Source organism: Lactuca sativa, chromosome 8, assembly GCF_002870075.4.
Source record: "Lactuca sativa cultivar Salinas chromosome 8, Lsat_Salinas_v11, whole genome shotgun sequence".
Taxonomy (NCBI): Eukaryota; Viridiplantae; Streptophyta; class Magnoliopsida; order Asterales; family Asteraceae; genus Lactuca; species Lactuca sativa.
Genome location: NC_056630.2, coordinates 32,777,399 through 32,849,487, shown reverse-complemented (window position 1 = coordinate 32,849,487; position 72,089 = coordinate 32,777,399). Strand labels below are relative to the sequence as shown.

The 72,089-nt window shown below is 34.4% G+C and overlaps 2 protein-coding genes and 1 long non-coding RNA gene across 3 annotated transcripts; 2 read left to right on the top strand and 1 right to left on the bottom strand.

Annotated features, from left to right (window-relative positions):
* Positions 1–39,021: 39,021 nt before the first annotated feature.
* LOC122195499 (uncharacterized) lies at positions 39,022–39,662 on the top strand. Its single transcript, XR_006185738.1, has 2 exons — positions 39,022–39,253; positions 39,415–39,662. It is a non-coding gene; the product is annotated as an uncharacterized LOC122195499 (long non-coding RNA).
* Positions 39,663–57,935: 18,273 nt separating this feature from the next.
* LOC128127682 (uncharacterized) lies at positions 57,936–60,029 on the bottom strand. The gene has a single exon (XM_052766348.1). The coding sequence runs from the start codon at positions 60,027–60,029 to the stop codon at positions 57,936–57,938; it is 2,094 nt and encodes a 697-aa protein (XP_052622308.1).
* A 6,873-nt stretch (positions 60,030–66,902) lies between these two features.
* Positions 66,903–69,334, top strand: LOC111906967 (putative pentatricopeptide repeat-containing protein At1g12700, mitochondrial). Its single transcript, XM_023902754.3, has one exon. The coding sequence runs from the start codon at positions 67,312–67,314 to the stop codon at positions 69,103–69,105; it is 1,794 nt and encodes a 597-aa protein (XP_023758522.1). The 5' UTR covers positions 66,903–67,311; the 3' UTR covers positions 69,106–69,334.
* Positions 69,335–72,089: the final 2,755 nt, after the last annotated feature.

The window sequence follows — 72,089 nt, the reverse complement described above, 5'->3', positions numbered from 1 at the left end:
AGGTTATTCTATTCTAACTAATTATTGTGCGGATATCGTATGCTATGATAATTATTAAGAGAATAAGTTGTTTAGCAATGCGAATATGTTCAATCTTACATAACTATTGTCATTAACACACATTCTCACTAATTAAATCGCCTATAAGGTTATTATACACTTATTATTATTATTTTCATTTCTGTCAAAACGTTTGTCAGAATGTTTATTGGGTCATATTATGTTAGAATGAAAATGAGTGAAAAACAATGTGCGAGAACAAAAATAAATAATAATGAGCGAGAATGCATGAAAATGACGATATTTTTTGTAAGGTTGAATGTATTCACAGTGCTAAACAACTTATTCTCTTAGTAATTCTCATATCATACGATATTCGCACAATAATTAGTTAGAATACTTTAACCTAGTTATATATATATATATATATATATATATATATATATATATATATATATATATATATATATATATATATATAGAGAGAGAGAGAGAGAGAGAGAGAGGGCGAGAGAGAGAGTTAGATTCATATATAACATCTAAGTATTGTGTGAGTATGTGACTAATTTTGAACCAATCATTTGAAATTGATGAATTAATTAAATTGAATAATATAATTATAATTTTTATTAATCAATTAATTAAATAACCCTAATTAAAAGCCTATAATTATGAAAAGTTATCTCATATATTGTTCATTCACTTTTTATGGAAAATTACATCGACTTTTTCAATGGTTTTTTTTTCTTTAATCCAGAATCAACAAAGTCATAGGAAGAATAAAAACAATAGTATAGTGTAAATCAAGAATCAACCAAGTCACAGGAAGAATAAAAACAATAGTATAGTGTAAATCGAAAAATCCATCATCGAGCAAGTAAGAGTAATAAGAGTAAGATTTTGATACGTTGTTATTGCATTTAAAAAATTTTAACGATTAAAATAACATTTTCAATTTATGGTGGATCAAATTTGATCACTATATGGATTTAAACATTTTCTTAACGTTGCATACAAAAATTATTGTTCAATTATTTATTTTATTTTGCATATGGATGGGGTTGCCTTTTCTCTCTTTTTTAATAACAATAATCTAGAAGCACAAATGTTTCTGCTCTAATAACTAAAATCTCTTCAAAGATGAAACCCTATTTTATACGATTACATAATCACTTTATTATAATTGAATTAACCAATTAGGGGTAATTGGCAAAAGTTGTAAATGATGAATTAAATAATTTTTTATTAATCCTCTTTTCAAAAAAGAAACTTGAATGAATCCATACACAGTGCACTTTCTTTTAACATTAACACAATTTAAAGCTCCATTCTTGTTGTATGTAATATGGTGGTGAGGAAAATACAACAAATTCTAAGCTTTTGTCATCGGTATCCAACATTCATGCTTATTTTATTAATCTTACAGTGAATACCCTTAAAATGTATGAAGTGACTATTTTTAATGTGTATCACGTCAAATTCCTTTATTCTTGAAATTTCAATTTTTTATGGAATTTGTTTATTCATTCCTTTTATGGAACACATAAGAATGTAACGTGGAATGGAAATTGATTCTTGAATGTAATATGAAATAATTGAATGCAGAAATGAAATAAATTTTTAAAGAATAAAAGGCAGAACAATTACTTATTCTTAAAGAATTGAAGAAACAAATGAAACTGATTTTTGAAGAATAGAACATAGAATTGAAATTGATTCTTAAAAAACATAATACAAAAGAATGGAACATAGAAGATCGAGAATGACTATGGCAAGAATGTTATTTTTACAACAATATATACATTCATTGTATTCTAATTTTTTATATAAATACGTCAATCATTGTGTCAAAAATGGATAAATTTAAAAAAAATAAAATTTGATTCTTTCAATAATTTCGTTCTCATTTAAACAAGTACCAAATATTCTTTAAGAATGCTTATAATAATTGGTACTTTCAATTTATGATTAACTGATTATCGATTCTTAAAATAATACTACAAACAATCTTAATATGATTAACTTATATGACTTCGTATTCTTTAAGAATGTTAACTATAAAAAGATCTCTTAAATGAAGTCATGTTCTTTAAGAATGAAAACAAAATATATGAAAACGAATTGGATGATTAACTTATATGAATTCGTATTCTTTAAGAATGTTAATATAAAAGATCTCTTAAATGAAGTCGTATTCTTTAAGAATTAAGAATGCAAACAAAATATATGAGAATGAACAGAACGTGTTGCATGAATTCGTATTCTCAAAAAATCAAATTTAGTTTGAAAGTATTTTATAAAATCCGAAATTTAAATTGATTTTTATTAATTAAATTGATTAGTTGCCTAAAATGTAGGTCATTAAAATGTTAATTATTTAGTACATGCTATCACATGTTAGCAACATGTACCTTAAGATCACAATGGTTAATTCTTTTAATCTGATGGCCAGAATATGGTCACACATTCATATAATATTTGTGATTCATATTTGATCCTAACCCTATATATACATATATATATATATATATATATATATATATATATATATATATATATATATATATATATATATATATAACTGTTCCAAGTTATTTCTACCAGGCATAATCAAATCACATTTTCCACCGTACGGTTTAAGTTTAGGTATTACTATAGGCACCTAATTAATTAACTTAAACCACAACTCTGATACCAACTTGTAACGCCCAAATTTTTTCACACAAGGTATACCCTAAAATTCATTCCATAATTATAAAAATGTTTACAAAAACATTTTGGTATACACTGGAGCACAAGAAGATATCATAAGGATCGTGCTCGCAGCAAGCACAGGATCGAGTCGAGCACTAAAATCTTTAACCTGCAAAACATTTTACAAACAAACAACGTAAGCCTCACAGCTTAGTGAATAACAACTACAATAACATAAACACATAATCCAAATAAAAAATAATCTATCGGGCATATATATTCACAATATCACCTAAGAGATCTAACAAAACCTTTGTGCATAATAATCCCATGCTTAGTAAAGCACTAAGCCCAAACCTATCAAATGATACTATCTCCAATCCGAGATAAACATAACCCAATATATAAATATTCCATTATAACCAATTTAACTAATCAAGTACCATATCTCCAATATGAGATACCATGTTCAAATAATTATACCATCTTGAGGTACCATATAATGCCATAATAATCACTAATACACATATATCAACATGTGCATGTACCAACAACGGATGTTAGAGTAGTGTTACTCACCTGATCACTTGGTTGACACACTACTTCGGTCCTTGACCTATACAGTTTTCCTGTTTGTCACAAACCGGTACCTAACCAACAATTTCCAAGCTCCTTAGAACCTGTTATAATTTACCGTTAACTACACCCTGTGACTATTTGTCACCAAGCTCATTAAATATAATAATATATCAATACTAGGCTTAAACCCATAAGCCAATAACCGATTCTACCATATCGGGACATTTCAGTAGATTAGGTTTTATAACCTTGATAGTCCTAACCAGCTATCTTACTGTGATATTTACTTACAAATCTCACCAACAGGTTCATAACAGCACCATATCACAGATATGAGTATATATATATACATAACATATACTCAAATCAAGGCCTGTCGAAAAAACCCGAAACCCGTTCTACCCACCCGACCCGTTCCGAATTCGGGTAGAATGGGTCGGGTAGAACGGGTAACGGGTATGAACATTTGGGTAATAGGTTAACCCGATAATAATATAGGTCGGGTTTTAGGTATGAATATATATTTTCGGGTATACCCGAATACCCGAATTCGTTTTTTAAATAATACTAAATATACAATGCAGTCACGTACGCACACTTCAAATAAAAAAAACATTTGTTTCCTTCTTATGAACGACGGCTCAACAGTCGACGCAAACTTGCAAAGGGAATACGACGCTGAAACTGAAGTCCTGAACCGTCATCACAATTCTCAGTTTCTCACTATCGCATGGAATGGAATTAAAAAAGTACATAACATATTATAATGATTTGTATTGTTAATTGTATGAAGTATTTTCCTACCAAATTCTTTATTAAACCAACCAACATGTAAAAATAAAAAAATAAAAAAATAAAAATTATCAATAAGTGTCATTTAAGAAATTTTCGGGTATACCCGATAATTACCCGACCCGACCTGAAACTCGAATACCCGAAACCCGAAAACCCGAATTACAATATAGGTTGGGTATCGGGTATTATTTTCTTAAGGAAATACCCGTTCTACCCGAAACCCGAAAATTTTACCCGTTCGACACCCCTACTCAAATCTATCAAATCCTAACAATAATGTTGTATAATACAATTACATAATAAAGGGGTAAATTATATTTTCACTGTCTCATAACTCGGCCCGTATCACACATATATTGGTATAACTCCACCGGTATAATATCACCTAAACGACTCCCGAGCAACATCTCCGCTCAAATACGTCAAAATCCTCCAAATGACATTAAAACACTCGTTTTTAAACTTTGAAAGCTCTCACGTCATGAGCACTATAAGCCCACTTCGTGAGTTGTGTCCAGACATGGTCCTGCCACGCGTCGCACTCTCTCGCCACGTGTCTCGTCGATTCATCGCGTCTCACGTCGTGAGAATCACTTGCTCACATCGTGATAGTCAAATGTTACCTCGTGACAATCATGATTCACGTCGTGGTGGTAAAAGTTTGACCTTTGACTTGACTTCCATTGACTTTCTCATAATAGCATCCTACTTTCATCTCAACTTCAAATATCCATAACTTTCTCATATGAACTCCGTTTTCAGCAAACTTTACATCCACAGAATCGTCATCACACGAACTACAATATTCTTCAATAATATTTTAATAATTAACATTTCTATAAGTTAACCCTTTCTAGGATTTATCTCACCTACTCCTTTCATAATATCTATATTTCATAAAACAACACCTATTATGACAAAAGGCACAATCCACCTTGATCTTAACTTTGGATTTCTACTGCTCTTCACTTTGGATTTCTACCACTCTATGTTTGTCCCGTCTCTTCACTTTGGATTTCTACTGCTCCATGGTCAAAAGTTTTTATTACAACAAAAGGCCCAATCCACCTTGATCTTAACTTGCCCGTAAACAACTCTAATTGTGAATGGTAAAGCAAGTCCCTATGTCTCGGTTCAAAATGCTTCCGAGTGATGGACTTGTCATGGAAAAGTTTTGTTTCCTCCTTATAAATTCTCGAGTTTTCATAAGAGTCATTTCTCAATTCTTCTAACTCTCACTACTAGAAAAAAGGCCTTTTACGACGCTCATTGCGCGTCGTAAAACGCTCAGACGACGCGCAAATGTGCGTCAAGGAAGGCCCTGTCATAAAGAGAGACGACGCGCATTTACGACGCGCATTTACGACGCGCGGTTATGACACGCATTGCGTATCAAGGAAGGCCCTGTCATAAAGGAAGACGACACGCATTTGCGTGTCGTAACCTTACGACGCGCGTGTTTATGACACGCAATGCGTATCAAGGAAGCACCAGTCAAGAAAGGCCATGTCATAAATGAAGACGACACACATTTTTGCGTATCGTAATTTTAATTTTTTTTTTTTTAAATATATTTTTATATTTATTAATTTATAAATTAAATTTGCATTTAATCTCTCATAATATAAATAAAATATCATATACAAAAAATACAATCCATTGCATAATATAAAATAAAATACCATATACAAAAAATACAATCCATTGCATTTAATTTGTATGTATAACAAAGACACATGTGTTAAACTTGTTAGCATTAACATCTAATCGTATGGACTCGAGTGTTAAACTTGTTACCATTAATATCTGATTCATAAGTCCTTTCAACAAGATTGTTACCTGCATAAATGAAAACAAAGAGGAACATTAACAGCCCAGCTATGAACAATATTATTACCTGCATAAGTTTGTAAGAGGATAGCTTTCATTAACAATGGAACCACCTGTAATTTATTGAAAAAAACAAGGTCAAAACTAAAAACTAAGTATGCCCTTGCTCCTTTTTTCCCCTTAACATACGTAAATGATGATGTCTATCTTGATAAAGCTTGTTCCTTTTCTAGATTGTAAGAGGATTTTGATTGAGTCATTAAGTCCATTAAGTCAAAATGAAACAGATACTAAGTATGCCCTTGAATATGAGCCATCCTTTCATATAATATTTTTATAACAAATCAATAGAAGCTTTTTTATAACAAATCAACCAACCACATCAGTCATATATAGATTATTATAATAAAAACAAACAAACAAATTTACACGATACAATGAGTTAAGAATATCAAATCTGCTTACCAGATGTTCTAGAATCCCACATTGAACTGCAAGTCATTGGTGATCAAGAATATACAAAATGTCCAGCAAGTATGATCGCTTACGAAGAATACCAAAGATGCATTGCCAAAGCAAGAAGACGGTAAACTTTTCTCAACAATTGGGCTGGCATTTACCTTCAATCCCCTCAGTAACCTTGTAACAAGTGGGTTTTTGAATCCAAAAAGCTGCATTGTTAGAAGAAAGGAATTGCATATAGCACAATATAATTAATCACTTATGAAGAATACTGAAGTCAGAACTATGATATACATTACACTAGAAGAAACAAGAATAGTTAAAATACCTCTACACCATCTATCTTGCATGAAAAACCTGCATACAGGTCCAAGCATTTGATCACTAACAGCAGCAGCTGCAACAGCTCCAGTACTAGCCGACATTGACTTCTAATAGTTTCATACTCCACAAAGTCAAATGACAAAAAACACCCTAAAACAATTTCTTTTTTGTATAAACTAGAAACCTTGGCTACTAAATTTATCTGGCAATGGTGTTGTTCAACCAACCCAAATGAACAAATTGGTGCCACAGAATAAAAGATAACATTTACAATTATGTAATGATAATTTTGAAAGTTCGCCTTCTATTTCCTGAAATTGACCTCTAAAAATGTTGCATTCAAAATAGTTGGAACAGTTTCAAGATTCATAGATTAATTGACCAAAAGAGTAACTAGTACGTGTCACATGTTAGGATTAAACATTACAACTGAAAGAGTGGAATTATACCAGTAAAGTTTGGGGGAGTTTTTTCAAGAATTATATCATCATCACTTGCTACTTTCTTGTTGCCTATAGGAGCAAATCCACCAAAGAAGGCCCAAAATTCATCTGATCACATGCACTCCTGTACAGCTTGTTCAGACATGTCATGTCATAGCTGGCAAAGAAATACCTCCAGCATGGCCCATGCGACGCCCAGGTGGAGCATTAAGTCCAGAAATAAACCCAATGATAAATTAAATTGTCAGTCCCACTATCCTGTTTCCAAATTCAAAATAATTGGAATTATGAGAAACTTATATTATTTTCGTAGAAATAAGGAGATATATATTATTCGTATGATATTAGATGTCTTCTAACCTTTATGAGGGCAGCAACATCTTCTTCTGCAGTACCTCCTATATCACCAATCAAAATGATACCTAAAATGAAAACGGAATTAAGTTTTAGAATGTTGTAACCAAATAAATTTGAAATTGTAAGACCAAATAAATTAAATTATTATACAATTTACTTAAAATGTAGAACGCTTAATGTAAATTCTGTTTTCCATAAATATAACTAAATGAGACATCAAAATATATGTTTATTACCCATGCTACATAATCATACCTCTCCTGGGATTTCTATAGACAACAATATTCTTGTCAACTGCAACCCTATAGATCTCAGCAAAAAAACCTTTTAGTAAAGTTAGGTGAGAAATACCCTACTACCAACTGTATTAGATGTATCCCGAATGCTATTGCTTGTGGATGGTCCTATAGGTTTGGTTTGGTGCATCAGATAAGGAGCACCATTTCCATTTCCATCTCTGATTCCAATGACTTCTTCTAGTGTATCATAAGGAGCACCAGCAACTGCCAAAAGCTAATAAAAGTTAATTAATAAATTTTTTGCTTTCTAAATGAGTAGATTAAGTACCTCATCACCAGGCCTCAAGAAAGAAAACAGGGCACATGTAATGGCATGAGTGCCTGAGAAGAACTGAACTAAAGTGTGTTAACTAAACTGAAAAGTATATGATATATCACCCTCTTATTAAAATACCTACTTGTGACATTCCATCATGCCCTGAGCTAGGCGTAGCTGTACTTATCTTGTCCTCACTGCCACCACCCAATTCACTAGTAATTGTTAAAAGTCATGGAGGTTGGTGATCAGGCCTAGAGGATCTAAAGAACTTTGCCCTTCCACACTCACACTGTACATGGAGAAAAAATATTCTATCACTTTCATTATTTCATATACAAACACCTTATATATATATATATATATATATATATATATATATATATATATATATATATATATATATATATATATATATGAGAAAAGGGTGTAAGAAATAAACACCTTATTTATTTATTTATTTATTTATTTATTTATTTATTGTTGTTAAAAAGGAAAAGCTGGTAGCAACATACCTTAAGATTCATCCATCAAAAGATTGGATTCAGGGTCAGATACCCAAAGTTGTCTTAAATGGCATCAAAGGTCTCACAGATGAGATGGAAATCGACAGTGAAGCAGTTAAGGCGTATGTGAATATTGTTGCTGGTGCATGTAGTTCACTTGGTATCTGATCCTTTAAATTGAACATCTGTTTAATTTATTATTTATTTGGATTAAATGTATCACCATGAATGTTGCCAGTGTTGAGATTTGTTGGTACAAAAGACAGAAACGCCCAGGACTTGCTTTATAGTTATGTTGTTGCCTTCCTCAATGAGGTATGGTCCATTGGTCCTGGTGCAAAAATCCATATTATTTGACACTCTTTCTGTTAGTTTCAACTTATTCTTATATGTATTGCAGATAAAGGCTCTACTTGTGAAAATTCTGCCTGGATTTCCAAGAGGATTGTCTCAATATGTTGATAGGGGTACATCAGAGACATGCCTACACCTCATTTCTCTTTCGTTGTCTGTGGTGAGTGCAATCTGCTTCCCAGTATTGTGTGTTTTTAATTGATACTAATTTTGAGACCCAAGTATCTGAGTTGTCGGGGTATCAGGTTATGGTTGGTTCCGGGAACCTGCAAACTTTTAGACAATCCATATTATTGAAATTAGAGCAATACCCATGAGGAACTTTTTACATGATTTTAACTTAGAATTATAAGCACAACTATCTAGAACACTGAAACAACACAAGCTGTGAAAACATGGTAATATCAGTAAAGGTAACGTGAGAACCAGCATCAGCTTATACCACAGCACATTTAAATAGAAAGGGGGAAAAGAATAATTCTAAGTATAGGGCAAGTGATTATTACATGGCCATGGCAAAATTTTCTTCCACTATGTACATCCAAAGCCGAGGAATTAGCAGTTTTAGCTAGCAAGCCAATCAAGGCCCTTGGAGCTTTCCACGCACACGGAATCGGACTACAATCATATCTTCCACTCTCATCCCCTTTCGGATACTTACACAACTCACACATAACTTTGGATTAATTTTTCCGTAGTATTGATGCTCAAGTCCGACATGGCGTCTTTTTTCTTCAGAGTCATCATCGTTGCCCCATAACTTTGGAGATGGCATGTCCTAATGATGCCTTGACATACGTCGACGACCGGGAATGGCAAGCCACGATGGTTGAAGTGCGAGGGAAGAAGCAGGCGGCGGTCAATGTTGGGAAGGGAAAGGAAGAACGTCTAAAATTAGGGCAAGAGGGCCGGAAAGGAGAAAAAAGAAAGGCGGGCTTTTTAATTTTTTAGTATTTCATTTCCCCCCTACAATTAAAAGGATGGAACGCGTGTTTCCATTAAAATTTATAAAACGACACCTCAGACGACGCACATTTTATTATAGGCGCCCTCCGTGTTTATTTTTTAGACACTAATTTAAGGGTACGCAAAAAGGCGCGACCTAAATCCTTAAAATTTATAGAGAGATGACATTATTTTTTGGTCACACACTTTTGCGTATCGTAAATCAATGTGTATCATAAATTGCGCGTCGTAAAAGGCTGTTTTTCTAGTAGTGTCTTGAAGTTGGAGCATCCTATGTCTTCCCACTTCACCAACATTGAAATTGCATTGCTTGACCGCCCAAAATGCACGGTGCTTTAGTTCCACAGGAGATGACATGGTTTTCCAAAAACCAACCTAATTAGAGACATGCCTATCGGGGTCTTGCAAGCAGTCCGGTAGGCCTATAAGGCATCATCAATCCTCAAACTCCAATCCGTTCTTGTTGGATACACTGTTTTCTCAAGGATTTACTTCACTTCCCGATTTAAAACCTTCACTTGACCATTCGTTTGAGGGTGGTAAGCGGTAGAGACATTGTGGGTCACGTTGTACTTCTTCAAAAAATCCTCCATTATCTTGTTGCAAAAATGCATCCCTCTACCACTAATCAAAACCCCAGGCACACCAAATCTCACAAAAATATTAGACTTTAAAAACTCGATAACTATTTTGGCATCATCTGATCTTGTGGCTTTGACCTCAACCCATTTAGAGGCATAGTCAACCGTGAGTAAGATATTGTTAGATTAGGTGTCTAAGCCCATAACTATAATCGGTATATACTTGAATTGATGGTAGCACAGTCCTTTTCGGTTGCCTTCAAACATGGCAATTGAATAGGATGATTGTTAGAGAGAGAAGAGTGATTTAATAATTTATTAATTGGTTAATAAATTAATTAGAAATCAAAATAAATGATTTATTAATGTATTATTGAAATAATATATTAATTAGAAATCATATTGTTTAATGAATATTTAATCAAAAATTACTTTGGAATTAATTTTGGGGTTAAAGGAATTAATTAAAACTGCAGGGACTAAAGGTGACAATGCTCAATAATTGTATATTAGACAATTCGAGAACCTCCTTAATGAGGGGGGAACGAAATCTAGAGCATCTCTAGGGTTTTTCTGGGCTCTAAGGGTGCCTTGGATGCCTTAGGGAGGAAGTTAAGGGATTAGGGTTATCTTGGATACATTTACCTTATCCAATACCTTCCTAACACCTATATAAACCATCCTTAGGGTTAAATTTCGGTTTTAACTCTTCTAAGTGTTGGGTTTTGAGCATTCTAACACTCCTAAGTGTACATGCAACCCTAAATACCTTGGATCTATGTTTTCTCTATTATACATGCAAATATGAACATCCAAGGTATTATCCTAATGTAGCATACAAAACAATGAATATAACAAGATAGAATACATACCTCTTTGATGTAGAATGTCTTCATGAAGCTTGAGTGTAACGTCCCAAAATTCAAGACTAGAAATTTCTTTTAATAAAGCCTTACTTTAAGCAAATTCATCATTTAAAAACATAAACAGCGTATTAGTTTCCAAAATACATGTTCGTTATCAGAGTAAACATTCCCAGGTTGTCTAAACTATGGTGTGTGTCATGCGATCACCCCGAGCTCCTCCCTCCGCTACCGGAAGTACCTGAAAACAAAACTAAAAACCGTAATCATGAAGCTTAGTGAGTTCCCCACCCTACCAAATACCATGCATAACCACATACTGCACATACTAGGCCACGCCTGCTATCCTGGGCCTCGCCCCCTACAACGGCCCCGCTGCTCCAGGCCCCGCCTGGCTTCGAGCCCCGCTCGGATACAGATCTGTTTCACTTAGGCCTCGCCTGTCACAGGGCCCCGCCCACTAACAAATAATAGCACATAAACATATCACATCACATCACATAAGTTAAACACATACTAACGGATTTTGTTCTAAGGCCTCGCCTATCTCTGGGCCCCGCCCTTGTCCTGCTACTGATGAGTCATGGAACCCCGTCCATACTCCTACTAATAGTGAGGTACGGGCCCAGCCCACCCTCACTCCTTCCCTAACTTGGGCCTCGCCCCCGCTCTGCTGCTACTGAGATGTGGAACACCCTCCACACTCTACTATTGGTGAGGTACGAGACCTTGCCCACACTCACTTCCCTACCAGGCACATACAAGTATCACACAAACAACAAGTAGAACTATCACATAAACCATTCCTTAGGCACCCGCCCTCTATCATTGGACCTCGTCCGAATATCATACTAACATGCTGTGCCTAGGGCTAACCCCCGGGTCTTCTACTTATAACTACACGGGCCGGCATTATGGCCGTAGACCCATTCATACAAAGGGAAACTCACCTGCACTGGCTGAACTTGCTGATGATCCCACTAGTTGCTGCCCGACCACTCACTGAACTCCTGCTCTACTAGCTTCCCGACCTCCAAATGCTCAGAATGAACTCACAATCCCAGATCTATAGTCCCTTCTTGTTCCTCCAAGTTCCTTCTTCCTTCACCAAGCTTTAATGCACCTTCCAAGGCAACGAATGGCTCAAAAAGAGGATATGGCGGCTAGGGTTTGGTATCCAGGGCTAAAGAGGCAGTAAGGAACCCTAGGAAGAAGATTAAGACGTTTATATAGGCTCCAAGTCCCGAATTTAGGGTTTTCCACACACAGACCAGACTCACCGAGTCACCTTGGCCGACTCGCCGAGTCGATCACTTACTCCTCGACCCGGATCCCGCTCGGACTCGCCGAGTTCCTTCTTGAACTCGCCGAGTCGCCCCTTAAAATTAAGGTTTTCTCTCCTTTCTTGGCCTTCAAAAGTTTGGGTGTTACATTGAGTGCCTAGTGCCCCAGGTGTGACACCTCAAATGGTTCACACAACACCAAATACACTTGGAATAACTTGAGAGAAATCTACACTTCATGAAATCGGCTAGCCCTTCTTTTTCACACACTAGTGGCTAATTTTGGTCAAGAATAAGATGAATATATAGTTAGGGTTACTCCATGTAAACCCTAATTGTCATGGCCTTTCATTTCCATGATCCATGGGTACAAATACACCATGGAGCATCATATGGGTTTTAGCCCAACTAGATAATCCATGGAGCATTAGCCCACTATATAAGTATGGATGATTTGCACAATCAACTCATATATTTAATTAGTCTTCTTTTGATCACTTAATTAATCCAAGATTAATTCTTGATCAATACTAATTAAATATTCTTATTATTCTTATTATTAATATACTAGAACTTATAATATATTAATAACCATAAGTGTCTTATTTCTCTCATTTAGTCTATCCAAGTGCATGATGCCATGTAACCCAAATGGACCATGTCGGGTCGGTTCAAGTCTTACCAATTATAGTTATGGACTTAGACATTAATCCAACAGTCTCCCACTTGGATAAGTCTAAAACTATTATTGCGTATGACTTCAGGAACCGAACGGCAATCGTAGCTCTCAAAAGTTTCTGTCGAACTCTGACCTTGCCTATGATCTCTGACCTTTGTCAACGACTTGTCCATTAGATAAGGGATCATATATTCCTCCATTCTAGATATCATATGGACTGAGACATGGATTATAATCATTCACTCTGTCCATTTGTTGTTTCCCGATTTCCGATTTATGACGACTGACTAATTGAACAAATCAAATCAGTCCAGGCCCAGCCGAGCACTTCCATTTGTCATCATCAAATCATCGAGGGGCCCACAGATATCGCTTTTATCCTGAAGGTAAAAGTAATGGATAAACTTCGACTCATATGGCTTGTTCTACTACTTGTTGAATCATACACAAAGGCACGTTTGATTACACCGAGTTACCAAATGCGTTTTCGTGCAATCAATGTACAACCAACTCATAGTAACAGCTCATATCTCTAGGTTTGAAGAATATAAGATATTATCGTCATGATCACTCGTGATAAAATCCATGAAGTGATTCCAATGAGTGCGGGTTAAATCCAATACTCAGAACTTATGAGCACTCATGAGTGTTGTAGCCCTTTGTCCAACACCTTAGACCTCTACAAGCCAACCCATGACAGTCTTAATTCATATCTACTTCCAACATATGACTGACTGTGGATGGTTTGAATAACTTAGTCATTCTGGAAGAATAACCTAGTTTATTCTGGAAGTCAAAACATGCAAAATGAAACACAATAACAATCGAATCCAATATGGTCTCAGAACTTATGAATATAAATAAAACACCTTTTATTTATCACCATATGATTACACATTATTCATTGTATACTGTTTCAGCTAGCAACTTTATTCTTGAATTTAAAACAATAATTGTCCCATGCTCCAAGCATGTACACTATGTTTTCTAAACACCAGTCATGCCACACACCAAGTATGCATACTATGTTTGTCTATGATCTTTACTTTGTGAAATAGATCAATTGAACATAACTCCAATGATCCTCTTTTCACAGTCCCAAATCCTTACTGCAAATGCAAGAATTCCAAATTCATGCGATTTACTGAAATCTGTTAGATTCTAAACTTATATGGATTGATCCTCTTATAATGATTATGCACGAAGTCAGAAAGACTTGACAACAACCATTACAGAGCATTCCAAAGAAGATCAGCTCCTTAGAAACATCCTTCTTGCATTAAGTTTCCTAATCTTAAACAGATTGAAAATTTTAACTTTGAAACATTTCCAGATTCCATTTTGACTATCACTTCTAAACAAGAGTCGCCTCCTTACAGATTATGTCAATATGGTCCTTCCAGAATTATCACTATACTTCCAACTATCCTTGAGCAACCAATCTTTGGTAAATCTTAGATTGTCCTCGACAATTGATTAATCCTTTTAGTCATATCCAATTCTAGACCTTTTCCCTTTTTAATGCCCCAGGCATTTGGAAAATTTTAGAAAGGATGAATATAGCACATGTAATCGATCCTATATCCGAAGCATATGGGACACGATTCATGATGTCTCACATAAAGACTAAACCAGTCTTTTGCTATAACATTTCCATTTCTATTTGCCAAGTTCTCATAATTCAGATTATGAAAAGGGATGCCGTAATCATAATCGAATTTTAGAACACAAATAATGGAACCATATACAGAATTTCCTTATGAGCCATTCCAACATGAAATTCATATATATATATATATATATATATATATATATATATATATATATATATATATATATATATATATATATATCCTTGACTAAATGATTAAAACCTCACGATCTAAGCTTATAGATTTGAGATGATGTATAATTTCCTCTCCCTTAATTATAGCAAAACAACTTTTTTTCCCAATTGAAACCTTTTGTTTTCTATAATTAACATTTCTAACTTGCAACCTTTATCATAATTATCATGCTCCCACTAACATGATGATTATTAGCATAACACTTATGCTCCCACTAGCTTTGACATGTACTCAGAAACTAGTTGACTTTCTTACCAAAGTTCAGATTTCTGATACTAGATTGTTTTGATAAACCTTTATCAAAATCATACACCTCTTTTAGAAAGCTCACAGGTGTGTCTAAACAATTTTAGAACTATGAAAAGGGATGCCGTAATCATAGTCTCAATTGTTTAGACCTTTGCCACTTCTCACAGGTCCATGTTAGTGTGCCGGTTAACCACACAACTCCACTAACGACTTTGAGAATGCAAATATCACAATTGTTATCTAGCTGAAATCTACTTAGTGAAAGTGTTTCCTCACCATCATTTTCATGAATCGGAGAGAAACCTTATGACACTTAGATTTTTATGGTGTATGAGTTCCTACCCATATGAATTTGTCAAAACCATAATCACAAGACAAGGGTAATGACAAATCCAATCTCATATAGACTGAACTCAATCTTAATTTCTTGCCACCTGGCAGCTCAAGGGCCTGCCATTGCTTCCAAGTTGTTGTGCAACCAATTGAGAAATCTAAGAACTCATATGCAAAGCCAACTTTAACTGGAATGGGCACAGAATATGTCAACACGATAGGTTATGAATCTCAAGTTGTGTGCTAGTGAAGAACTTTAGGTTTTACTCTTGATTAGTTCTTGAGACTTTCAAGACTTTTAAGACTCCCACTGTCCTCTTGACCTATAAGACTCCCTTGTCAAACATCCAAGAGATAGTGCGGATTCTAATCAAGACAAACACTTCACACATTTGGCCTTAGTTGGTCTTTGTTTTATCCAAAACATCACAACTTACCAATTTCAAATGTACAAGAGTAGAAAACTTTTACTCTTACATTTGACAAGTGTTTTAAACCTTCTCTAAGACATGTCACTCAAGTTACAATCTTGGAGTATGACTCTAAGACTTATATTGGAATGAAGTATGACTCATCTTCTTGATTTAACCATTTCAACAATTCAAGATTCCTCTTCTTAGTCATAAGATTTCCTTAGAAAAATAATTGTGCTATGGTTTCTTAATCATTAAGATGATCACAAAACTGATACTAAAGTACTCTCCCATCTTTTCAGCTTTGAGAAACTTTTATCTTTCTGCCTAAGTTGATTCTTCTTATTCGCTCTGACTTACATTGGAACCTTCTCCAATGTCTCAGAATTACACTTAAGCTTGTAAGTATAACCATATTTACTGAGCTTTAGTAAATTATGACGAATAATCTTATCGATCTTTTGTGGTGGACTTGACTAGTGCACAAGAATGTGTACTCGATCCCTTAGTCCTTTACATGACTCACACATCCATGTGAACAAGAAATTCGTCTAAATTTTTCCAATGCTTGAAAGTTCTCATTCATCATGCTATACAACTTGCATGATTCCAAGTTCCGGTCCAATTGAAACTTAGGTGATGAGAATCTTTCCTTATTTGGTAAATTTTGACATTACCACAAATGAAAGAATCAATTTCATATTTCCACTCTTGCTATTAATGGATTCATATAAGCAACAATTTTTCCTCAAATGCTATTGTAAGGATTTTTTAAAATAAATAAAATCAAAAATTTACTTTTATTTTAAAACTTTGCAGAAAAACTTATCCTTACAATCCATATGAAAACTTGTTGTTATCTATTCCTAAGCAATATCTCATAACTCCAAAGAAGTAGCTCAAGAATCCGATCTTCAAACTATGCGATAGAAATCCATCTACGCCATCAGATTCAGCATATTCTTTCTTTAAGTTTCTTCACTTTTCTTTGATTCTTAAAACATCACCATGTGACCCAGTCACATCATGTATCAAGAATCTCAGAATAGAAACTTAGCAGAGTTAGATAGTGGACTTTACCTAATGTAGAGTCAAACTTATTGACTTTAACATCCTTAGATAAATTTGGTAGCTTCGCAACCAATGCCCCTTTCTTTGGCAATATAAACATATGAACCCTTTGGTAATGGTACACGGGACTATCACAGACTTAGCTTTTCTCTTTACCATTTGGTCAACCGAGTTGACTATGGCCGACCCCTTTCCACTTGGAAGAGAATGCTTTTCTGGATATCCAATGTCATTATTGTCAATGTCCATAAAGTTTTAGGAAGTTGATCTTAGCAAATAGATAAGATCATTAAGGGTCTTGTCATAGTCTGTTTCATAGGAGTCCCAAAGGAGCTCACTATGTGACTTAGAAAGTGATTGAACCACCATCTTTCTCAAGACTTTGACACCCAACTCTCACGGCTTGTCAATATGTGACTACATCTCCAAGATGTGATCACACCTAGACCTTGACTTGCTAATAGGGCTTGAGTGACCTTGAACTTGTGGGCTAGGGAGAATAATTGGAGGAGGTGAAAGAAGTATGATTTCCATGGGACATCATCTTCATTTAGGAAAGCTTGTTTCAAGAGATTTGGGAAGATCATAAATGTCTAAACCAGACATCTTTTTGGGAGATATTCAAGATAGTTGATTTTAAGTCCTTAATATGACACCCAATATAAAATATTAAGGCTAGGACCTAACAAACTATTTTATAACTTAGAAGAGGGATGCCGTAATCCAAGCTATAAAATATTTGAAGGTAGGTGAATGACGATTCACCAATTTCCACCAAGATAAATGAAATGTATTATTAGGTTTTAATTGGATTTGAAACTCCTAGATCTTTGAGATTCATTAAACTGTTCAATGGCATGTTTCAATCTCGAGTGTGCCCTTCAGGTTTTATGACTGGGATGCCGAGGATCACAAAACAAGGTGTGAAGTAACCATGCAAATTACTTGGTACCCTTAAGTGTTTACCCCTCAATCGATGTGTCGGTTAACCACACACGCTCCATCGATACTATGATAAACATTAAGTTACCCTTTGCCTACCTTGTTAAATACGAGTTAGTGTGCCGGTTAACCACACACGCTCCACTAACCGACTTAAACAAATTGCAAAGTGTAATTTCATGGATTAGCACCTTATTCACATTTTCCTAAGTAACTAAGATTGGGTATTATTAAGAGTTTAGTTACTTAGTATTTATGATTAATACTTTTAATGAAGGGAGAATTCTAGTCCTGTCAAACCCGTTCGGCTAACGACCCTCCACCGGTCAAGGAAGCGATGGGTGAGAGTGGACACCCATTAAACTGCCATTTTATAGGCAGTAACCTTATACCCCCCTTATAGATCGGCTTCGTGAATGAGGCCTACTAACGGTAAGACTGACTTTACTCTTATACATGATGCCATGCAACCCAAATGGACCATGCCGGGTCGGGTCAAGTCTTACCAATTATAGTTATGGACTTAGACATTAATCCAACACTAAGAGCCTAAGGGCAGCAATTTCTCTTCTATACTCTCTCTCTCTCTCTCTCTCTCTCTCTCTCTATATATATATATATATATATATAGTTTTCATTGCTTGCTTGAGTTTGTTTGTGAACCATTAGAGGCGCGACACGTGTGACGCTTGCTACGAAAGGTCTTTCAAGCAAGGATCCAAGATTGCTTACAATAACAATATAAAAGTTATGTATCATAACCCTTCTTATGTGATTTTCGATTATTATCCATAGATATAGGGTTTATACTTTGTTGTTCGTTATTGTATGTTCAATTAGAGAAAACGTAGATCTTCAATTATGGTTGCATGCACACATAGGATTGTATGTTTTGCTCAAAACCCATCAGTGGTATCAAATACTAGGATTAGTTTTCTTTTTAATTGATACTAATATGAATTTGAATAAAGAGGAGAAAAGAGAATCGTCATTCTGTTCTTCGAACTCGTCGAGTTGTTCTTCAAACTCGACGTGTTGGACTGCAACACGACGTGTTGGTCCTCCAACTTGGCGTGTTTACATGTCAGATCCTGATTTTGGATTTTCTTGCCTTATTGATTTATTTGGTTAATATTTGGTAATTATCTTTTATTAAATCTTCCATAATCCAATTTTTGGTAATATTAGATAATTAAATAATACCTAAATGTTAGGAGATAATTATGAATTGGATAATGTTGATTTTATTATAATTAGCTTGATGGATACGGTTAATAATTTAATTAATTGTTTAATTAAAGGATAATTAATATATCCATAATTGGTTACTAAATAATTAATTTCATTATTAATTGGACTTAATAATTAATGTTAATTTTAGGGTTGTTTGAGATTTAAATTAAAAGTTTAATTTTTGAATTTTAAAATGTAAACCCTAAATTACATCTTTGTGGTTCTTATTATTAATTTAATTAATTGATTAATTAAAGGATAATTAATAAATCAATAATTGGATTTGATGCTAACCCATGAAATGGCACATTGCACCTTATTGGTCGTTAGTAGAGTGTGTGGTTAACCGGCACACTAATATGAGACTAATATGGTTAGCAATGGGTGTCTTGTAAATTATCATTGAATTAATGGAACGTGTGTGGTTAACCAGCACGGTAATTTCAGATGATAAATGACATCGAGAGTACCAAGATAATTTGCATGGTTATTCACATCTCGTTTGTGATCCTCGGCATCCCAGTCAAAAAGTGAGAGAATAATCAAGATTAAACATGCCATTAAATAGTTCAATGAATCTCATAAGATCTAGGAGTTTCATAAGATTGAAATTGGTAAATGCTTTACTTACCTAAAATAGATTCGAATTTGATTACGACATCCCTCTTCATAATTCGAATCGAAAATATGGATCCTAGCCTTAATTTAAATTTTTTGGTTAATAATTAAGGATTAAAATCAACTAACTTGAATTATCTATTCTCCCTTTATAGATGTCAAGCTCCGACAACAATGGTCTTCCTCATTCTTCTGGAAATGTTTTTCCATCTCTATCTAAAGATGATCTTCCACATGTTGATCAAGGTGAAAGAATGTTTCCTTCTTCAAGCAATGGTGGAATTGATAATCAAGCTTCTCCAACTCTTCCTCCACCTCCTCCAGTGATTCTCCCTGAGCCACGTTTTCTTCAATTTGAAAAGTACAAAGTAACTCAAGGCATATTGGCTAGTAAACATCAAGATGGAAAATTTGTGTGTGCGCATGTTCTGAAAATGAAATTGCACATTAACAGATTGGGAATGTTAGGTGTCGTTTTCCCAAGGGAGCTAGCCATTGACCTGGTTCTACTTTCGCTTCCTGACTCATATAGTCTGTTCATTAAAGACTTCTATGAGAGGGACCACGATGTGACCCTAATCGATCTGACATATATGTTGATTACTACTGAAGCAAAAATGCTTAAGAGCACAATTCAAGTGAATATGTTTGAAGGATCTGTCTCCTAAGTTTCCATGGACATTGAAAATGGCAACATTGGTAGTCCAGAAAAGGTTTCTCTTCCCAATGGAAAGGGATCGGCCAAGGTCAAACTGTTTGACCATGTGGTAAAGAGAAAGGCTAATCCAGAGATAGTCCTATGTGCTAATCATAAAATTTCCATATGTTTGTATTGCAAATTGAAGGGGCATTAGATACGAAGCTGCCCAGAATACTTGAAAGATCTCAGAGATGGTAAAGTCAAGTCATATAACTCTACTTCAGGTACATCCACTATCTAACTCTACTTTATTAAGTTCCTATTCATAGATTCTTAATACATGATATGATAGTCACATTTTGATGGTTTTGCAGGATCTAAGAGAAAGAAGGAAGCTTGAGAAGAGTAAGTTGAATCTGATCGTGAGAGATGGATTTCGGTTGCATTGTTCGATAATCAGATTTTGGATGCTGTTGCATAGGAGTTATGATAGATTAATAGATTCCTTAGGAAATATCTAGAAACATAGATTTCATACTTTTACATTGTAAAGACAAAATTTTCCACATATTATCAATAAAGTTAATTTTTAAGTTATTTACTTTATATTTCCTTGCAATGACATTTATGATAATTGACGGTTATATTTCTATTATTAGCAATGTTAAATATGGATTTGATTCTTAATTATGTTATTTGTGGAAATGTCATAATCAACCAAGTGAAAAGGAATTCTCATCACCAAGTTAAGTTGGATAGAAACTTAGAGTCATACAATTCGTATTATATGATGTTTGAGAATCTTGATCGTTGGAAGATCATGACTAATTCGTTGATCACATGTTTATGTGAGTCAAGTGAAGGACTAAAAGATCTAGTACACATTGATGTGGACTATATAGATCCACCACAAAGAATGATAACTCTATTTGTCATGGTTTATCGATGTTTCAGGGAACATGGTTGTGTTTATAAGATTAAGCAGAACTCTAACACTTTTAAAAGTTTTCAAAGTGTAATAGAACGAATAAGAAGAATCCATTAGGGAGAGAGATAAATTATCCAATCTGAAAGAAAGGAGAGTACTTTAGTATCATGTTTTATGATCATCTTAATGATTATGGAACCATGTCACAAATTGATCCTCGAAGAACATCTTAGTACAATTATTTAACTAAGAAGAGGAATTGGATATTGTTGAAATGGTTCAATCGAGAGATGATTCAAACTTCGTTTCCAATTAAGTTCTAGAGTCATACTCTAGTTACTTCAAATCGTATCTTGAAGCTTACTTCAAACTAAGTAGGTTATAACACCTCATGAAATGTGGAGTAATAATGTTTTCTTACTCTGGAACATTTGAAATTGGTAGTTGTGATGTTTTTGTTAAAACAAAGGATAAACTAAGATCAATTATATGAAGTGTTCTCTTGTCAAGAATCCATATTAACTTTTGAATATTTGTTTTACTCTTCAAAGAATGTTCCTTGAAGAGATAAAACCTATATGTCAAGAAGTCAGTGGAAGCCTTATTAATCATGAAAAGTTTCAGGAATCTATCGAGAATAAATTTTTTAGTTATCACTAGCACACGACCAAAGGTTAATAACCTATCATGTTCAGTTGACACATTCTTGTTTCTGTGCACCTTCCTGTTGTGTTGGCAATGCTTATGAGTTATATGGTTCTCATTCGACCACAAAAAGGCAGAGCATGTTAGTCAGCAATAGTACATTGGTCAATATGGGTGAGCTGTTTAACAACATGGAAGCACGTGTAGGCCCTCGTGCTACCAGAGGACAAGAAAGTAAGAACAAGCAAGTTCAGTCCATGAAAGGAAAAACCTAAATTTGATTTTGGTTTTGTCCTCTACCTTATCATATGATTGTAGGATGGAATTGATAAATTCAGATGGAGAGGAACACATACACCATAAAATCTAAGTGGCAAAAGGTTTCACTCTAATTCATGGAAATGATTATGAGGATACACTTTAGCTAGTAGATTTTAAAGTTTTGATAAATATCATTATGATTAGTAGTTGTGATAATTGAATTCTCAAATTCGCAATATGATTACGACATCCCTTTTCATATTTCGGATTGTGAGAAAAGGCAAGAAATAGTTTGAACATTAATGACTTATTTCTATAAGTTCTAAAATGGTTTAAACACACACATATGCTACTTAATGAAGGTGTGTGAGCATGAGAAGTCCAGTTGAAGACTTATCGAAGCATTATATCAGAAATCTACACTTTAGTAAGAAAGTCAAAAAAAGTAATGATTTCTGGAAGTCCAGTTGATTTCTGGGTACATGTCAAAACTAGTGGGAGCATAATTGTTATGCAAAAATAAGCATAATTCTTATGCTAGTAGAAGCATAATTGTTATGCTAAGTGTTGCAAGTTGGCAATACTATTTATAGGAAACAAAGTTTCCAATTTGCAAGTTGCAATGTTTGGGAATTGTTTCGCTATAATAAAATTTGGGGAGAGGGCATTTATACTTCATTTAAAATCTAAATTTTAGATTTAAAGTTTAATAAAATTAGTCTTAGACATGTATGAAAATCGTGTTGAAATGATTCAACATAGGAGATTTGATATATGGAAATATTATAGCAAGAGACTGATCAAATATCAGGTCTTTATGTAAGATATTATCAATCGAGTCTCATATGTTTTGGATATAGGATCGATCTCATATACTATGATATTCACTTGTTCTAATTTTTCCAAAAGCCTAGGGCATTCAGGGGGGGGAAAGGACTAGAACTTGGTGTGACTAAAGTTGTTAAACAACTGTCAAGAACACTTTGAGGTTTATTGAAGATCGGTTGCTTGTGGACAGTTGGAAGTATAGTATTAACTTGGACGTAACACATTGACATAGTTCTGAATGGAGGTGACTCTTGTTCGGAATTGACGGTCATATGGTAATATGGAAATATTTCCATACTGGGAGTTGGTCATTGAAATCCACATGTGAGTTAGAAACCTTAACTCAAGGAAGTTGTTCAAGGAGTACCTTAAATTTGAAATTGTTTTAGTAACAAAGTTTCAATAGAGCATTTTATGACATCATTGGCTAAGTCTCAGTGACTTTGACGCCACGAAAAGGATAGTGCATGCAAGGTTAGACTCTAACACATTTAGTGGTGACAAGAATTTGGAATTTTTACACTTGTAATAAGGGTTTGGAATTGTGAAATAAGCATCGTTAAAATTATGTCCAATTGATCTGTTCACAAAGGAAGGACCATAGAGAGATATAGTATGCATGTTTATAACATGGCATGACTGATGTTTAATTCAAGCGTTTAGTTGATTAATCGAAAAATTATACAATTAATAAAGTCTAATTAATATGGTGATTAAATAATAAGTGTTTTATTTATATTCAATAGTTTTGAGACCATAGTTAATTAGATTATTATTGTGTTTCATTTCACATGTTTTACTTCTTGAATAATTGGATTATTCAAACATCCACAGTCGATCATACTTTTGGAAGTAAGTAGTGAATTAATATTGTCATGAATCAAACTGTAGATTTTCTAAGGGGTTAAACATAGCAATGGTTTACTGCATTATTCATGAGTACTTTTGAAATAGGGATTTAAGTATTGGATAAACCCATGATCAAAGAATTACTTCATGGATTTTATCTCGAGTAATTTTGAGACGATAATATCTTATATTTTTGAAACAGAGATATATGAGTTGTTGTTTACAAGTCAGTTGTGCATTGATAAAACATAAACGCATCAGTAACTTGATGTTATAAAACATATTGTTGTGCATGATTTGATGAGTGAATAGTGCAAGCATATAAGTCGAAGTTTATCCGTTCCTTTTGCCCTAACGGGAAAAGTGATATTTGTGGGGCCCTTGATATTTTGATGATGACATCTAAAGCGCTTGGCCAAGACTGGACTGAATTGATGTGTTCAATTAGTAGTCTGATTTCAGTTGTCATTAATCAGAAATTAAGAAACAAATCTTAGACAGTGAGATTGATTATGATCCATGTCTCATGTCCATACGATATCTTGTAGAACGGAGGAATATTTGATCACTTATCTAAGGACACATTACTGACTAGGTTAGAGTTCGACAACGGCTTTTGGTAGCTAAAATTTGCTAGTCGATTTAGTAGTTATACTGGTAGTTATAGCCATTAGACTTATCCAAGTGGGAGACTATTGGATTAGGTGTCTAAGCTCATAACTACAATTCGTATATACTTGAATTGATGGTAGCACAGTGCTTTTAGGTTGCCTTCAAACCTGACAATTGAATAGGATGACTGTTAGAGAGAGAAGAGTGATTTATTAATTTATTACTTGGTTAATAAATTAATTATAAATAAAAATAAATGATTTATTAATGTATTATTGAAATAATATATTAATTATAAATCATATTGTTTAATTAATATTTAATCAGAAATTAAGTTGGAATTTATTTTGGGGTTAAAGGAATTAATTAAAACTGCAGAGACTAAAGGTGACAATGTTTAATACTTGTACATTGGACAATTCTAGAACCTCCCTAATGAGGGGGAACGAAATCTAGAGCATCTCTAGGATTTCCTTGGGCTCTAAGGGTGCCTTGGATGTCTTAGGGAGGAAGTTAAGGGATTAGTGTTATCTTGGATACACCTGCCTTATCCAATACCTTCCTAACACCTATATAAACCCTCTTTAGGGTTAAATTTTGGTTATGACTCTTCTAAGAACCTAAGGGCTGAAATTTCTCTTCTATTACTCTCTCTATAGTTTTCTTTGGTTTCTTGAGTTTGTTTTTGAACCATCAGAGGCACGACACTTATGACTCTTGCTACTAAAGGTCTTTCAAGCAAGGATTCAAGATTGTTTAGAATAACTATCTAAAAGGTATGTATTATAACCCTTCTTATATGATTTTCGATTATTATCCATAGATCTAGGGTTTATAGTTTGTTATTCATTATTGCATGTTCAATTAGAGAAAACGTAGATCTTCAATTAAGGTTGCATGCACACATAGGATTGTATGTTTTGCTCAAACCCCATCAGATGTAAACGTTGCCAAATGAGATGGGAAATGGGCCCATAAAATCAATCCCCCATATGTCAAAAACTTTACAAACAAAGATCGGATTTTGTGGCATTTGGTTCTTTTGAGAGATATTTCCTGTTCTTTGGCAACGTTCACAACTTTTACAAAACAAATAGCAATCGCGTGACATAGTTGGCCAAAATAATTCACACTCAAGAACTTTTCTCAAAGTTCGATTAGGTACGAAGTCTCCCCCACAAGCAACTTCATGACAAATTTGCAAAATGGATTGGTGTTCTTGTTCGGGCACACATCTCCTAATAATTTGATCGAGACAATGTATCCACAAATAAGGCTCATCCCACACATAGTATTTTGCATCACTTTTCAATTTATCTTTTTGAGCACATGTGAATGTGTCAGGATACCTTTTCATGACCAAAAAGTTAACAATTTCAGCATACCAAGGAATAGATTGAGTAAGGGAAAATATATGCGCATTCGGAAGCTCGTCCCGCAACGGGAGAGGAGTCTCATTTGAAGTGATCCAACATATATGATCGGCAACAAGATTTTCACATCCACTCTTGTCCCGAATATCCAAATCAAATTCTTGCAATAGTAGGATCCACTGGATGAGTCTTAGATTTGCATCTTTCTTCATCATCAAGTAATTGAAAGCCTAATGATCTGAATACACAATGACTTCGGTACCTAGTAGGTATTGCCTAAACTTCTCCAAAGCGAACACTATTGCCAATAGCTCCTTCTCCGTGGTAGAGTAGTTGCTTTGAGCATTGGTCTAGTGTTCTTGATGCACAATAGATCACATGGGAGGCTCTTCCATTCTTTTGACCCAAATGGCGCCTATATCATAGTTGCTTGCATGACACATGATATCGAAGGGGAGATCCCAATTTGGTGCTTGTATGATGGGGGAGGATGTAAGTGTTGGGTTTTGAGCATTCTAACACTTCCTAAGTGTACATGCAACCCTAAATACCTTGGATCTATGTTTTCTCTATTATACATGCAAATAAGAACATCCAAGGTATTATCCTAATCTAGCATACAAAAACTATGAATGTAACAAGATAGAATACATACCTCTTGATGTAGCTTGATGTCTTCAAGCTTTAAGAACTTAGCCCCAATAGTGTGGAAGCCTCAAGTGGAATCACAAATCACCAAGACACCTTGGAATACTTTAGAGAATATGATTACTTGGTTCTCTCTAGTGAAATTGGCTAGCCCTTCTTTAGTGTATCCACACTAGTGCCAATTTCACCAACCAAAGACATCTTTATATAGTATGGAGAATAGGGTTAAACCCATGACCTTTCATTTCATATGATCCATGGGTTAAACACTCCATGGACTATCCATGAAAGCTTAGCCCAACCTAAATGAACTTGGCCCATTCCATATATACAAGAGTCCATATTTAATTAGTTCATTTTGATCACTTAATTAATTCTTGATCAATACTAATTAAATAATATGATTCCATATTAATATATTAGAACTTATAATATATTAATATTAATCATAAACATACTATTCTCAAAAGATTATCCATATAAATTGTGTCAGTGAAGTGCAACCCAAATGGACCATGCCGGGTCGGGTCAAGTACATACCAAATATAGTTATGGACTTAGACATTAATCCAACAGTCTCCCACTTGGATAAGTCTAAAACTATTATTGCGTATGACTTCAAACCTAACTGGCAATCGTAGCTCTTAAAGCCGCTGTCGAACTCTGATCTTGTCAACGAACTTGTCCATTAGATAAGGGATCATATATTCCTCCATTCTAGATATCATATGGACTGAGACATGGATTATAATCATTCTCTCTGTCCATTTGTTGTTTCCCGATTTTCGATTTATGACGACTGACTAATTGAACAAATCAAATCAGTCCTGGCCCGGCCGAGCACTTCCATTTGTCATCATCAAATCATCGAGGGGCCCACAGATATCGCTTTTATCCCGAAGGTAAAAGGAACGGATAAACTTCGACTCATATGGCTTGTTCTACTACTTGTTGAATCATACACAAAGGCACGTTTTATAACACCGAGTTACCGTATGCGTTTTCGTGCAATCAATGTACTATCAACTCATAGTAACAACTCATATCTCTAGGTTTGAAGAATATAAGATATTATCGTCTCATGATCACTCGTGATAAAATCCATGAAGTGATTCCAATGAGCGCGGGTTGAATCCAATACTCAGAACTTATGAGCACTTATGAGTGTTGTAGCCCTTTGTCCAACACCTTAGACCTCTACAAGCCAACCCATGACAGTCTTAATTCATATCTACTTCCAACATATGACCGACTGTGGATGGTTTGAATAACTTAGTCATTCCGGAAGAATAACCCAGTTTATTCGGGAAGTCAAAACATGCAAAATGAAACACAATAATAATTGAATCCAATATGGTATCAACCCTTTGAACATAAATAAAACACCTTTTATTTATCACCATATGATTACACATTATTCATTGTATACTGTTTCAGCTATCAACTTTATTCTTGAATTTAAAACAATAGTTGTCCCATGCTCCAAGCATGTACACTATGTTTTCTTAAACACTAGTCATGCCATACACCAAGTATGCATATTATGTTTGTCTATGATCTTTACTTTGTGAACTAGATCAATTGAACATAACTTCAATGGTTCACTTTTCACACTCCCAAATCCTTACTGCAAATGCAAGAATTCCAAATTCATGCCATTTACTGAAATCTGTTAGATTCTAAACTTATATGCATTGATACTCTTGTAACGATTATGCACAAACTCACAAAGACTTGGCAACAATCATTACAGAGTATTCCAAAGGAGATCAACTCCTTGGAAATATTCTTCTTGCATTAAGTTTCCTTAATCTTACACAGATTGAAAATTCTAACTTTGAAACATTTCCAGATTCCATGTCAATATGGTCCTTCCAGAATTATCACTATACTTCCAATTGTCCTTGAGTAACCAATCTTTGGTAAACCTTAGATTGTCCTCGACAATTGTTTAATCCTTTTAGTCATATCCAGTTCTAAACCTTTTCCCTTCTTAATGCCCCAGGCATTTGGAAAATTTTAGAACGGATGATTATAGCACATGTAATCGATCCTATATCCGAAGCATATGGGACACGATTCATGATGTCTCACATAAAGACTAAACCAGTCTTTTGCTATAATATGTCCATTTCAATTTGCTAAGTTCTCATAATTCAGATTATGAAAAGGGATGCCGTAATCATAATCGAATTTTAGAACGCAAATAATGGACCTGTATACAGAATTTCCTTATGTTGAGCCATTCCAACATGAAATTCATATATATCCTTGACTAAATGATTAAAACCTCACGATCTAAGCTTATAGATTTGAGATGAAGCATAATTTCCTCTCCTTTAATTATAGCAAAACAACTTTTTCCTAATTGAAACTTTTGTTTTCTATAATTAACATTGCTAACTTGTAATACTTATCATAATTATCATGCTCCCACTAACATGATGATTATTAGCATAACACTTATGCTCCCACTAGCTTTGACATGTACCCAGAAATCAGTTGGACATCTAGAAATCAATACTTCATTGACTTTCTTACCAAAGTTCAGATTTCTGATACTAGATTGTTTTGATAAGACTTTATCAAAGTCATACACCTTCCCTTAGATAGCACACTTGTGTGTCTAAACAATTATGAAGAGGTATGCCGTAATCATAATGGTTAGACCTTTTGCCATTTCTCACAAGTCCAGGTTAGTGTGCCGGTAAACCACACACGCTCCACTAACGACTTTGAGAATGCAAATATCACAATTGCTATCTAGATAAAATCTACTTAGTGAAAGTGTTTCCTCACCATCATTTTCATGAATCGGAGAGAAACCTTATGACACTTAGATTTACTGGTGTATGTGTTCTTATCCATGTGAATTGTCAAAATCATAGTCACAAGACAAGGATAATGACAAACCCAAACTCATATGGACTGAACTCAATCTTAATTTCTTGCCACCTGGCAGCTCAAGAGCCTGCCATTGCTTCCAAGTTGTTGTGCAACCAATTGAGAACTCTAAGAACTCATATGCAAAGCCAACTATAACTGGAATGGGCACAAAATATGTCAACATGATAGGTTATAAACCTCAAGTCATGTGCTAGAGAAGAACTTCAGGTTTTATTCTTGATTAGTTCTTGAGACTTTCAAGACCTTTAAGACTCCCACTATCCTCTTGACCTATAAGACTCCCTTGTCAAACATCCAAGAGATAGTGCGGATTCTAATCAAGACAAACACTTCACACATTTGGCCTAAGTTGGTCTTTGTTTTATCCAAAACATCACAACTTACCAATTTCAAATGTACAAGAGTAGAAAACTTTTACTCTTACATTTGACAAGTGTTTTACACCTTCTTTAAGACATGTCACTCAAGTTACAATCTTGGAGTATGACTCTATGACTTGTATTGGAACGAAGTATGACTCATCTTCTTGATTTAACCATTTCAACAATTCAAGATCCCTCTTCTTAGTCATAAGAATGCACTAAGATTTCCTTAGAGAACTAATTGTGATATGGTTTCTTAATCATTAAGATGATCACAAAACTGATACTAAAGTACTCTCCCATCTTTTCAGATTTGAGAGACTTTTATCCTTCTGCCTAATTTGATTCTTCTTATTCGCTCTGCCTTACATTGGAACCTTTTTTCCAATGTCTCAGAGTTACACTTAAGCATGTAAGTATAATCATATTTACTGAGCTTTAGTAAACTATGACGAATAGTCTTATCAAACTTTTGTGGTGGACTTAATCAGTGCACAAGAATGTGTACTCGATCCCTTAGTCCTTTACTTGACTCACACATCCATGTGAACAAGTAATTAGTCTTAATTTTCCAAAACTTGGAAGTTCTCATTCATCATGCTATACAACTTGCATGATTCCAAGTTCCGGTCCACTTGAAACTTGGGTGATGAGAATCTTTCCTTATTTGGTAAATTTAGACATTACCACAAATGAAAGAATCAATTTTATATTTCCACTCTTGCTCTTAATGGAATCATATAAGCAACAATTTTCCCTCAAATGCCATTGTAAGGATATTTTAAAATAAATAAAATAAAAAATTTTCTTTTATTTTAAACTTTGCGGAAAACTTATCCTTACAATCCATATGAAAACTTGTTGTTACCTATTCCTAAGCAATATCTCATAACTCCTAAGAAGTAGCTCAAGAATCCGATCTTCAAACTATGCGATAGAAATCCATCTACGCCATCAGATTCAACATATTCTTTCTTTAAGTTTCTTCACTTTTCTTTGATTCTTAAAACATCACCATGTGACCCAGTCACATCATGTATCAAGAATCTCAGAATAGAAACTTAACAGAGTTAGATAGTGGACTTTACCTGAAGTAGAGTCAAACTTATTGACTTTAACATCCTTAGGTAAATCTGGCAGCTTCGCAACCAATGCCCCTTCCTTTGGCAATATAAACATATGGACCCTTTTGATAAAGGTACACGGGACTATCACAGACTTAGCTTTTCTCTTTACCATTTGGTCAACCGAGTTGACTATGGCCGATCCCTTTCCACTGGGAAGAGAGAGCTTTACTAGATATCCAATGTCATCATTGTCAATGTCCATAAAGTTTTAGGAAGTTGATCTTAACAAATAGATAAGATCATTAAGGGTCTTGTCATAGTCTGTTTCATAGGTGTTCCAAAAGAACTCACTATGTGACTTAGAAAGTGATTGAACCACCAACTTTCTCAAGACTTTGACACCCAACTCTCCCGGCTTGTCAATATGTGACTACATCTCCAAGATGTGATCACACCTAGACCTTTCCTTGCCAATAGGGCTTGAGTGACCTTAAACATTTCAAGATCTTGTGGGTTAGGGAGAATAGTTGGAGGAGGAGAAAGAAGTATGATATCCATGGGACATCATCTTCATTAGGAAACCTTGTTTCAAGAGATTTGGGAAGATCATAGGTGCCTAAACCAGACAACTTTTGGGAGATATTCAAGATAGTTGATTTAAAGTCCTTAATATGACACCCAATATGAAATATTAAGGCTAGGACCCAACAAACTATTTTATAACTTAGAAGAGGTATGCCGTAATCCAAGCTATAAAATATTTGAAGGTAGGTGAATGACGATTCACCAATTTCCACCAAGATAAACGAAATGTATTATTAGGTTTTAATTGGTTTTGAAACTCCTAGATCTTTGAGATTCATTGAACTGTTCAAAGGCATGTTTCAATCTCGAGTGTGCCCTTCAGGTTTTGTGACTGGGATGCCGAGGATCACAAAACAAGGTGTGAAGTAACCATGCAAATCACTTGGTACCCTTAATAAATTACCCCTCAATCGATGTGTCGGTTAACCACACACGCTCCATCGATACTATGATAAATATTAAGTCACCCTTTACCTACCTTGTTAAGTCCAAGTTAGTGTGCCGGTTAACCACACACGCTCCACTAACGACTTAGACAAAGTGTAAAGTGTAATTTCATGGGTTAGCACCTTATTCACATTGTTCCTAAGTAACTAAGATTGGGTATTATTAAGAGTTTAGTTACTTAGTATTTATCATTAATACTTTTAATGAAGGAGAATTATAGTCTTGTCAAACCCGTTCGGCTAACGACCCTCCACCGGTCAAGCAAGCGGTGGGTGAGAGTGGACACCCATTAAGTTGCCATTTTATAGGCAACAACCTTATACCCACCTTATAGACCGACTTCGTGAATGAGGCGTACTAGCGGTAAGACTGACTTTACTCTTATACATATATATATTATTAACTTATAATATTATAAAGTATAAATGGTTGAATTTTAACTTTTAAAATTCTAAGGGCTAACTTGGAATTAAAGTATTCATAAGGAAAACTTTTCAAATTCCAAAACTTGAGGGCAAGTTTTGAAACTATTCAAAACTAATTAATTCCATAACTTATGTGTTTAAAGTAGTTTTAATCCAAAAACTCTTCAAGTTCCATAACTTGAGGACAAGTTATGGAAGACTTTAAACTAATAAAAGAATTAACTTTTCTTTATTTTATAACTTATGGAATTAATTAAGGTTACACCTTTTTTTATTTTATTTATTTTATTAAATGAAGAGACTCTTGGTCCTCCATAACTTGAGGACAAGTTATGGAGTCATAAAACTATTTAATTAGAACTAGACTCTTCATGTTTGTAACCTTTGCCAATTTTTATGAGTTTTATGATTCTTAAATGTGACTTTTCATATAACTTGAGGACAAGTTACAAAAACACATTTTAGAATCAATTCTTAGATTAATTTGGATTAAAACCAACTATCACATAATTTTATTCATTAATCTAAATTCACTCATAAAACAAGGTAACACAAAAAACTTTTGGTGATCCATAACTTATTCTTAAGTTATGGAATCCTTTAAAACATTAACACCAAATTTTGTAACTCCATAAAAACTTTGAATCAATTTTTTTTTTAAAACCTTTTCATATCCATAACTTATGGAGGTTTCAAAAAATAAAACTCTTTAGATCAAACTTTTAAAACTAATAAAATAATCATATTATTTTATCTTTTATTAAATTTGACCTAATTCAACTCATAAAGCAAATTATTCAAATTTTACAAATAATTAGTTTTTCACAAGAACAAGTAATTATCTTAAAATTTGACAAACTTCATGTTTTTTTTTTTTCAACTTTCAAACTAAAATATTTGCATCAATATAACAGAAAACAACCCGTGGCTCTGATACCACTGTTGGGTTTTGAGCATTCTAACACTTCCTAAGTGTACATGCAACCCTAAATACCTTGGATCTATGTTTTCTCTATTATACATGCAAATAAGAACATCCAAGGTATTATCCTAATCTAGCATACAAAAACTATGAATGTAACAAGATAGAATACATACCTCTTGATGTAGCTTGATGTCTTCAAGCTTTAAGAACTTAGCCCCAATAGTGTGGAAGCCTCAAGTGGAATCACAAATCACCAAGACACCTTGGAATACTTTAGAGAATATGATTACTTGGTTCTCTCTAGTGAAATTGGCTAGCCCTTCTTTAGTGTATCCACACTAGTGCCAATTTCACCAACCAAAGACATCTTTATATAGTATGGAGAATAGGGTTAAACCCATGACCTTTCATTTCATATGATCCATGGGTTAAACACTCCATGGACTATCCATGAAAGCTTAGCCCAACCTAAATGAACTTGGCCCATTCCATATATACAAGAGTCCATATTTAATTAGTTCATTTTGATCACTTAATTAATTCTAAATTAATTCTTGATCAATACTAATTAAATAATATGATTCCATATTAATATATTAGAACTTATAATATATTAATATTAATCATAAACATACTATTCTCAAAAGATTATCCATATAAATTGTGTCAGTGAAGTGCAACCCAAATGGACCATGCCGGGTCGGATCAAGTACATACCAAATATAGTTATGGACTTAGACATTAATCCAACAGTAAGCAACTCCTTGAGCTTGTCAAAAGCCTCTTTGCACGCCTCATTGAACTCAAAATCAACACCCTTTTGCAAGAATTGGCACATTGGTCTTGTTATCTTTGAAAAGTCCTTGATGAAGTTTTGGTAAAAACCCGCATGACCTAAAAAAGAATGAACTTCTGGAACACAAGTCGGGTAAGGTAAGCTTTTAATAACATCAATTTTAGCCTTATCTACCTCGATTCCTTTCTTTGACACAATGTGACCCAAAATAAGACCTTGATCCACCATAAAATGTCATTTTACAAAATTCAAAACCAAATTCGTTTCAATGCATCTTTTCAAAATCTTGGTGAGATTGGTTAAACATTCTTGAAAGGATTTTCCATATACTGTAAAATCATCCATAAAAACTTTAATTATATTTTCAACATATTCCAATTAAATAATACCCATACAACGTTGGAAAGTAGTCGGGGAATTACACAATCCAAATGGAATTATCCGGTATGCAAAAGTGTCAAATGGGTATGTAAAGGTTGTCGTTTCTTGGTCTTCTGGTGCCACCGGGATTTGGTGAAAACCGGAATACCCGTCTAGACAACAATAATGAGACTTCCCGGCCAACTTTTCTAACATTTGGTCAATGAAAAGCAATGGCAAATGGTCTTTTCTTGTGCTTGCATTGAGTTTGCAGTAGTCAATACATACTCTTCACCCGTTTTACACACGGGTGGGGACCATCATACCTTTGTTGTTCTCGACCATTGTGATTCCCGTCTTCTTCAACACTACTTGCACTGGGCTCACCCACTTGCTATCCGAGATTAGATAGATCATTCCCGCATCAAGAAGATTCAATATCTCTTTCTTCACAACTTCCATCATAGGCGGATTCAATATTCTTTATGCATCCTGGCTCGGCTTGCATTCATCCTCAATCAAAATATTAGCATACAAGTGGAGGGGCTCAATCCTTTAATATCCACAATTGTCCGACCCATGGATTCTTTGTGTTCCTTCAACACCTTGAGGAGTTTCTCTTCTTAAAATTCGGTTAAGTGGGTTGAAATGATAACAGGAACAATCTTATTCTTTCACAAGTAGGCATACTTCAAGTGTGGAGGTAAGACCTTCAATTCTAATTCCGACAGTTGAACAAGGGAAGGTGGTTACTTTGTATGAGTTGGGGGCAACTCAACATGCTTGACATCAAGCCTTGTGGATTTCTTCACCTCCAAATTATTGACCAACTTCTCAAATTCTGGATCTAAAGAATAAAGCTTCAATTTCTCGGCTAGCTTCCCACAATCAAACCCCTTGCTTAGGATTATCTCCAACATATCACCATTGGCCAAATCAAACAATTCTTGGGTTAGTGGTTCAACAACATCAACAAAATAAAAGGAAGAAACATCACTAGGATGTCTCATAGCATCATAGATATTAAATTTTATTGTTTCACCATCAATTTCCATTGTTAAACTTCCCGCATACACATCGATTTTTGTTCTAGCCGTCTTAAAAAACGGTCTCCCAAGCAAAACTAGAGCCGATTTGGAGGAGACTTGTTCCTCTAAATCAATTACATAGAAATCTGCCGGGAAGACCAATTGGTTCACTTGCACCAAAATATCTTTTAGGACACCTCTACGAAAAACACTTGATTTCTCCACAAGTGAAATTATGACACCCATTTCACTTAAAGGCCCAACATTCAACGATTCATATACCGAATAGGGCATGACATTAATAGAAACACTGAGGTCAAGCATGACGCTACAAAAAGTGACATCCCTATCTTGCAAGCAACTGTAAACATTCCTGGATCTTTGCACTTAGGTGAAAGTTTTATTTGTAAGACCACGGATGCATTTTCATTCATCAAAATCTTTTCATTCCCTTTCAATTTTCTTTTATTGGTGCAAAGTTCTTTAATTTTTTTTTTTTTTTTTTTTTTGCATATCTAGGGATTTGTTTGATCGCATCAAGTAATGGAACGTTTACTTCCACCTTTCGGAAGGTGTCCAATATCTCTTTCTCCTCCATATCCTTCTTTGAAGTTGCAAGTCGGGAGGAGAATGGTGGTTGAGTGGCTATCGGTGTCACTAGAGGGGTAGCTTTCTGTGGAACTCCGGTTTGTGCATCATTCTTGACAATAGGATCCTCAATGGGAGTGATCTCGATTTCTTCCTCATCTTCCCTTGACTTCTTCTTTGAACTACTCTTCCGGTTTGTTTACCACTTCTCAAGGTCACTACATTAACATTAGGATTCTTTTTGGTTTGAGAAGGTAATTTGCCACGGGACTCCAAAAATAGGGTGATATCACAGGTGGTTATAAAAGAACCAAAACATCCGAAACCATTCATAGCTAATTGTCAGATGTGCATGTCGAGGTAGACCTCAACGAAGATGAGCTAAGGTTCCAATACTTAGTTGTTCCATGGGAAGACACCAAGCACAACGAAAGGATAAAGGGGACACAAGTAGTTTGGGTGATGTAGATCAACCAAAGAGCAAACTCAACAACTTAAAAACTGCATCGGACCAATAGTTGAGTGTTGCAAAAGAGAAAGAAATATATAGTTGCATGAAACTTTTAATTAAAGATGTGACACACTATCCCGAAGATGAATGAAAATTAGCGTTAAAGGTCAAATAATTGATTGCAAATATATATATATATATATATATATATATATATATATATATATATATATATATATATATATATATATTATTTGTTTTGTGTTTTGTATTTTTAATTCTTATGTTTTATTTTTAAGTGTTTAAGTTTTATTGTAAATTTCATTTCGGTTAATGAAAATGTTAGTTTTATATAAATTAGTTTGATTAAATAAAAGAAAAGAAAATTCTTGTTGCATGACAAACCACCTCTTAAATGACAAAATATTTTAGTTGTTGCAAATATTATGTGGTGCCTATATGGCGGCAGACTGACAAATGTATCATCATTACTTTTTCCTACAACAATTCCAACTGTACCACTAAAAAACTTAAAAACATTAACTTGGTGTATTTTTAACAGCAAAACATTTTTTCTACGCTAACAAAGACATTAAAAATTTACAAAAAAAAAACATATTTTAATATAATAATATAAACTATAACAATTAATAAAATTGTAATAGTTATAAAAACTAACCAAAATAGTATTAAACAATTCAAAAAAATTATTTTGGTGTGATAAATACTATTACACCAAATATAGAAGCTTTTATTCAATCACATACTTATTGTGTTGAGTTTAATGGTCTATTAAAATATATTTTCACATAAAAACACTAGTTTTGTGTATCCATTGGAATTGGTATTAGAAAATTTTAAGTGGTTAGAATAAACTGATTGGACGGATCCACAATAGATCCAGAGATATTCCGGTATACCCCTAAAAAAATCGGTATTATAATTTTTTTAGAAAAAATTCGTTTTATATAGTGTATATATACATAATATTAATATGTTTAGCGTTATAATAACATGAGTTGAAGTTGGTGTAGATGGTTAAGGCGTTTATTTTTGTAGCTCCTTATATATAGCTTAAAGTGTTGAACTTTATTTTGAATCTTGGTTGCTACATGGATGTATTTAATTTTGTTTATCAATTTTTCAACTTGTTTTTTAAAAATGTAAAATTGTCTCACATCGGACATAGATGAAACATAGCTTTTATATATCTGTTATATAAGCAACATAGACTTCTTAATTCTCAACAAGTTAAACTTTCGAATGAGTTTGGGTTTAAACCTGAAACAGAGTTTGGAAAACTGATAAATGAAACTCATCGATTTGGAATACTCAATTACTTTGAACCTGGATCCGTCACTGATAAACTGAACCAAAAGACTCCAACAGTTAACAAAAATTAAATGTTTTTTCAAATAATAATAGCATTTGAAAATTTTATTGACGATGTTTTTATTAAACATATAATATCCTTATTAATGTTAGTAGTTTATAATAAAATAATCTTTAACAATATATAGATAAAAACGTCATTGTATTGTCAAGATTTTTCGAATTACATACATATAATAAATATATCAACTCCAAACGTATACTTTACTTGTTTGACTTTTATGAAGGTCACCTATCATTTACATGACTTTCAAGTCTGTCCTCATTACATAATCATTTCCTCGGCACAAGTATGCGTTTACCTGATTCCTTAGCCATTTTGTTAAACTTTGTCATCCATGAAATTTAAAATGACGCAGAAATTACAATGATAATTCTGAAACATGACGAGATATTGCTCGTAGTGATAAACTAATTAATGTCAACAGTTCAATATCTTCGACTATCGGTTTAAGATAAACATTACATTGATTTATCTCATTCAAAATACATTTTGATATTTACTAACTTATTAAAAGGTTTTATATATGCTATTAGGTATAGATGCATTTTTCAACAAAGGTTGGAAGAATTCATAAGCAATTTGTCGTCAAACATATGCGTTGCGTCTTAAGAAAGTCGATTGTTGTAGCAAACATGACGAGGTTTTGGGTTCAACCATGACTCAATCCATGTGAAACTGATAATTTGTGAGTAAATTAATTTAAAACGATCTCATTTTTAAACAACGTAATTTAGTTAAAATCATAACAATCTTCTTGCACGTCTCTAGTTTCAATGATCTCTTTTAATTAATTCATTGCAATATTGTATATCGATGTTTCGTGGTACTTGTATTGAAGTATATTTGAATCTGAATCAAGTGTCCATGTGAGCCCAAATATTTAAAGTTGACTTTGTTAGAGTATATATACATTTACATAAATGAAACAAAAATGGTAAATTATCATTTGACAATTTGAGAAGATGAGATTAGAGAGTGGTATGGGTTTTCTCTTGGCTATTCTTTATGCAATTACGCTCATTCGTATGGTAACAGTCGAAGCGCAACGAGAATGCGTAGTGTCCATTTCACTGCCACCACCGCCACCACGGGCTACCGCAAGTTGGGGCGGCAGCTGGAGTTGTTGGGGTGACCGCCTATGCGACAAGAAAAGAGGTAATTCTAATTAATGATTTGTAAAGTTGAAAATAACTATAAAAACGACCATCCTTCTTATTTACTCACTTAATTTTTCCTTTCAACTAATATTTTTTATCATGTGATCGTTATTTTGTTCTTATGCATGTTTGCTCATATTTCTTATTTGTTAAAAACAGTGCGAAGACCGGTATTACCACCACGTGCTATCCGCGAGAAGGGACGTTAAAAATTAAGATAATAAAGTCATGATAATGGTGATGGTGTGTGGGTTACAACTTACATGCGCAAGAGAATCCGTCCTCCTAATAATATGTACTCTTTATCTCGAAATTAATATATATGGTCTTCGAGTATAAATACGTGTTAGGTTTGTTCATCTTCAGTTTTAGATAATAAAAAAATAAAAACCCAATTATATCGTCTATCCTCTTTTCCTTTTTTTTTATGACATTTGATGCATAATGTACGTAACCCTAATCACGAGACTAATTAATGCATGTGAAAGTCATTTTTGACATCCGTTCCCACCTTGCATCTGCCCCTCCATCAGCCGTTCTTTAACATAATTAGCAATTTATTCACAGTATAACAATTAACTAAAAAGATACAAAATGAAAACAAAATTAACAAGAGAAACATATAGTTCAAAAGAATTGACTTTATCAAATAAAAGGGCTTAACAGCGCAACTTATTACCGCAACTTATTACCTGTTTGCATTCTTATTCATAATGATAACTAAAAAGTTCATATAAAAAAAAACATATAGTTAAAGGAAAATTACTAAATGAGTCATAATCTTTTAACTACTTATCTAGTTTGAGCCAAAAAATATCACTTATCTCATAATAGTCATTAAAATTATAGGTTTCTTACAAAAAAAAGAAAACCCTACCGTCAAAATAACAAAAAAGAAATTGACTACTTTTTCGGATAATAGACTATTGTTTCGTGGGCCGTCTACTCTTTAAGGCCTGTAAGCCCATAGTATATATAAAGTTTTACTTTTGTTCCTTTTGACTACTTTTTCAAATTAGGTGATTACTATTTTCTCTTAATGAAGCCTTTAAAGAACCATGTATCTTTTGATTTTTGTTGTAATTTTAAAGTATTCTTGATTAGGACTAGATTTTATACATATAGTTTTTTTTTAAAGAAAAACCAGAAAAAAAATGAAATCTTAGGCTTCATACGAAACCTACAGTGTACAAGTAGACAATGCATAGATTGTCCATCGAATGCTTGTACACCGTATGTTTGTTTTATAAAACCGTAGTTTTTTCAAAAACTACTCAATGGGAGAACGTAAACCTTAGAAAGAAAACCGTAGGTTTCTAAAAACTTACGGTTAATATTTCGAAAATGAAAAAAATTATATACATTTCACTGACACCATAGGTTTTAGGCAAAAAAAAAAAAAAAAGTAGGCAAATTAGGAAACCTACGATTTTAATGATTATTATGGGATAAATGTTCATTTTTGGCTAAAATTGATAAGTAATTAGGAATTATAGATAGTTTAATAATTTTCTCTATAGTTAAAGATCAATTAGATAACATGTATTTGATAATTAATTGAGTTTGTAGTAAGATAGCTAGCTATTAATATTCTTTCAACAACATATTATTTTTTCTCTATATCAATATCCAAAATACTTAAGCTATGATTTATGCTAAATCAACATACTACATGCACTTTCTTAATTATTATTATTTTAAATTACTTGCATAGTATTATTCCAAATGTATATCAACTTACATTATTCATTTATGTAAATATAGAGTTGAAGTTCTAGTTGTCGATATTAGTTTGGTTTTTATTTTATATATTTGTAGTTTATTTTTAGACAAAACTTCATAAATGGTCCTTGTGGTGTCCGGAAATCTAAAGTTTAGTCCTTAAATTTAAAAAATCTCACAAATGGTCCATGTAAATTCAAAACTTTTGATGTTTGTTCCACATACCTTACTTCGTCAGCTTCCTACTATTAAATGAATGACATTTTTGTCATTTCACTACCTAGGGACCATTTATGATGTTTTCTTTTATTTAAAAAAATAAAAATATAAAATATAAGAGTAAATTAATAAAATCGTCCCTATGGGTTGGTCAACATTGCATGTTTGGCCCCTAACCTTTTTTTTGCATTCGGATGGTCCCTATGATTTGATTTTGTTACGTTTTTCGTCCCTTACATACATAAAGTTAGGGACCAAACGTGTAATTTTGACCAAACCATAAGGACGAAAAACATAACGAAATCAAACCATAATGACGAAAAACCTAACAAAATCAAACCACAGGGACGATCCGAGTGCAAAAAAAAGGTTAGGGACCAAATGTGTAATTTTGACTAAACCATATGGACGATTTTAGTAATTTACTCAAAATATAATTATTTAATAGAAAATGGTCCCACCTCTCTCTCTCTCATCTTAGCACTACCGTCGCTCATTACCGGTCGATTAAAAAATCATTTATGGAAGTTAAACATTAATGCACCAAACTAAAATCAAAATCTCATCAAAATCGTGCATCAACAACCTCTAGCTACATTCTATAAACCTACCTCACTCAAATCTGTTTTAGAATCTTCAAAAATTAAGTTTGTTGAAGTTTGATCGATAGCTTCCTCATTACCAATGTAAAAACCCAAACGATCCTAACTTAGGGTTTTTGCTTTTTCATTTCAAATCCTTGATCGCCACTGTTAGGAATCCTGGTTCGTATTCCCCTTTCCTCCAAAATCGAATGTTGTTATAGGTTAATAATATTGAATGTTAGGAAGTTCCAGTGAATTGTGACCATTTCTTGAGGTTACGGTGAGGTGGTGATCGATTAAGATTGTTAAAAGTTGATTTACATGAAGAACAAAGCTTCGATGATACTGTACAAGGTTGCCATGACGTCTTTCATGATCCACCTGTATTTTCACCATCGTTTATGAGATCTTGACTTTGGTCTGATAAACATGAGCCTCCAACCATCAATTCATCATTATTGTAACTTGTATCAGATGTTATGAGTTTGTTTGGGTTATTGTGTGCGATTTCCAGTGATATGTTCATACTCTAAAATAAGTTTCCAAATCCAACCATTCGCCGCCTCTCTTCTACTCTGAATCTTTATATCGTTTTTTTATCAAACTAAATGTGTTCACAAATTTCAATCGATGAGATTCATGGAACCACTGAAACATGAGCGAAGTTCAAATTATCAAAATACTTGATAGTCGGAAGCTGTTAAATCAATTTTTGATAAATTTAGTACCATTACAGGAACCCACTAATCTCTCATTTGCCTCAAAACGTCCCAATCTATCCGGCAGTCTCGCTTGGCATCCCGATCTGGGAATACGATGGTCCAAACGATAGTGAATTAGATGGAAGGCATTGGCGATTAAGGGAGTCCCTGGAAAGAGAAGGTCTAACCATAGGGAAGATTTGGAGTCTATCATCGTCACAACCTCAATCATCAGCTTGGATTCATTGCATTCATTTTCAATCTTCATCATTGCCAAAGAATATTCAAGCATATTATGGCTCCAATCAAGGTCAAATCTATAACAGGAACATATATATATATATATATATATATATATATATATATATATATATATATATATATATATATATATATATACACATAGAGCTTTAGAGAGGAAAACGATTAGAAATTTAGGTGGTTGATTGGTGCATGATGGTTGTTCATTGGTAGCTTGGTTTACTGGTTTATGAAGGTGAAGGATGAAGATGATCTAATGCTAGCGTACTACGGGAGAGAGAGAGAGAGAGAGAGAGAGAGAGAGAGAGTAATTATATTTTACTAGATTATAATCAGCGTTAAACGCGGGGAACACATAATAATTAAAAAAAGAAAATTTATTGGAAACAGATGAAAAAAAACATAAATTTTTAAATCAAAACAAATTATTTGTCAAACAAATCCATAAGACAACAACAAATACTAATAAAAAAAGTCTTCAAACCAAAATGTCAAATAATGACGAATGACTTAAACTTATTCGAGCTTTTTCATTTTTTAGATCTTTAAAGAAGGAGTGGCAACACCATCTTTCAAAGAGACCATTCAAATGATTCGATGGTGGTAACAATCTCAATAGGCTGCTTGACCGAAGTAGTTGTTGACGGTAACAATCTCAAAAGATTCGGTGGTGGTAAAATACTACGTTTGATTTTATCCTTAATAATTATCACAGAGTCTAATGATGAGAACAGTAAAACAAAAAAACAATAAGCAAAAAAGAACATCATTAATGTAGAAATAAATTCATATGTTACCTGTTTGATGTTACTTCTTTTTCCAATTGAACTTTAAGATTTCATAAACATCAAGTTTGTTCTTCAAATTATCATTTGAAATTTAAATTTTGAACGCCAATTTTTAATCCAAAAGTACATTCATAGCAAATGGATAAATGTCCATACTACTTTCAATGAAGGGTTATAAAAATAGATAGACAAAAAGTTAAAATTAGTTTTGTGTAAATAAAGATAATATCAATAACCTCATTAAAATTTTCAAGCATTTCTTGTGCGGTTTTTTAAAAAAAGTATCTTTGTTTCACGATCAAATGACGTAAGTGACACCAAACCGGTAAAGTCTTGTACTGTAATGGTAATTTTGAAACTAAAAGCACTGATATAAACAAATTCAGTAATATAAACTTAGAAAGTTTACCCGAAGATTATAATAATATATATAAAAGAATTATTGAAAACCTTGGAACAACATATATCTTTTTGTTCATGCAAGTTGACGTGTAACAATAAAAAACTTCTTTATCTTGAAGTTGATCCTTATGCATATAAACGACTTTTTTAGCCTTAGGTTGACATTTAGTACAAGCAAAATTGTACCATTTCGCATAAGCACACAAACGTTTAATCGTACCGACAATAATCAATGGTTTTTCCTGCAAAATATTAATATAATTTTAAATTATATGATAAAAAAAGTATAATAAAAGATTAATATAAAAATATTCCAAAAAGTATTTCACATAATATATATTTTATATATGAAAGTTACATATATAAACCTCAAATACATATTGGAGATCAACAATATTCTGAAAATCAAACTTATGAAGAAAGTCTTCATTTTAAGAATAGATTGTAGAGGAAGAAGGGTTGCTAGAATTAGCAAGCATGCTTTGAGTCATGTATCTCTTTATGAAAAATATAATGATTGTTTCAAGTTAATGGTTTAGAAAGTATAATCATAAAACTATATTTAAAAAAAAAAAAAAAAAAAAGAACAATCTTTATGCGTGTCACCTCATTTTGTGAAAACAAAATTTATGCCTAAACTTTAAATGGATTTTTTTTTTGTCTTGTTATAGTTATAAATCATCAAACAAGCCAAAAAAACATGAGATGCAGACTTTTTTTATATCCATGTTCATATTTCATAATAATGATTGCAGGCAAGTTGATGGTCGATAGTTCTTAGTGTTTGAACCAATCAAAGGGGTTTTAAGATTATACATGAATGTTTTGAATTTTATTTTTATTTTATTAATTTTTATTTCATAATAATGCTACCAAGGAATGTTGTTGCTTGATTATTTAGGTGCTTGAATAATATGGTCAAATTATTACATGGAGTTATTAGAGAGTTATCAATGCAAACTTATCAATGCAGGTGCATGATTATTGGATCAACACAATTCATCCATATACATAATTTTTAACAGAAACATTTATCACATATAATTAGCTTCAAAGTAATTATATACAAAATGTTTAAACAAAATAATTAATAAAAAGTTATTCTTAAATTGTTTATCAAAGATCTAAAGAAACAACTAATATGAAATATGTATATCTAATTAACAACATTATTGTTTACCGGATTGAACAAACCTAGAAAATTTTCTATACGGAGCAAATTAACTCAAGAAACTAAACATACTTGTACAAATCATAGTTTAATACCAAAATTAAATAATATAAATATTTACCTAGAACTTATTCCACAATTAGTTTTTAAATAAACAAGCTTATCAACTTATATTGTAGCTTTTGACAATTACAAATCATCATCAACACAAATATTAATTTGATTTATTCTATTTTTATGGAATATATATAAAAACATAAGTTAACAACATTTTTTTAACAAATAAATATAAAAAATCATTACTTTATGAAAGAGTATCATTTATCTTCATCCCAAATGACAGAACATGAGAAAGCTCTTAGACGCTAATGGAGAGGGAGGAAGGAGATTTGATGATCGCCGGAGACTGCGCAACGGCAGTAGAAGGCGATGCTTCTCCGACATTCTTCCTCTTCCGTTTCTTTTTTAGTTTATGTAAATCATTTATTATTTCCCTCATTAATAATTTGACTTTCATTGTTTCTTCTCTATTTTGTGCAAGTCTTTTCCTCCGTTTTTATCTATAGACAGGCTGTCTTTTTTATTTTGTTATGTGTTATTTCTTTCATTTTTACTTTTTCTTAGATTTAATGGTCGCAAGTGATGAGAATTTATTTGACTATAAAAAAGATTGATTTTGTCAAATCTATTAGGATCATGCTAGATCTGTTTTTACCACAAGCATCCTTAATCACTAATCTTCATCTTATAATAACGTTCATAAGAGTACTATAAACTATTGTAAAAAAAACAGGGGGGGGGGGGGGGGGGGGGGGGGGGGGCATGGACTCGCATGGCCTCTTAAGAGCTCCGCCCCTAGGCATGGATATTTTAAATATGTCTTGCTTATCGTAGGTAATTCTTTTGCGCACAAACATATATGTTTACTCAATAACAAAAGATTAAATAACTCTTTGACAAAGAAGTGGTAGGTACGATGTTTGTAAAATAAAAACAATTTCTTCAAAGATCGTAAGTAAAGATATGTCAAAGACCGTAAACAATACCAAATATTACCATATAAAAACAGAATGCATTACCGATTTCCGATTTCCAGTTGATAGATGCAACTCAAGAAAAATCAAAGTTTTGGCATATTAAGAAACAAGAATTACTTGCCAATGATTAAAGAAGTGGAAGAAAGAATATTAACATACTTATTTATGTGCAATGTTGAAAGAATTCTTGGCAGATATGATGCTTATAAGGGATGAAGGTTGGAAACGATGAAAAAGTAAAGAGATACGTGAGCGCACCGCGACTATTTATAAGATGGTTTGAAGGGTATTACACTCAAATAACAATTATATGGTAACTTTTAATTGGATTAAAATCTTATTTAGAAATAGAAGATATGAATATTCAAACAATCTAATTATCTCCACTAAATCCGAAAGTAATACAATTTTTTAGGCAATTATATGATCTTATATGCCACCTATAATAAGAGATTACCATTCAATTGGTTGAAAATCGGTAATTCTTATTATCCCTTAAAATTATAACCTGCAACAGAAAATTTCATATATCCTATATCCTATTTTTAATAAACGTTGAAACATAATCTCCTATTTTCAACATTGCATTCACACGTCCGATCTCTCATAAATCATTTGCATAAATTGAAGGCAAAAAAACATCAACTCAAATCAGTGTATGTCCTTTGTAGTGTTTGTCCTTTACACTGTTTGTATGTGTGTATACCAATAATTCTCTATCTTGATTAGACTAAGCAACTGTAGCAAGTTTGAAGTTGGCTCCAATACCAACTATTTGCATCGAATATGCTTCTATGTTCAGCGACTGGTTTTGTATGACTTTCCTTTGTCGGTTTTGTTGTGGCTTTTGAATTTGGTTCCAAAGTGTTCAGTTTCAGTCCACGTTGTTCCTGTAATTCGGATGTTCACATCTCCCCAACAAAATTTTCCAACATTAATAATAAGTATAAAGCAAGAATACAAGATAAGAAAGTCATATGTATTGAGATGCAACAAAAAGTTGATTGGTAATTAATAATATTATGAAATTGATTTCTATTTTTTTTTATAACTAATAAAAAAGATAACTCTATTTGTTACATAATACATTTTTACCCAACTATAGCATTGTACTTATCAATTTAACCCAAAAAATGTAAGTATAATGCTATAAGTTATTGAACTACTATGCTAAACTATTGCACAAATAGCAATATGATGATATTGACGAGGCTACTTAATTTTTTTTGTCCCTTTCAAAAAAATGAAAGTAAAATGCTAACAAATTACAAGAAACAAAAGTACAATGTCATTTCAAGCTATGATGTATGTATTAAGTTTGTTAGAACATGGAACAGGGACCAAAATAGCAAATAATTTCTGAAATTAGTTTAGTAACTATGTGGTTGTGCTACTGTATGTGAGTTTAATTTCTATTTTTTTTTAATTAATTTTTTTTTTAAATTGAAGCATTATATGTGAGTTTATTTCCATTTCTTAGTTCTTTTCACTTTAATTTTTTAGTAAAACCAATGCACTTTCATTTTTAGGATAAAGTTCTATCGCATTTTCATTTTTTTTTGTCCCGTTTAAAGGAAATCGAAGTAGGACGCTAACAATTAAAAATAAACAAAAGTACAATGTTATTTCAAGATATGGCGTAAGGGAAAATTATTTTGGAATTGACCTAAGAGGTATTTATTTATTATATCATATTTAACATAAATCAAAGTACATTGTTATAACTGGAATTGAAAAAATATTGTTAGAGTTTTGCAAATATGTTACCTGTAACATCAGAAGCAATTGTACATAAAAGTAAGTTTATAAAAGAAATTTTCCATTTCAGACAGGATTGACCTAAAAATGAAAATCACAGAAAATAAGAAAAGAATTATAATGATGAAATTACATAAAAGTAAGTTTATAATTTTCCATTTCAGACAGGATTGACCTAAAAAAACCGGTTAAGAGATTTGATTTGCTTACATGGACAATTTTTAATGATGTGACAATAGAAATGTCCATATAAGAGTGTTAATATGTCAAAAAGGTGTTCATCAGTATATGCTTATGTGGATATTTCCCTTGCCACATCAAATGTGACCTCATTAAAATTTGTCCATGTAAGGCCAATTAAACATGGTAACCAATTTTGGTAGGTCAATAATGGCTGAAATGAAGAAAAAAAATCATAATTGCGTTTTAGCTAAAAGATTGATAAAAGTAATGGCATTTATGTAATTTGCCCTTTTTAAATGCCCAAAAAAAAAAAAAAGAAGAAAATTGCTCAAGCCGTTGATGGAAAATATCCTTGTGGAGTAATCCTAAGAACCCACACCTACAAATAATAATAATAATAATAATAATTAATTATATAACAATGTTTCATTTTTACCAATTTATGCAAAAATGTTCCACTTTTTTATAATTTATACGACATGTGAGGAGGTTAACAGTGGAGAGAGCATTACTATTCCAGTCAATTTGAGATGTGATTTTTTTTTTCTCAATTGAGGTTTTATTCTTCAGGTCAGCGTTGAAAGCTCTTTTTTCCCTTTTGGCCTTGGAATTTCGTTGCAAGTTTCTGTTACTAATCGCCCTAATCATCTGTGGTGACAAGCTTCTGATGTCGATTCCATATAAAACTTGAAGTGTAGCCTCAAAATTACCTCTCTGGTACTCAAGTCTACCCAACAAAGCTCTGGCTTCCTTCAGTTTCATGACATGGTAGGGCTTCTTTAAAGGTGGTGAATCAGACTGATTGACTACAAAATGGGTACATGTGGACGATGGTCTTCTTGAGTTTAAGTCCACATAGTTGTCATAATCAAAACACTGCAAAGGGTAAATATAGAAAATTTCAAATTCTCGTCTGTGCAAAAAGACATAAATGCCCTTCTCATATTGTGTAACAAATGCAACATTGACACTCACCTGATGATGTTTACACAATTGTCCTTTAACAGCTGTCTTGATACATTTGAAGCTGTATAAAAATAAGAAGTTGGATTTAGAGACATATTAATTAGTTAAGATAAATTAAGTGTTATTTGTATTAAAATAAAATAGAACCATATGGGGCAATTTAGTGATGTTGTAGAAGTCCCTTCAGGTAATTCGTTATCTATATGGCACATAGTTGGGAAGGATGGAAGAAATTAAATTTGAAATCATACTCATGAAGGCAACAATTATAATACATTTCCCTAACAAAGATTTATATTAATTTTTTATTTAAGATGGAGGATTCAAGTATATAAATTACATGTATATTAAAAAAGGGTTAAAAGTATAAATATACCATTAAACTGGCCCACCACTTAAAGAAGATTGGTTTCCAATTTGAGCATATGTGTCACAAGTGTTGGAGTCTGTGGTCCGGGATCCTAATGAGGTCATGAATTTAGTATTTTTAATGGTATTATTTAGAAGTTGACTTTGTTGACTTTTAAATCAAAACATGGATTTAGTATTTGATGGTATTTTTAGCTAACTTTTGTTAACTTTTAAGATACATGAATTGGTAGGGAAACACGAGAAATAGGATCATGTAACACCATTTACAAAAGCAAATTGGCTCAAATGGTCAATAATACAAACCTTAAAAGCACAAGTCCTCCCAATCACTGCTTTTCCATTCAACAAAAAGCTAAAAAGCCATAGTAGTCTCCGTTATGTTCTTGATCCTTGATTCAACATGTGCTGATTCAGGGGATGGTTGCAACCTTTAAATCAAGATTTACAAATTAAAATTATAAACTTAACAACATATTACATATTATATATTACTAATTATTGCTTAGCCTTACCACATGGTCTGAAGGCAAGTAGGGTGCCAAGTGTTTCTACACACCAATGGGGCCCATTTCGGGCCTACCACTACCATGTGGAATGCAAAATGTCTTGTGAAGGTTTAGATGACAAACATCAACACCAATCCACCCTGGACTTGTTAAACCAACCTGTAAAAAATCAAAACCAAAGTTTTTTATATATATTTTCATTTGTTTGTATGATGTTTTAATTAAATTAAAACGACACAAGAATGTAATTTTTATATACCTGTGCATTTATGTATGATCTGAGAGAAGCAAAAGCATACTAGACAATAAGTTTAAAAGCACACAGACAGAGACCTGTGGTGTCAATCTGCAAACAAAAAATTGTCCGGTTTCAAATCTCCATGAATCATTCGATGCTTATAACAAAAAATTGTTCAGTTTCAAATCTCCATTAATCCTAACCTTACTAACCTAATCTAAACAAGCTCTTAGAATTAGATTGAAAGATTGAATGAAGCTTTATGTGAATGTTCCCAACAACACCCAATACTCCTCATAAGCTCGGGAGTGTAAAAGTGTATGAATAAGATTTACACTAAATTCATTCAATAGAACTCAATTTAATGCTTGTTACTTGTTCAATTTCACAAAATAGTTACGGATTTTGTAAAAGAGATAACTGGAATGATCTAACCCTAATTCAAATGGCCAATAAGAATCACAATTAGAATCAAACATTCGATTGAAGCAAAATCAAATTCATTAGATGGAAATTAAGAACAAACATCAAGTCATATGATTAGATTCACAATTAGAAGGTCAAAACATGAGTTGGAGAAATTAGAGTTCTAGCCACACATGACTAGAACAAAACCAAAAATCTAGAAGATGAAATCAATAATCAAAATGCTTACAAATACGAAATCAAAAATGTTTCCAAATGTTTAACGGGCAATCCTTGCTAAAAACTTCAACTCCTTCTCCTCAAAAATGCTTTTTTCTCTGCTCTGCTTGCCCCCAAAATGACCTCATTCCCGAAATAAGAAAAGAGGAAAAACTGCCAAAAAGACAGTTTTTAAGTCGAACATGCCCCGTGTCAAAATAGAGGAAATCAACACGGGTCGTGTTGAGTGTAAGTACGATGCTCAAAAATGCCCAGGTAGCCCAACACGCCCCTTGTCCATATAGGCTAAATGAACACGGGTCGTGTTCATCGAAGTCAGAAAATAAGTGTTTGATAGCCAAACACGCCTCGTGTTTGATTTTGAGGCAAACCTAGAACGCCCGGTGTTGCCCTCTAGATGCTCGTCCAAACTTGATTTTTCTAATTCTTCCGATTCTCGCCCAATCGTCCCGCAATCTTCATCAACGCTCCCTAGCACCTCCAAAAGCACGCTCCAACCTCCGGTTCACCTGAAAATGACATGAAAGAGTGCAAATAAGGTTGTTCAAGACATTAACCTAGATATGCTAAAATGAAATAAAAACAACGAAATTATGCTAAGGATATACATAGAAAAAGGGCTAAAAGTTGTGCAAAAAGGGGTGCACAAAATGCACCCAACAGATCTCCCCAAGCTTAGACCTTTCTTGTCCTCAAGAAAGAACAAGAAACAGACGAAACGGGATGATTTCTGGATGACAAAAAGAAACTTAGAACAAAAAGGGGATGAAGGATCCTAAAGGTTAAGAATGAATGCATGCAATGTAATGCCATGAAAATTTAAGGTATGTACAAAATGCACTTGAGAAACAAAATGAAGCAAAAGAAAAGAAGATTGAGAACAAACACAAAATATGTACTTTTGTAACTAAATAAAGGTACGATTAGACTTTACATCGATAAGGCTTCGATCATTGATGCCTTGGCAACCATCCTGTTTCCTTCCACATATCACAGACTCTCAATGTGAGGAAGACCCGAAACGGTGTAACCCAATAATCCAACCAAAGTTTTATTTAATCTTTATACCTTAGTAAGCTTTATGGGCGAAAATAACATAGTCCGGATTTCATGTCCTTAAGACTAGATGGCCAAGAATCAGAATCGACGCATCCTTAAGAACCCGTCATGGCGAATCAGCTTTCGCTGAAATAGTGAGCCCACCCGAAGGGGCCCAGCTCCTATGCTTTCACTTTTTCGAGAGCCACAAGCATCATATCACACAGTTCTTCATTCGCCATATTTGACTTGAATTGGCTTTTGATTGGATTGAAATTTGATTTGTACTTCGTTTAGAATTTGGATTCTTCAATCTTCATTTTTGGAATTTCTTTAGATTTCTTCGTTTTCGCATTTGAAAATCTACTTAGGGTACTAGATATGACAGTTGTACCCTTCCTTCTTTCTTGACTGTGTGGGTCTGATACTTAAGCTCTCTGTTACCACGGGGGTAACGCGTGTCAACAAATAGGTCCGTGTTCTGTGGGTTCAGAGTTGCCGATAAAGATTCTTTTTAAACATTCAAAAGCAAATCATCATAAAGCTGTTATTACCGCCCAAAAAATGTTTCAATATAAAAAAATTATTATCTAAGGCTAGGGTCTCGAATTACGGTGTTTGGGTTCCTTAGTTATGACAGCTGATTCTACGCTTCCGGTAACTATCCGGTCGCCTCGGAATTCTTTCATTTCATGGAGTAATTGTATGTAAAGAGTGTCATCATCTCGTACTTTTTTTTTTGAAAATGCATGCATGAATATGAAATGAACCTAGTGTACAACTCTACCCCTCCCCAAGCTTGAATATAAGCATCGTCCCTGATGCTCGAAGAGGGGGGAACAACCTAAAACGGAGGTGGAGGAGGGGGGTAGTAGCTGGGGTTGCGGGTCCAAGCCCAGAAGTCCTCCTCCTATTTGCACTGACGCTCTTGATCCCGAGCATACTGAGTGGTGAAGGTGGAAAAATTTTGGGTCAGGCTTGCAATATCTTGCTGGTAGGTGTCGAGGCGGGTATGGATTGACTGGAATGCATCCATATACTGCTGATGATAAGGTGGGGGTGCAGCAAAATGGGATGAGTTGGCACCACCAGTAGGAGAAGCACGACGGGGATCCTCCTCCTCTTCATCATCATTACCATCTTCCGCGTTGTCTTCACTTTGCTCATCTACCTCGGTGGAGTATGAGTGGGGGAAGATGTATGGAATGATTTGCCAATCGGTCATGTGAATGGGATTTCGGAAGTCAAGAATGCCTTTATTTTCTGGTGTGATAAGGAGCTTTGGATCATGATTTTGACCCAAGGTCCAATGGTGTGTATCATCGCTTGCCGAACGGAAGAGTCGCATGGACTCAAGGACAGTAGTGGTGAGATAAGGCTCACCCGGCAGTGGCTAATGGGGACCGGGGAATGGGGCTCGGATTTGGGCGCTCTTGGCGAGCATGCTGACAATACCCCCGCAAACAATTTTTCCCGATCGGGATGCGCTCAGGCGGAGGAGCTTGTGGCACACAAACCGACCATAATAAGGAATGAGGTTATTCTCGGGATGGGTCATTGCATAGAGGATTTTGAGCTCTAGCACGTTGATGGTGCTTCGCTCCTCTCTAGGGGCGACGAGCGAAGCAATGATTCTATGGGCTACCTTCATCACAAGATGGATAAGTGATGAGGCTTTGGCAGCGCTAGAGACATATGGGTGTTGTTGGGTGAGTTGAGTCCACCATGTTAAGTCAAAGTATCCTTGAATTGGGTCGGTGGGGCCAAATGTGTTTTCCGTTGGGGCCCCCACAATGGCATTGATTTGATCCAAAGAGATCTCATAGTCTTGACTCATTAGACTGAAGTAGAGGATCCCATGGTCCAAATAAACTGAGGATAGAAACTCAATTGTTGGGACTTTATAGCTCAGTTCATGGACCCTCAACAAGCCGTGCCACCCTATATTGCGGAACATGGTTTTGACTTGATTGTAAACATGTAACTCTTTTAGGGATGGAACATGCGCAAAGTTTTGGATGGAATGACCCCATTTAAGGAATGACTCAAGTTTTCCGTGTTGAATTGGGCCAAGACATACGACACCGCAATCAGACGGGTCGGTTGGGGGTGTTGGGGACCTAGGTGGAGGTGATGGGGATCTAGATGGAGGTGATGGAGATCTAGGCTTCCGACGGCGGGCGGATGATTTGGTCTGTCTTGGTCTTTTGGAAGATGCAGCTTCCATAGTCAAGTTTGGGACAAATTAAGAGTCAATAGGTCAAAATGTCAAAAAGTCAACTGTTGACGGGTCCAGTCAACTTCGAATTTGGCCACCAAAATTTCGCGGGAAATTTGGTTTTCAAAGGTTTCCTACTAGGAATCAAGTCCAAATAGACCACAAGTTCAAGTAATTTGACTCAAGAACACAAAATCCAAAAGTTAAGAGTTGGAAAGAATTTACCGAATCGTGTGTTGGATTGTGTTGTTCTTGATGGAAAAGATCTTCCTTAACCTCCCCAAGTTTGCCCCTTTCAAGATTAAGACACTAAAACACCAAAATCAAATGAGATTTTCAGATCTAGGGTTTGTGAAAACCCCCAAATCCACCATTAAAATGCAAGAAAATGGTGTTTAAGATGGAGAAGATGAAGTGTAGATGATGAAAATCAAACCTTTTTGTAGATGAAAGCCAAAATCTTGAAGAAATTGAAAGGTTTTTGATGAAAGTCGGACCTAAGGTTTTTGTTGGGAGAGAGGGGCTGTTAGGAAGTGAAAGTGGGGATAAATGAGGTCAAGTCCCGATTTTTTTTCTTTAAAAAAGATCATAACTGCTGCACGGACATGACCCGTGTCGCCCCAGGCCAAATTGACACGCCCCGTGTTGGGGGTTTTATGCTGAGTTAAGGATGAACACGACCCGTGTCCATTATAGGCCAAAACTCCACACGACCTGTGTTACTCTCTGTAGAAATTTGGGGTACTTTTTGCATGGACACGGCCCGTGTTCGTTGTAGGCTAAACGCAACTCGGCCCGTGTTGGTCTCTGGAAGAATTTGGGACTTTTTTTGCACGGACACGACCCGTGTCAATTGTAGGCCAAAACCAACACGACCCGTGTTGGTCTCTGGAAGAATTTGGGTCTTTTTTTAGTGAACAGGCCCGTGTTCCATTAAGGCTAAGAGGGACACGACCCGTGTTGGTCCCTGGAAGCTAATCCCCACTTTTTGAACTTGAAATTTTCCCTCTCTTTGAAATGAAATACTTTTCCAGCCCAAGGTCTGTCCTTTTGGTTTGAAAACAATGACAAAACACATTTGGAACATTAAAAACCATAAGAATGCAAAGAACGAAATGTTTTAACAAAAAATGACGAAAATACCCCCGGTTTGCCTCCCGGTTAGTTGCCCTTGTTTTAGGTCGTTGGCTCGACTTTGTCCCCCAAGTGTGCTTCATTCTTGGTATGTGGGGTTCTCCAACTCATCAACCTCTTCATTCTTCACCTCAAATCCTTCATAAAACGGCTTCAACCTGTGACCATTAACTTTGAATGTTTTACCCGTTTGCTTGCTCGTGATTTCCACTGCACCATGGTCAAACACCCTTGTGACCATGAAAGGACCAACCCATCTTGATCTTAACTTTCCTGAAATTAGCTTGAATCTTGAGTGGTAAAGCAACACCTTTTGTCCTTGTATAAAAGTCTTTCGGGAGATTGCTCTGCCATGATATGCTTTTGTTTTCTCCTTATAGATCATGTTACTTTCGTATGCATCATTCCGAATCTCCTCTAGCTCTTGGATATCAAGTTTCCTTGTATTTCCCACCTCATCTTCACTCAAGTTGAATTTCTTTACCGCCCAAAAAGCTTTATGTTCAAGCTCAACTGGAAGATGGCATGCTTTACCAAACACAAGCCTATATGGGGACATACCAATGGGAGTTTTAAAAGCAGTACGGTATGCCTATAAGGCATCATCTAGCCTCAAGCTCCAATCTTTGCGGTTTGGGTTGACCGTTTTCTCCAAGATACTTTTGATTTGCCTGTTTGAGACTTCTGCTTGTCCATTGGTTTGGGGATGATAAGCTGTTGAGACTTTGTGTGTCACTCCATATCTCTTCAAAATAGCTTCTGGCATCCGATTGCAGAAATGGGTCCCGCGGTCACTTATGAGCGCCTTTGGTGTGCCAAACCGTGAGAAAATCTATACCTTAAGGAAATCGACCACAACTTTGGAATCATTAGTACGGGTGGCCTTAGCCTCCACCCATTTGGATACATAGTCCACCGCTAACAAAATATAAGAACAACCAAAAGAGGGCGAAAATGGTCCCATAAAGTCAATACCCCATACATCAAAAATCTCACATACTAGAATAGGGGTAAGGGGCATTTGATTTCTAGAGCTTAAAGATCCGGATTTTTGGCACTTTTCACAATGTGCACAAAGTACATAGGAATCATGGAAAATAGAAGGCCAAAAGAATCCGCTATCTAAAACTTTTCTAACTGTCCTTTGGGGTCCAAAGTGACCACCACAAGCATAAGAATGGCAAAAATTAAGGATAGATTGTACCTCTTTTTGCTCAACACACCTGCGAATTACTTGGTCCGCACAGTACTTCCAAAGATAAGGCTCGTCCCATATGTATCGTTTGGCTTCCTTCTTGATTTTGTCTCTTTGCCAACGGGATGAATCTGGGGGAAATTGACTTGTGACCAAGTAGTTGACGATATCTGCATACCATGGTGCTTCTTTGGCTACAAATAGATGCTCATCTGGAAATGTGTCACAGATTGGTATACCATCTTCGAGCGATATGATGCGACTTAGATGATCCGCAACCATATTTTCCTTTCCACTCTTTTCTTTGATCTCAATATCGAACTCTTGCAACAGCATCATCCACCGTATTAACCTCGGCTTTGAATCTTTCTTTGTAAGCAAGTGCTTTATGGCTGCATGGTCCGAATATATGATCACTTTAGTTCCAAGGAAGTATTGTCGGAACTTCTCTAAAGCAAAGACAATAGAAAACAACTCTTTCTCTATTGTGGTGTAGTTGCCTTGTGCCCTATCAAGGGTCTTTGATGCATAGTAGATGACATGGTGTGCTCGGTCAACCTTTTGTCCCAAAACCGCCCCAACCGTGGTATTGCTAGCATCGCACATGATTTCAAATGGAAGACCCCAATTTGGCGGTTGAATAATGGGGGCGGATGTCAACAAATCTTTCAAAAGATCAAATGCCTTTTTACATTCATCACCAAACTCAAAATCAGCCTCCTTTTGTAGAAGTTGACACATCGGCACCGTGATCTTGGAAAAATCCTTTATAAACCGCCGATAAAAACCTGCATGGCCAAGAAAAGAACGTACTTCCCGAACATTTGTTGGGTATGGTAAGCTCTTAATAACATCTGTTTTGGCCTTGTCAACTTCTAAACCTTTTTGGGACACCACATGTCCAAGTATCAAGCCCTTGTCAACCATAAAATGACATTTTTCATAATTAAGGACTAAGTTTGTGTCAATGCACCTTTGTAAGATTTTGGTGAGATTTTGCAAACATTCATTAAAAGAGTTTCCATAAACAGTAAAATCGTCCATGAAAACCTCTATGATATTTTCGACATATTCTGAAAATATGCTCACCATACATCTTTGGAAGGTCGCGGGTGCATTTCACAAGCCGAAGGGCATGCGTCTATACGCAAAGGTGCTGAAGGGACATGTGAATGTGGTTTTCTCTTGGTCTTCCGGGGCAATCGGAATTTGATGAAAACCAGAGAAACCATCAAGGCAGCAATAGTGGGATTTCCCGGCCAATCGTTGTAACATCTGATCAATGAATGGCAAAGGGAAGTGGTCTTTGCGGGTGGAAGCATTCAACTTCCTATAATCGATACAAACTCTCCACCCGTTTTGCACACGGGTGGGTGTCAATTCCCCTTCGGAGTTTTTGACAACGGTGACTCCGGCTTTTTTTGGGACTACTTGCACAGGACTCACCCACTTACTATCAGAAATGGGGTAGATTACACCTGCATCCAAGAGCTTCATGATCTCCTTTTTAACCACCTCCATCATAGGTGGATTCAACCTCCTCTATGCTTCACGGGTTGGCTTGAAGTTCTCTTCCATCAGTATTTTGTGCATGCATAATGATGGGCTCAACCCTTTTATATCCGTAATGGTCCAACCAATAGCCTCCTTGTATTTCTTCAAAATTCCAACTAACTCTTTTTCTTCATCTCGTGCCAGCTTGGTCGAAATTATCACCGGTAATGTCTCTTCCTCTCCAAGATAGGCATACTTGAGATGGTCGGGAAGAGCCTTCAACTCAAGAGTCGGTGGTTGTACTATGGATGGAAGAAGTTTCGGATTAGAACTTTTTAGCTTCATGCGGGGTGGTTCAACTCTCATGGGTTGTGCTTTCTCCAAGGAATAAATTACTTCAATCAATTCATCTTCCAATGTGTACTTGTCAGCCAACTCCTTAATCCCTGTCTCATCAAAGTGTTTGCTCAAGATGGTAGTTAGCACATCTTGGCTTGACATCTCAAAGCAATCATTAGTACATGAATCAATAACATCTATGAAGTTTAAAGAATGAATATCGCTATGATAACGCATGGCTTCAAAGATATTAAAGTTAATTACCTCACCATCGAACTCCATTGACAAAGTACCATTGGCTACATCTATTTTTGTTTTTGCGGTACTCATAAAGGGTCTCCCCAAAAGGATGGAGCTCGATTGTGGGGTGTTTTCATCACCCATGTCTAAAAGATAAAAGTCAGCGGGAAAAACAAGCTCATTAACTTGCACTAACACGTCCTCCATTACACCTTTCAGATGTACCAAATACCGGTCAGCAAGTTGAATGATAACTCCGGTTTTTGATAAAGGTCCAATTACCATTGTCTTATAACTTGAATAGGGTAAGACATTAATTGATGCTCCAAGATCAAGCATGGCACGTGGTACAAAAAGGTTATCCATTTTGCAAGGAACCGTGAAAACACCCGGGTCCTTGCATTTTTTTGGTAGCCGCTTTTGTAAGATGGCTGAGACATTTTCACCAACCTTCACAGTTTGATTTCCTTTAAGCTTTTTCTTAGATGTGCAAAGTTCCTTAAGGAACTTAGCATATCTAGGAATCTGTGTAATGGCATCTAAAAGAGGGATATTGATTTCAACCTTTCGAAACATGGCCATGATTTCGTCATCTTCCCTTTCTCTTTTGGTGCTTGCCAGCCTTGAAGGAAATGGAGCTGGTGTGACTTTCACTTCGGATTCTATTAGCTTCTTGGACTTTGGAGTACTCTTCTTTTCCTCTTCTTTGCCAACTTCTTCCACCTCAATCTCTTTCTCTTCTTCTTCTTCATCCGGCATCCTTGGACTTTCATAGCTTTTCCCACCTCTTAGTGTAATTGCACACGCATTTTGTTTTGGGTTCTTCTCCGTTTGAGAGGGTAGCTTGCCTTGCGACTCCATCTTACTCACGGATTGAGCAAGTTGTGATACTTGTTGCTCCAAGCTTTTTATGCTTGCCTTGGTTTCTTGTTGAAAGCTTTGAGTACTTGTGGCAAGGCTTTTTACTATGTCCTCTAAGGACATACTTGAAGAACTTGCTTGTGGAGGGGGTTGTTGTGGATGCCTTGGTTGGTAATTTTGAGGTTGGAATGGTGGTCGTTGTTGATTTTGAGGAAATGGTGGTCTTGGTTGATATTGATGCGATTGATTTTGCTGATAATTCCCTTGTTGATTGTCTCCCAACCCTTGATTATTGTTCCATCGTTGATCACCTCTTGGTTGCTCATAACCTCTCTGATTTGCCCCTGAATAGCCTCCCATGACTTTCGCTTCTTCATAATCTTCCTCTTGAAGTTGTGGGCACATATCGGTTGGATGCCCCACTTGGGTGCAAATACCGCATGGGCGGGGTGTGGGCTGCACACCTTTGTCTTTGGCCAACATCATGACTACTTTCGTGAGCTCGGACAATTGAGCTTCAATCTGAGGAGTTTGAACTTCTTTTACACATCGGGGTGCATCTATATACCATTCTTCGTCATGGCTTGAATGTCTGGAATCTTCAGCCATGTTCTTGATTAGATTGCGGATTTCAGTAGGAGTCTTGTCGGGTAAAGATCCGCCACTGGAGGCATTAAGAAGCCTTCTTTCCATTGGAGTCATTCCTTCAATGAAATATTGGAGGAGCTGGTATTCGGTAATTCCATGCTTTGGGCATCGAGCACAAAGTTTCTTGAATCGATCCCAATATGTGTGAAAAGCTTCTCTCTTGTGCTGCTTGATTCCAATGATTTCCCTCCATAGGGCGGAAGCTTTCATCTCGGGAAAATACTTTTCCAAGAACAATCTCGCAAGGTCTACCCAAGTAGTCACCGTAACCCGGAGGGAGGTCATAGAGCCAGTCTTTGGCAGCGTCTTGCACTGCGAAGGGGAACGCCCTAAGCTTGATTTGATCCTCCGTGACATTGTGTGGTTTCATACCCACACATACTACATGAAACTCTGTAAGAAACTTGTGAGGATCTTCATTCTCTAGGTCCCTAAATGTTGGGAGTAAGTGAATGAGCCCGGATTTGAGTTCCAAGTTGGTGGCAGCTGGGTATGTGATACAAAGAGGTTGTTGAGTAACCTCTTGTCTTGACCACTGATGGAGAGTTTGTTCGGGTGGTGAGTTTGGAGGATCTTGATTCCCTCCAAGGTTGTGTGCCATGGCTTGAGAATTGGGTGTTGTTTCTGTAGGTGAACTGTTTAGGATATTATGAATAGGTGAAGAGGGTGGAGTGGTATTTATGGGTGAGGGTAGTTGTGGTGAAAGTGATGGGCTGTCTGTTTCTGATGAGGATACACTTGAGAGGGGTATGTCCTCCCAAATGTTGATGACCAGGGGATTGGATGATAAAGAAGTACCGGAAATCGGTTGCCTCTTACGAAGCTTGGCTTGCTTTCTTAACTTCTCTGCAGTCTTCTCTATCTCTGAATCAATTGGCAATGGTGTACCTGTACGAAAAGATCTAGGCATAAACAATTAGTAACACCGTCTCCCCGGCAACGCCGCCAATTTGTTAGGCGTGTCAGACCCAACAAATAATAGGGGTACATATACTCCAAAGTAACACTACTCTAATGCACTAAAAAGTAGTACAAGGCAAGTAGGGTCGATCCACAGAGACACGAGACAATTAGTCTATGCCCTTTTTGCGTAAGGTACTTGTTCACAAAAGATGAAAGAAAAAGGGGTTTGATTGCAATGATTAGACAAATAAAGTAAAATCACAAGTAATTGGTTGAATGAGTAAATTAAATTCAGATATTATAAAGACTCCAACTTCATGTATGACAATTCAACAATGTGAATCCAAGATGACAAGACCTTTGTTTCATTCTATCTAAGTTGGTACTAGAAAATGTTAACAAGCTCTAACACTTTCCATTCACCACAATAATTAACTAAAACAAGCTCCTTGATTAATCCTAACCTTACTAACCTAATCTAAACAAGCTCTTAGAATTAGATTGAAAGATTGCATGAAGCTTTATGTGAATGTTCCCAACAACACCCAATACTCCTCCTAAGCTCGGGAGTGTAAAAGTGTATGAATAAGATTTACACTAAATTCATTCAATAGAACTCAATTTAATGCTTGTTACTTGTTCAATTTCACAAAACAGTTACAGATTTTGTAAACGAGATAACTGGAATGATCTAACCCTAATTCAAATGGCCAATAAGAATCACAATTAGAATCAAACATTCGATTGAAGCAAAATCAAATTCATTAGATGGAAATTAAGAACAAAAATCAAGTCATATGATTAGATTCACAATTAGAAGGTCAAAACATGAGTTGGAGAAATTAGAGTTCTAGCCACACATGACTAGAACAAAACCAAAAATCTACAAGATGAAATCAAGAATCAAAATGCTTACAAATAATGTTTCCAAATGTTTAACGAGCAATCCTTGCTAAAAAACTTCAACTCCTTCTCCTCAAAAATGCTTTTTTCTCTGCTCTGCTTGCCCCCAAAATGACCGCATTCCTGAAATAAGAAAAGAGGAAAAACTGTCAAAAAGATAGTTTTTAAGTCGAACACGCCCCGTGTCGAAATAGAGCAAATCAACACGGGTCGTGTTAAGTGTAAGTACGATGCTCAAAAATGCCCAGGTAGCCCAACACGCCCCGTGTCCATACAGGCTAAATGAACACGGGTCGTGTTCATCGAAGTCAGAAAATAAGTGTCTGATAGCCAAACACGCCCCGTGTTTGATTCTGAGGCAAACCTAGCACGCCCCATGTTGCCCTCTGGATGCTCGTCCAAACTTGATTTTTCTAATTCTTCCGATTCTCGCCCAATCGTCCCGCAATCTTCATCAACGCTCCCTAGCACCTCCAAAAGCACGCTCCAACCTCCGGTTCACCTGAAAATGACATGAAAGAGTGCAAATAAGGTTGTTCAATACATTAACCTATATATGCTAAAATGAAATAAAAACAACGAAATTATGCTAAGGATATACATAGAAAAAGGGCTAAAAGTTGTGCAAAAAGGGGTGCACAAAATGCACCCAACAAATAACAATTTTAAATGATAATAATATCAAATTATAAATTACATTTAGTTATAAATAAATTATATTTCAAATGAACTTCATTATTGAAATTAGAAAATGATCGCCTAAGTAAAAATATAATTTAATCAATAATAATAATTGTTAAAGATAATACTAAATAGATAATTATATTTAATTATATTAATGAGGAATGTGGGTTGATGTCAATGAATATTATTGTTAAAAATAATAGAGATTATATATATATATATATATATATATATATATATATATATATATATATATATATATATATATATATATATATATTATCTCAAGATTAATCTCAATAACATAACCATTTTAAACATATATTTTTCAATATTTTAACAAGATATTTTTAATCTTCGCCGCACAACGCACGAGAATTCGTCTAGTTAAACATAATCAGATGATGTGTGACTAATAATTACCTTGTAGCAGGTTGGTCTAGCATCATAGAGGATGTCTGTATGGGTTTTCTCTGGCTATTTTGATATAACCATATGATTAGTGGGACCATCGTTTGTAATAATTAATGGTTGCTAGGAGCAAATGAAAAGGAATACGCAAGGTACCTGATTAAATAGAAAAGGAATTATGTCATCTTGCTCCTTCCCAGTCACACAAAACTACAGACACACACAAGAAAACACATTAAACATGATAATATAAGAAAGGGGTGATCAAATTTCGGCAACAAAGCCGATTCCGATCCCGATTAATGGTGATGCCTCCTTCAAAGACCGATCGTTTTCGAGTTAGAGAACAAAGCAGAAAAGCAGTGTGTATTTGTAGGCCAATAGCGGATTAGAAAATTAACTAAAATATGATTGTGGATGGACAAAGAGAAAAGGTGTTCTTCTAGAAATCAATGGAAGAAGTGGTGCAGGAAAATGGTGGATAGAAAACCCAAAAATTCAACGATGTTTGTGAATGCCCAAAGCTTCATCATAAACTGGAGTATCATGATTGGTGAAATCAATCCATTGAGGAGCGTTAATGTATTCACCTTTTCGAACACAGCTACATCCATTGATGGATTGGAGATAGAAAGGGAAAAAGAAGAAGAAAATGACTTGATGTTGTTATACGCTCTTCGCTGCTAACTATGTGGAGAGGAAAACCTAGGAAGGAATGAAATGCAAGAACGACGCTACAATGCGATGAGTATGCGTATTTTGGTGTAAGATGATGTTAGCAAAACGATCCTAAGGTGGAGAGCTAAAAGTGAAATGCAATCAAGGGCCATTGTTTCTTCAATTTAGATTTTAAGGTTCTCTTTTAATAATATTTAGCGATTTGTTTTCTGTTTTATAATAACTAATAGAAAACATCATAAATAGTCCCTAGGGTAATGAAATGACGAAAATGTCATTCACTTAATGGTAGGAAGCTGACGGAATGAGGCATAAAGACCAAACATCAAAAGTTCTGAAACCACATGGACCATTTGTGAGGTTTTTTAAACTTATTGACTAAACTTCAGATTTTCAAATACTACATGGACCATTTATGAAGTTGTCTTATTTTTATCTAATAGTTATAATTTAAAATGTAATATTTAATATTTGTAATGTCTTGTTATATATATTAACTTATATTAATTAATCATAAATGAAAAGTTTAATATTTAGGGAAATATACAGTAAAGTCCCAATATTTTCATCGATTTGACAAGAAAGTCCTAAACTTTATTTTTTTTACAGTAAAGTCCAAATTACCGGCAGTTTTTGACACTTTTACCCTTTTTCCCCGGTTAGCCGGTAATTATGACTTTTTTGTCAACAAAATAAGTTTAGGACTTTCTTGTCAAATCGTCAATTAGGACTTTACTGTCAAAAAAATAAACTTTAGGACTTTTTTGTCAAATCGTTCAAAATATTGGGACTTTAGTGAATATATAATTTTTTTTGTTAGAAATTTAATGGTATGATACTCTTTAAGCATAAGAGTTATTGAAACATTCTCTAATCAGCTAGATCCTATTGAAATCCTTTACGTTTGCTTCTTGTTAAATCGTTTTTTTAATCTCAACAAACCTACATTGAAAAAAATTGAGATAATCAAGAAAGAAAGAAAGAACCAGGGTTGTGTTGGCTTTTTGCAGTCTCAAAAATGGAGAAATAAGAAACCGAAAAAAATGAAATTGCCCTTCTTTCCCTTCTCCACATTCACACCCTTTTGACTAGGCATGTGTTGTTTGTGTTTGTATAAAGCTAGGGCAATTTCGTTTTTTTAGGTTTCTAATTTCTCCATTTTTGAGACTGCAAAAAGCCAACACAACCCTGGTTCTTTCTTTCTTTCTTGATTATCTCAATTTTTTTCAATGTCGGTTTGTTGAGATTAAAAAAACGATTTAACAAGAAGCAAACGTAAAGGATTTCAATAGGATCTAGCTGATTAGAGAATGTTTCAATAACTCTTATGCTTAAAGAGTATCATACCATTAAATTTCTAACAAAAAAATTATATATTCACTAAAGTCCCAATATTTTGAACGATTTGACAAAAAAGTCCTAAAGTTTATTTTTTTTGACAGTAAAGTCCTAATTGACGATTTGACAAGAAAGTCCTAAACTTTATTTTGTTGACAAAAAAGTCCTAATTACCGGCTAACCGGGGGAAAAAGGGTAAAAGTGTCAAAAACTGCCGGTAATTTGGACTTTACTGTCAAAAAAATAAAGTTTAGGACTTTCTTGTCAAATCGATGAAAATATTGGGACTTTACTGTATATATCCCTAATATTTATGTATCAAATTCATAAAAAAAAAACATAAATACATATTAAAAAACTTAAAAGACAATATGGATTTGTTAAAAGCTAATTAATAAAAGTATGTGTTTGACAATCTATTTAAATTACAAAAATGAGATATTCTAAAATATATATTTTTGGGATAAAAAATAAAATAAAAAGTAAATTAGGATTGAAGATGAAATACTATTTATCCAATTTTTTTACTTTATTTTTTGGAGAATTAATGGAGGTCTAAAATTAAAGGACCTAGGACAACATCATCATTTCCGTTTTTGGTGTTTTCCTAAGAGTTTCTATGAAGTTGATTCTATATCTGAAAAGCTACATGCAAACAAAGAACAACAATATCATCTAGATGAAAATCAAAATCCAATATTGAAATACTGACGTATGAAATGAAAATAAAAATAAAATGATTCATGAGGTCTTTGAAACGATTTTCGGACATGATGTGAGAATCATAGGAAGGGTCCCGATTCATGGGATTTATAAAACAGTTAACAATGGTGGCGGTGGTGATGAAACGGGATTGCGAACAAGTGTGCTTCATCAGAAGGGTCGTCGATGGTGATATGAAGCGATGACAAGATCATGTAGTGGGGGACAATGCAACGAGTCACAAGTTTCACGGGGTTTCTGCGAGGTGGTTTGGTGGGATTGGAGAGAGTCTTCATGGTTTCCGTCTTCAAATTTGGCCGGGATGAAAAGAGATTTCCGATGATGGTCTGATATCCAACAAGCATTGATGGGGCAACTATGAAGTTTTCAAGTGGCGAAAGTCGCCAATGGTGACATATTTGGTGCACCTACAATTATTAAAGTACAGAAAAATATATAAGAAATGGATAACGGGTATGACTAAAATAGGGATGAGCATATGACCCGTTGGACCGGACCGGACCGGAAAAAAACCGGGACCGGACCCGGACCGGACCGGATATACATATTAATGGGCCGGTTTTCGGGTTTTATTTTTACCACTAATCGGGTTTCGGGTTTGGACCGGACCGTACCCGGAATACGGGATTTAACCCGGACCGAACCGAAATTTTTTTTTTCTCCTTAAAATATATAGATAAGGATATTGAATTATTAGTTAATGTTATATATAACATTATGTATAAAACTTGATGTTTTTATTGTAACATTATTTATAAATCTTGATCAACGTTTGTTCCTATCACTTTACAAGAAAAAATGTATCTAGCATGCTATTTTTTGTTCAAACATGCAAATTTTTTTATAAAAACATGCAGTTTTTTATAAATAATGTTGTTTTTTATTGTTTTTTACATAAAAAAGCTGTTAAAATGCAGTTTTTTTATTAACAATGTTGTTTCTTTTTTGTTAAAACATGCATTTTTTTTATAAAAAGTGTACTTTTTGTGCTAAATAGTGTAATTTTTATTTGTTCTACATGTTAATAAGGTTTGTATTTTTTTTGTAGACACCTCATTTGTATGTGATCTAAGTAAAGTCCCGCATTATACAAATTTCAAAGCCTAGTTCGGTCCAAAACCCGAAACCCGGTTTAGTACCCGAGACCGGACTGGACCGAACCCGAACCCGATACATCCAAAAACGGTCCGGTTTTCGGGTAAGAAAATTCACGATTTTCGGTCTTCGGGTTTTCGGTCTTCGGGCCGGTCTGATCCGGGTTTGGCCCGTTGCTCATCCCTAGACTAAAATTAAATATTTTTTTCACTTAATTATAGAAATGGTTCCTAGCGTTTTTATGTTTTATTGAAACTTTAAAACCAAAAATTAGAAAGGTTAAAAAAGAAAAAGAGGGTATAATTGTAAATTCAGATATGATAGGGGTAAGCACGAAATAAAACCAAACAATTACAATCCGAATTTAAAAACAAAAAAAGGTTAGGACCAACCTTAAAAATTATCCTAAACGGAGCATGGTGTAATTTACTTTTATATTTATGTATCTTTTTTTAAATTTTTTTTAAGTTAAATCCAAAATTTTGACTTTTTTTTCTCAAGCACATCGATCGGAAGTGCATATGGGCGGAAGTGGTTGCAAAAATTAAACCCTTTCCCGAGTGGGCGAAACAGAACACGGTCACTACCTGCTCTATTGGTGATGATGAAGGCGGTTGCTATTGCCCTTTCCAAATTGAGCAAGTGTCTTCATTTCCGCTGTGCATTTTACTCGAGTCGCCCTGAATCTCCCAGAAATCTTGAAGGATGTTCAAAAAAGTATAGTTCCCATTCAGGCGACCTAGCTCTAGGTGGCGCACTGTCGGTGTTTGATAAAATGCTTCAAAGACGACCTCTTCCCTCAATTGAAAACTTTACCAGATTAATGTCCACTGTCGTCAAATTCGAGCGATATTCTACTGCTATGTCTATGATACATCGATTAGGGCTGTTAGGTCTCAACCCTTTGGTGAAGCCTGATATATATACGTTCCACATCGCAATAAACTGTTTTTGCCATTCAAATCAAGTGCGTTTCGGGTTTTCAGTTTTAGGGAATGTTATGAAGCTGGGTTACGAACCAAATTGCCCAATTTTCAATACATTGATCCGGGGTCTATGCAATGATGATAAACTCTATCAAGCAGTCAGCTTTTTTGACCAAATCGTAAAGAATGGGTTTGAACCTAATGTGGTTACTTATAACACGTTAATTAATGGGCTTTGTAAATTGGGAAACACTTCTTCTGCCATGATCTTGCTCAAGAAGATGGAAAGATCTAGGGTTTGTAAGCCTGACATTGTTGCATACAGTACAGTCATAGATAGTCTTTGCAAGGATGAACAGGTAACCGATGCATTAAAACTCTTCTATAAGATGATTGAAAGAGGAATAACACCCAATGTCATAACTTACAACTGTTTGATTCAAGGCGTGTGTAACTCTGAATTATGGGACAAAGCCAAAAGACTTTTAGAGGACATGTTTGCTCAAAATATCCAACGCGATGTACAAACATTTAACATCTTAATTGATGCACTATGTAAAGAAGGGAAAGCAACAGAAGCACACAATCTGTTTGCATCCATTATTAAAGAAGGTGAATCACCTGATACTGTAACCTACAATTCATTAATGGATGGGTATTGTTTGGTTGACAGGGTAGATGATGCAAGAAATTTAGTAGATCACATGATGATACATAATTGTGCACCTTGTGTTATAAGTTATAACACTTTAATTAATGGGTACTGTAAAAGTAAAAGACTTGATGAAGCATTGAGTCTCTTTAAGGAAATGTCAAGAAATGGGATTCATCCTAATGTTGTAACGTATAGTACTCTTATCAGTGGTTTGTGTCATGATGGGAGACTCAAGGATGCAATGATACTTTTTGATGAGATGAAAACTTGTGGTTTGAAAGCGAATATTGTTACTTATAGCACATTGGTGGATTCTTTGTGTAAACATAAGAGAGTAAAAGACGCATTAGAGATGTTTGCAAAGATTGATGATGTTGGGTTGATGCCTAATATAGTCACTTGTAATTGTTTAATAGATGGTTTGTGTAAAGATGGGAAACTTGATGCAGCAAATAAATTGTTTTCAGAACTTTCTGCTAGAGGGTTGAAACCTAATGTTAGGACATATAATATTATGATGAATGGGCTTTGTAAAAGGGGTAAACTTGATGAAGCAGATGAGTTACTTTTAAAGATGATTGATAGTGGTTGTTTTCCGGATGGTTTTACGTATAACATAATAGTTCAGGGTTTTATAATGCACAAAGAAATGGTGAAGGCGATTTCAATGCTTGAAAGAATGCGTGCTTGTGGTTTTGCAGCAAATGCGTATACATCGACTTTGATGGTTGAATTGTTGACTACACATAGGCTAGAATTAGATGATTCATGTAAGAAAGCTCTTGAGATTTTCTTCAAAAAAAATCGAGTATAATTAAAACATCTGTATAAAAGAGGGTAAACCATACAAAGGTGACTACTTTAATAATCCTCCATTCACTTTTCTGGTTGAAGGATTTGAAGACAGTGGAAGGCTATTGCTTTGTGTTTTGTTTCTTTTTTTACACTTTTGACTTCGATCACTGCAAAACGTTATGTTTTAAAAAATGTTTGGATTAGTTTTGTGGTGGCAAAAAACTTTATAATTGTAAAATGACTAAAAAGGGCATGAAAAGAGAGGAGGGAAGAACAAAAAGTGAGAGTTCATTACAGGTCTTATAGACCGAGGTTGTTAAAATCGGGATCTTATATATGATCGTTTTCCATTTTGCAATATCGTGATTGTAAGATCGAATCAAATCGTAAGTGCCTACCAAAATCATTTTTAAACATAAAAAATAGATTTGCATCCACCGGTTAACCATTCGTTAACAATAAATAGTTTAAAACATAAAAATCACATATCTAATCATTTAATGATAAGTAATTCAAAATTGGTAATTTTTACATAATTAGTCCGACAAAAATTATTAGAATTTTCTTTAAAAAAAACAATAATGATCCTACCATCTTACGATCCGATCCTACTATTCTACCATGATCTTATCGGAAAATGATCTAAGATCCGAACAGATTTACCTACGGTACGATCCTACGAACAGAATCACAATTTTAATAACCTCAATATATATATATATATATATATATATATATATATATATATATATATATATATATATATATATATATATATATAGAGAGAGAGAGAGAGAGAGAGAGAGAGAGAGAGAGGTTCATTTGAGACCACCTATATTTTGTGAGACATGGGGACCAAATCTGAGCCTTTAATCAAAACTAATCTTGTGACTCATAAGAAAACGTGATTAACACTAATTAATCTAAAAAAAATAGTTAATTAGGGGTAGATTAGTCACTAGGTTAAATTTTAGATCATCAGATCTTATCTTCACATTATCACAAAACCCAGCTGCTTAGATTCTTTCTACCAATTCACACTAATCGATCAACATTCCTTAATCTTCGATTCATGCTAATCAATCTTCTATTTGCTTTGATTTGATTGATTGAGGTTTATGTTCATCTATCGACATCAACAATTCATTACAAGAGTTTTATCGATTTTAACTCTGTGATCATCGATTTCATCCAAGGTAGAAGTTCAAGCGTTCAGTCGATTTCTGCTAATCTTCATCTTCAACAATTGCTAACGATCTTTCAAGCTGTGCTTTTTACTCTGCATCATGATTTTATCAATTGATCAAGGTTTGAGTTTTCTTCCCCTGAGTTTTCATCACTTTCAGATCAACCATTTTTAGCTATTCATCAACATTGGTAATAAATCATCAACTGATATCGATGTCCATCACATTGATGCTTCGAGTTTACTCTCAAATCAGGTGTTTTATCAATTTAACTTCATCTTAAATCTGTTATCATTTCAAGTATTTGATTTCAGCCATCGATTATCAATTTCAAGCTTTTGGTTTTTTCTGTGCATTCGAGCACATATTAAATGAAGATAAGCAAGCAAAAACAACGTATCTTTGTGTTATTTTGTGCTCATTCTATAAAATCAATGAGGTATGTATATAACTATTATTGTTCTTGAGCCAATTCTCTTACATTATACGTGCACTCCACCTGTTTGATGAAAGTCCTGAATGAATAAAGAGTCTGATGTAGAGTCTAATATGTCACTCCTTCCTTCCCACCCTTAAAGTTTGTTACTATTTAATGATATTAACCCTAAATTCCAAGCTGATTTTTCTTAAATTAGTGATGATTGGTGTACTTCTTTTTTCAGTGGTGAAGGACATACAACTATCATCTATGCAAATGTTCAGTGTATATGTTGGAAGAAGCATATCATCCCTATCTTGCCATCATTAATTAATGATGAGAACTTCAAGATTCAAGAAGCATATTGACATGTTGGTTTCAATAGTTCTTGGTCCATGCTAAGAAGTTGATGGATGATGAGGACTTAGTTCATCTTTAGAATTGAAATCTGCAATGAGGATGTTGGTTTAATTTACTCCCTGCACTCTCTTTATTTCTTTCTTGATGAAATTATTCTCTACATTTGTGCAACTTTAAACATTGTTATTGCAATAGATATATATCCTAATACCTATCAAACCCCTTTCATCCCTCTCACAGTGTAAAGTGGTACATATAATTATTAAATTAGCTAAATCTTTCATGTCTTCTATCATTACAACTTTTTAGTAAGTCTTTAATGGAACTGTAGAGAATGTGGTTCGATAATAATTTCCTGTAGTGTCTCATTCAATGTAGTGGGATGTTGTAAATTTGCTTATATTTTTTTGTTTGGTTTCAAGTGATGTATTTGAGGTAATTGAATAAAACGATAACACTATATTCTAAGTTTTTACTTTTACATTGGTATTTACAAATAAACTGTGCATTATTTTAATTTTCTTACATATATATTGCTATATTCTAGTTTGATATTTGATGTTCATATAATCATTTAGTGTTACATTCTATTTAGAATGGTCTACATATACAAACATCCTATAGCATTATTCTATAAGAATATTAAGTTGTAACTTGAATATAGACAACCTAATTAAATTATTCTGTTAGAATGGTATGTATATTCAGAATATTAAATATAACATTAGAATCTTATGTAATATAAGTTCATTTTATATGTTATAACACAATTTAGAATATTACACTTTAATATTATAATATTCCATACAATTTCAAAATATTACTGTAATGACCCAAAATTCAAGACTAAAAATTTCTTTTAATAAAACATTACTTAAAGCAGAATCATCAATCCAAAACATAAACAGAGTATTAATTTCCAAAACACATGTTCGTTATCAGAGTAAAACATTCCCAGGCTGTCAAATCAATGGTGTGTGTCATGCGATCACCCCGAGCTCTTCCCTCCGCTACCGAAAGTACCTGAAACCAAAACTG

Bases quoted from the DNA above. Each gene is read 5' to 3' on its own strand.
- LOC128127682 (XM_052766348.1), bottom strand. From the start codon at position 60,029: ATGACTCCAATGGAAAGAAGGCTTCTTAATGCCTCCAGTGGCGGATCT.
- LOC111906967 (XM_023902754.3), top strand. From the start codon at position 67,312: ATGATGAAGGCGGTTGCTATTGCCCTTTCCAAATTGAGCAAGTGTCTT.